Source organism: Canis aureus, chromosome 28 (assembly GCF_053574225.1).
Source record: "Canis aureus isolate CA01 chromosome 28, VMU_Caureus_v.1.0, whole genome shotgun sequence".
NCBI lineage: Eukaryota > Metazoa > Chordata > Mammalia > Carnivora > Canidae > Canis > Canis aureus.
Genome location: NC_135638.1, coordinates 42959819 through 43031586, shown reverse-complemented (window position 1 = coordinate 43031586; position 71768 = coordinate 42959819).

Here is a 71768-nt window from a genome sequence, read left to right as displayed (position 1 = left end):
AAAGAGTCACAAGGTCCACACGAGGCCTAAGTGAGGAGTAGATTCACTAGGTCCTGTTGAGGCCCAGTTGAGGACCAGTGTCCACAGCTCCGGGTGAGTCCCAGAGGGGGACCAGAGTCACCCGGTTCTGGTGATATCCAGCTGGAGACCAGAGTCAACACGTCAGGGTGAGGCCAAGAGGGGGACGAGAATCACTAGGTCCAGGTGAGGCCCTGATTTGGAACTGAGAAACCAGGTCCCATGATGCCCATATGAGGACCTGAGTCACCAGGTCCAGGTGAGGTCCCTGTGGGAACCAGGTACCTCATCCAAGTGAGGCCCAGGTGGGACCACAGTCACCAGGTCCAGGTGAGGCCCAGGTATATAAGTGAGTATCCAGGTCCCAGTGAGGCCAGATAAGGACCAGAGACAACAGATCCAGGATAGGCCCAAATATGGATCAGAGTCATTGTGTTCCAGGTGAGGCCAGATGGAGAACACAGGAACGCGGTCCAGGAGAGCCCAATATGGGAACCAGAGCCACCAGATCCATGTGAGGTCCAGGTGGGAACACAGTCACAAGTTCCAGGTGAGGCGCAATTGGCAACAGGATTCACCAATTCCAGGGGAGGCCCAGGTGGCGACCAGTCACCAGATCCAGGTGCGGACCAGCTAAGGTCCAGATTCACCAGGCCCAAGAGAAGTCAAAGGGGTGACCAGAGTCACCAGGTAAGGGTGAGTCCCAGAGGGGGAACCAGATTAACCAGTTTAGTTTGAGGCCCAGAATGGGACCAGAGGTCCCTGGTCAGAGTGAGGCCCAGGTGTGGAATAGAGTATCCAGGTCCCAATGATGCCTGGGTGAGGAACAGAGTTACTAGGGCCATGCAGGCCTAGATGGGGAACAGAATCACCAGATCCTGGTGAGGAATAAAATAAGACCACAGTCAGCAGTATCAGGTGAGCCCCTTGTGGGAACCAGAGCCACTCTATCCAGCTGAGTCCCAGGTCCATGTGAGACCCACGTGAGGACCAGATTCATCAGTTCGAATTGAGGCATAGCTGAGGACAAGAGTCACCAAGTCTGGGTGCGGCCTAGGTGGGGCAAGATTCAGCAGTTCTGAGTTAGGTCAAAGTGGGGACGAGAGACGCCAGTCCAGGTGAGGCCAAACTGAGGACGAGAGTCACCACGTCCAGGTGAGGTCCAGGTGGGGACCAGTGTCATCAGATCCAGGTGAAGTCCAGGTGGGGACCAGAGTCGCTAGGTCCAGATGAGGCCCAGGTGAGGACCAGAGTTACCAGGTACACGTGAGGCCCTGGTGGGGATCAGAGGCAACAGCTCCATGTGAGGCCGGCTTAGCGAACATGGTCAACAGTTCTACTTGAGGCCCAGGTGTGGAACACAGTAAGCAGGTCCAGGTGATACCCCGGTGGTGACAAGTGTCACCACGTCCTGGTTTGGCCCATGTGGGGACCAGAATCACCAGGTACAGTGGAGGCCCTTGAAAGAACCAGAGTCAACAGTTCGAGGTCAGGCGCAGGTGGCAACCAGGGTCAGCAGGTCCAAGTCAGGCCAAAGTGGGGTTCACAGTAACTAGGGCACGTGAGACCCAGAGGGGGACCACAGTGACCTGGTCCAGGTGATGTCCAGTTGTGGAACACAGTCACCGGGTCCCAAATTTGCCGAGTTGAGGACCATGGTCAACAGGGTCAGGTGAGGCCCAGATGGGGACCGGAGTCCCGAAATCCAGGTGAATCCCAGGTGGGGACCACAGTCACCAGATCCAGGGTAGTCTCAGGTGCAGACCAGAATCACCAGGTCCAGGTGAGGTGCAAGTGAATCCAAACTCACCAGGACCCGGTGAGGGCCTGGTGGGGATCAGAGTCACGAGGTACATGAGAAGCTAGAAACACTGCAGCCACCAGGTCCACATGATGTCCATGTGGGAACGAGAATCACCAGTTACAGGTGAGGACCAGGTGGGGATCCGACTCACCATGTCCAGGTCAGACCCAAGTGGGTACCAGTGTCACCATGTCCAGGTGTGGCCCATGTGAAGACCAGAGTTAATAGGTCCGGCTTGGTCAATGATACTGAACAGGGTAACCATATCCTGATGCTACCCAGGTGGGTACCAGAGACACCAGGTCTCGGTGAGGCCCAGGTGGGTCCAGGGACATGAGGTCCAGGTGAGGTCCTGATGGGAACCCGAGTCACCAGGTCAGGTGAGGTCATGCTTAGAATCAGTGTCACCAGATAAAAATGAGGCCCAAGTGGTGCCAGAGTCACCTGGTACAGACGAGGCCAAAGTCAGGACGAGAGTTACCGGGATCAGGTCAGTCCCAGTGGGGAATAGAGTAACCATGTCCCGATGATGCCCAGGTAGAACCAGCGTCACCAGGTCCAGATGAGGCGCAGGTGTGGAGCATGTTCACTAGGTCCCGGTGAGGGCCAGTTGAGGAACAGAGTCACCAGGTCTAGTTGAGCCCTAGAGGGGTACCAGATTCACCTGGTCTAGGTGACATCCAGATGAGGACAAGAGACACCATGTCAGGGTGAGGCCCAGAAGGGATCCATAGTCATCATGTCCAGGCAGGGCTCAGGTGTGGAACAGAGTATCCAGGTCACAATGGACACAGGTGAGGACCAGAGTCACCAGATCTGGGTGAGGCCCAGTTAGGATCAGAGTCACCAGTTCCAGGTGATCCCAAGAAGGAGTCCACAGCAATCAGGTCCAGGTGGGCAACAAATTCACCAGGACTGGGTGAGGCCCAGATGGGGACCAGATTCACCAGGTCCAGGTGACTTCCAGGTGGTGAACAGACTTACCAGTTCCGGGTGAGGACTAGGTAAGGACCAGATTCAACAGGTCCACGTGAGGCCCACGTGGGGACCTATGTCACCAGGTATGGGTGAGGCCCAGGTGGCAACACCACTCCCCAGGTCCAGGTGAGGACAACATGAAGGCCATGCAGAGGAAACATGTCACGATGATGCCCTGGTTGACCAGAGTTACCAGATCCAGGTGAGGCCAACCTGCAGGCCATGCACTGGAACCATGTCCCGATGATGCCCAGGTAGGGACCAGAGTAACCAGGTCCAAATGAGGCCCAGATGGAGCATATTCACTAGGTCCAGGTGAGGCCCAGTTGAGGACCAGTGTCACCAGGTCTAGTTGAGCCCTAGAGCGGTATCAGATTCACCTGTTCTAGGTGACATCCAGATGGGGACCAGAGTCACCATGTCAGGGTGAGGCCCAGAGGGGATCCAGAGTCATCATGTCCAGGTGAGGCTCAGGTGTGGAACAGAGTATCCAGTTCATAATGGTCCACAGGTGATGACCAGAGTCACCAGATCAGGGTGAGTCCCAGTTAGGATCAGAGTCACCAGTTCCAGGTGAGGCCAAGAAGGGGTCCACAGCAATCAGGTCCAGGTGGGAACATAGTCAACAGGACTGGGTGAGGCCCAGATGGGGAGCAGATTCACCAGGTCCAGGTGAGGCCCTAGTGGTGACCAGAGTCCCCGGGTATGGGAGAGGACCAGGTAAGGACCAGATTCACCAGGTCCAAGACTCCCACGTGGGGACCTGAGTCACCAGGTATGGGTGAGGCCCAGGTGGCAAACCCACTCACCAGGTCCAGGTGAGGCCAACCTGCAGGCCAGTGTCATCAGATCCAGGTGAGGCCCTAGTGGGTACCGGAGTCACCAGGTAAATGTGAGTCTACAAGAACACCACAGTCACCAGGTCCAGGTGTGGTTCATGTGGGAACGAGAGTCACCAGGTCCAGGTGAGACCCATGTGTGGACCACAGTCACCAGGTCCAGATTGAGGCCTTGTGGGGGGACCAGAGTCATCTGGACCATTTGAGGCCTTAGTGCGGAGCACAGTTATCATGTCCAGGTGAGGCCCAGGTGGGGAACAGAGTAAACATGTCCTGTTGATGCCAGGTGGGAAAAGAGTCACAAGGTCCAGACGAGGCCTAAGTGAGGAGTGGATTCACCAGGTCCTGTTGAGGCCAAGTTGAGGACCAGTGTCCCCAACTCTGGTTGAGTCCCAGACGGGGACCAGAGTCACCCGGTTCTGGTGATATCCAGGTGGGGACCAGAGTCACCACGTCAGGGTGAGGCCCAGAGGGGGAAGAGAATCACTCGGTCCAGGTGAGGCCCCGATGTGGAAATGAGAAACCAGGTCCCATGACGCCCATATGAGGACCTGAGTCACCAGGTCCAGGTGATGTCCCCGTGGGAACCAGTCACCTCGTCCAGGTGAGGCCCAGGTGGGACCACAGTCAACAGGTCCAGGTGAGACCCACGTATATAAGAGAGTATCCAGGTACCAATGCTGCCCAGGTAAGGACCAGAGTCAACAGGTCCAGGAGAGGCCCAAATATGGATCAGAGTCATTGTGTTCCAGGTGAGGCCAGATGGAGACCACAGGAACCAGGTCCAGGAGACCCCCATATGGGAACCAGAGCCACCAAATCCAGGTGAGAACCAGGTGGGACCACAGTCACAAGGTCCAGGTGAGGCGCAGGTGGCAACAGAATTCACCAAGTCCAGGTGAGGCCCAGGTGGCGACCAGTCACCAGATCCACGTGCGGACCAGATAAGGAGCAGATTCACCAGGTCCAAGTGAAGCCCAAGGGGTGAGCAGAGTCACCAGGTAATGGTGAGGCCCAGAGGGGGAACCAGAGTAACCAGTTTAGTTTGAGGCCCAGAATGGGACCAGAGGTCCCTGGTCAAAGAGAGGCCCAGGTGTGGAATAGAGTATCCAGGTCCCAATGATGCCTGGGTGAGGACCAGAGTTACTAGGGCCATGCATGCCCAGATGGGGAACAGAATCACTAGGTCCTGGTGAGGCATAGAATAAGACCACAGTCAGCAGTATCCGGTGAGCCCCTTGTGGGAACCAGAGCCACTCTATCCAGCTGAGTCCCAGGTCCATGTGAGGCCCACGTGAGGATCAGATTCATCAGATCGAATTGAGGCATAGCTGGGGACAAGAGTCACCAGGTCTGGGTGCGGCCTAGGTGGGGCAAGATTCAGCAGTTCTGAGTTAGGTCAAAGTGGGCCCAAGAGACACCAGGTCCAGGTGAGGCCAAACTGAGACCAGAGTCACCAGATCCAGGTGAGGTCCATGTTGGAAAGAGAGTCACCAGGTTAAGGAGAGGTCCAGATGGGGACCAGAGTCTCCAGATCCAGGTGAACTCCAGGTGGGGACCAGAGTCACAGATCCAGTGAAGCCCAGGTGGGGACCAGAGTCACTAGGTCCACATGAGGCCCAGGTGAGGACCAGAGATACCAGGTACACGTCAGGTCCCGGTGTGGATCAGAGGCAACAGGTCGATGTGAGGCCGGCTTGGGGACCATGGTAAACAGGTCTACTTGAGGCCCAGGGGGGAACACAGTAACCAGGTCCAGGTGAGTCCCCGGTGGTGAAAAGAGTCTCCACGTCCAGGTGAGGCCCAGTTGGGGACCAGGATCACCAGGTCCAGGGGAGGCCCTTGAAAGAACCAGAGTCAACAGTTTGAGATCAGGAGCAGGTGGCAACCAGGTTCAGCAGGTCCAAGTCAGGTCTAAGTGGGGTTCACAGTCACTAGGGCACGGAGAGACCCAGAGGGGGACTAGAGTCATTTGGTCCAGGTGAGGTCCAGGTGTGGAACACAGTCACCGGGTCCCAAATTCGCCAAGATGAGGACCATGGTCAACAGGGCCAGGTAAAGCCCAGATGGGGACCGGAGTCCCCAAATCGAGGTGAAGCTCAGGTGGGGACCACAGTCACCAGATCCAGGGTATTCTCAGCTGCAGACCAGAATCACCATGTCCAGGTGAGGTGCAGGTGGCAACCACACACCAGGTCCCGGTGAGGCCCTGGTGGGGACCAGAGTCACGAGGTACATGAGTAGCTAGAAACATTGCAGCCACCAGGTCCACATGATGTCCATGTGGGAACGAAAATCACCAGTTACAGGTGTGGACCAGGTGGGGATCCGACTCACAATGTCCAGGTGAGACCCAGGTGGGTACCAGTGTCACCATGTCCAGGTGTGGCCCAGGTGAAGACAAGAGTTAATAGGTCCGGCTGGGTCACTGTTAGTGAACAGTGTAACCATATCCTAATGATACCCAGGTTGGGACCAGAGACTCCAGGTCCTAGTGAGGACCAGGTGGGACCCGAGACATGAGGTCCAGGTGAGGTCCCGAAGGGAAACTCAGTCACCAGGTCAGGTGAGGCCATGCTTAGGATCAGAGTCACCAGTTACAGGTGAGGCCCAGGTGGAGCCAGAGTCACCTGGTACAGAAGAGGCCAAAGTCAGGACCAGAGTTACCACGATGAGGTCAGTCCCAGAGGGGAATAGAGTAACCATATCCCGATGATGCCCAGGTAGAAACAGAGTCACCAGTTATAGATAAGGCGCAGTTGGGGAGCATGTTCACTAGGTCCCGGTAAGGCCCATTTGAGGACCAGAGTCACCAGGTCTAGTTGAGGCCTAGAGCGGTATCAGATTCACCTGGTATAGGTGACATCCAGATGGGGACCAGAGTCACCATGTCAGGGTGAGGCCCAGAGGGGATCCGGAATCATCATGTCCAGTTGAGGCTCAGGTGTGCAACAGAGTCAGCAGGTACCAATGATGCCCAGGTGAGGACCAGAGTCACCAGGTCTGGGTGACGCGCAGATAGGATCAGAGTAACCAGTTCTAGGTGAGGCCAAGAAGGAGTCCACAGCAATCAGGTCCAGGTCGGGAACAAAGTCACCAGGACTGGGTGAATCTCAGATGGGGACCAGATTCACCATGTCCAGGGGAGGCCCAGGGAGTGACCAGAGTCCCCTGGTCTAGGAGAGGACCAGGAAAGGATCAGATTCACCAGGTCCAAGAGCCCCACGTGGGGACCTGTGTCACAAGGTATGGGTGAGGCCCGGGTGGCATCCACACTCACCAGGTCCAGGTGAGGCCAACCTGCAGGCCATGCAGAGGAACCATGTCTGGATGATGCCCAGGTAGGGACCAGAGTTACCAGGTCCAGGTGAGTGCAACCTGCAGGCCATGCAGTGGAACCATGACCCGATGATGCCGAGGTAGTGACCAGAGTTACCAGGTCCAAATGAGTCCCAGATGGAGCATATTCACTAGGTCCAGGTGAGGCCCAGTTGAGGACCAGAGTCACCAGATCTGGTTGAGTCCTAGAGGAGTACCAGAATCACCTGGTCCAGGTGACATCCAGATGGGGACCAGAGTCACCAGGTCAGGGTGAGACCGAGAGAGGTTCCAGAGTCATCATGTCCAGGTGAGGCTCAGGTGTGGAACAGAGTCACCAGGTACCAATAACTCCCAGGTGAGGACCAGAGTCACCAGATCTGGGAGACGCGCATATAAGATCAGAGACACCAGTTTCAGGTGAGGCCAAGAAAGGGTCCACAGCAATAAGGTCCAGGTGGGGAACAAAGTCACCAGGACTGGGTGAGGCCCAGATGGGGACCAGATTCACCAGGTCCAGGTGAGGCCCAGGTGGGACAACAGACATCAGGTCCAGGTGAGGCCCAGGTATATAAGAGAGTATCCAAGTCCCAATGATGCCCAGGTGGAACCAGAGTCACCAGGTCTAGTTGAGGCCTAGAGGGGTACCAGATTCACCTGGTCTAGGTGACATCCACATGGGGACCAGAGTCACCATGTCAGGGTGAGGTCCAGAGGGGATCCAGAGTAATCATGTCCAGGTTAGGATCAGGTGTGGAACAGAGTATCCAGATCATAATGGTCCACAGGTGAGGACCAGAGGCACCAGATATGGGTGAGGCCCAGTTAGGATTAGAGTCACCAGTTCCAGGTGAGGCCAAGAAGGAGTCCACAGCAATCAGGGCCAGGTGGGGAACAAAGTCACCAGGACTGGGTGAGGCCCAGATGGGGACCAGATTCACCAGGTCCAGGTTATTCCCAGGTGGTGAACAGACTTACCAGTTCCGGGTGACGACCAGGTAAGGACCAGATTCAACAGTACAAAATGAGGCCCGCGTGGGGACCTGAGTCACCAGGTATTGGTGAGTCCAGGTGGCAAAGCACTCCCCAGGTCCAGGTGAGGCCAACCTGCAGGCCATGCAGAGGAACCATGTCCCGATGATACCCAGGTAAGGACGAGAGTTACCACATCCAGGTGAGGCCAAACTGTAGGACATGCAGTGGAACCATGTCCCGATGATGCCCAGGTAGGGACTAGAGTCACCAGGTCAGGGAGAGGCCCAGAGAGGTTCCAGAGTCATCATGTCCAGGTGAGGCTCAGGTGAGGAAAAGAGTCACCAGGTACCAATGATGCCCAGGTGAGGACCAGAGTCACCAGATCTGGGTGACGCGCAGATAGGTTCAGAGTCACCAGTTGCAAGGGGAGGCCAAGAAAGAGTCCACAGCAAGCAAGTCCAGGTGGGGAACAAAGTCACTAGGACTGGGTGAGGCCCAGATGGGGACCAGATTCACTAGGTCCAGGTGAGGCCCAGTTGAGGACCAGTGTCCCCAGCTCCGGGTGTGTCCCAGAGGGGGACCAGAGTCACCCGGTTCCGGTGATATCCTGGTGGGGACCAGAGTCACCACATCAGGGTGAGGCCCAGAGGGGGATGAGAATCACTAGCTCCAGGTGAGGCCCCGATGTGGAACTGAAACCAGGTCCCATGATGCCCATAAGAGGACCTGAGTCAGCAGGTCCAGGTGAGGTCCCTGTGGGAACCAGACACCTCGTCCAGGTGAGGCCAAGGTGGGACCACAGTCACCAGGTCCAGGTGAGGCCCAGGTATATAAGAGTGTATCCAGGTCGCAATGATGCCCAGGTAAGGACCAGAGTCAACAGTCCAGGAGAGGCCCAAATATGGATCAGAGTCATTGTGTTCCAGGTGAGTCCAGATGGAGACCACAGGAACCAGGTCCAGAAGAGCCCCATATGGGAACCAGAGCCACCAGATCCAGGTGAGGTCCAGGTGGGACCACAGTCACAAGGTCCAGGTGACGCACAGGTGGCAACAAGATTCACCATGTCCAGGTGAGGCCCAGGGGGCGAACAGTCACCACATCCAGTTGCGGACCTGCTAAGGACCAGATTCACCAGGCTCAAGTGAAGCCCAAGGGGTGACCAGAGTCACTAGGTAAGGGTGAGGCCCAGACGGGGAACCAGAGTAACCAGTTTAGTTTGAGGCCCAGAATGGGACCAGAGGTCCCTGGTCAAAGTGAGGGAAGGTGTGGAATAGAGTATCCAGGTCCCAATGATGCCTGGGTGAGGACCAGGATCACTAGGGCCATGCAGGCCTAGATGCGGAACAGAATCACTAGGTCCTGGTGAGGCACAGAATAAGACCACAGTCACCAGTGTCATGTGAGCCCCTTGTGGGGACCAGAGCCACTCTATCAAGCTGAGTCCCAGGTCCATGTGAGGCCCACGTGAGGACCAGATTCATCAGGTCGAATTGAGGCATAGCTGGGGACAAGAGGCACCAGGTCTGGGTGCGGCCTAGGTGGGGCAAGATTCAGCAGTTCGGTGTTAGGGCAAAGTGGGGACGAGAGACACCAGGTCCAGGTGAGGCCAAAATGAGGACCAGAGTCACCAGATCCAGGTGAGGTCCATGTTGGAAAGAGAGTCACCAGGTCCAGGAGAGGTCCAGGTGGGGACCAGAGTCACCAGATCCAGGTGAAGTGCAGGTGGGGACCAGAGTCACTAGGTCAAGATGAGGCCTAGGTTAGGACCAGAGATAACAGGTACACGTGAGGCCCCGGGGGGGATCAGAGGCAACAGGTCCATGTGAGGCCGGCTTGGGGACCATGGTCAACAGGTCTACTTGAGGCCCAGGTGTGGAACACAGTAAGCAAGTCCAGGTGGGTCCCCGGTGGTGACAAGTGTCACCACGTCCAGGTGAGGCCCAGGTGGGGACCAGGATCACCAGGTACACGGGTGGCCCATGAAAGAACCAGAGTCAACAGTTCGAGGTAAGTCACAGGTGGGAACCAGGGTCAGCAAGTCCAAGTCAGGCCAAAGTGGTGTTCACAGTCACTAGGGCAAGTGAGACACAGAGGGGGACCAGAGTCACCTGGTCCATTTGAGGTCCAGTGGTTTAACACAGTCACCGGGTCGAATTTTGCCCAGTTGAGGACCAATGTCAACACGGCAGGTGAGGCCCAAATGGGGAACAGAGTCCCCAAATCCAGGTGAAGCCCAGGTGGGGACCACAGTCACCAGATCCAGGGTAGTCTCAGGTGCAGACCGGAATCACCAGGTCCAGGTGAAGTGCATGTGGCAACCACACTCACCAGGTCCCGGTGAGGCCCTTGTGGGGACCAGAGTCACGAGGTACATGAGAAGCTAGAAACAATGCAGCCACCAGGTCCACATGATGTCCATGTGGGAACGAGAATCACCAGTTATACGTGAGGACCAGGCGGGGATCTGACTCACCATGTCCAGGTGAGACCCAAGTGGGAACCAGTGTCACCATGTCCAGGTGTGGCCCAGGTGAAGACAAGAGTTAATAGGTCCGGGTGGGTCACTGTTAGAGAACAGTGTAACCATATCCTGATGCTACCCAGGTGGGTACCACAGACACCAGGTCCTGGTGAGGCCCAGGTGGGACCAGAGACATGAGGTCCAGGTGAGGTCCCGATGGGAACCAGAGTCACCAGGTCAGGTGAGGCCATGCTTAGGATCAGAGTCATCAGTTACAGATGACGCCCAGGTGGAGCCAGAGTCACCCGGTAGAGAAGACGCCAAAGTAAGGACCAGAGTAACCAGGATCAGGTCAGTCCCAGTGGGGAATAGAGTAACCATGTCCCGATGATGCCCAGGTAGAACCCGAGTCAACACGTCCAGATGAGGCGCAGGTGGGGTGTATATACACTAGGTCCCGGTGAGGCCCGCTCTAGTGGGGACCGGAGTCACCAGGTAAATGTGAGTCTACAAGAACACCACAGTCACCAGGTCCAGGTGTGGTTCATGTGGGAATGAGAGTCACCAGGTGCAGGTGAGAACCAGGTGGGGATCACAGTCACCAGGTCCAGATTGAGGCCTAGGTGGGTGGAACAGTGTCATCAGGAGCAGTTGAGGCCAAAGTGTGGAGCAAAGTTATCATGTCCAGTTGAGGACCAGGTGGGGAACAGAGTAACAATGTCCCATTTATGCCAGGTTGGAAGAGTCAAAGGTCCAGATGAGGCCTAAGTGAGGAGTAGATTCACCTGGTCCTGTTGAGACCCAGTTGAGGGCCAGTGTCCCCAGCTCTAGGGGATTCCCAGAGGGGTAGCAGAGTCACCCGGTTCTGGTGATATCCAGGTGGGAATCAGAGTCAGCATGTCAGGGTGAGGCCCAGAGGGGGACGAGAATTTCTAGGTCCAGGTGAGGCCCCTATGTGAAACTGAGAAACCAGGTCCCATGATGCCTATATGAGGACCTGAGTCACCAGGTCCTGGTGAGGTCCCTGAAGGAACCAGTCACCTTGTCCAGGTGAGGCCCAGGTGGGAACACAGTCACCACGTCCAGGTGAGGCCCAGGTATATAAGAGAGTATGCAGTTCCCAATGATGCCCAGGTAAGGACCAGAGTAAACAGGTCCAGGAGAGTCCCAAATATGGATCAGAGTCATTGTGTTCCAGGTGAGGCCAGATGGAGACCACAGGAACAAGGTCCACGAGAGTCCCATAGGGGAACCAGAGCCACCAGATCCAGGTGAGGTCCAGGTGGGACTACACTCACAAGGTTTAGGTGAGGCGCAGGTGGCAACAGGATTCACCAAGTCCAGGTGAGGCCCAGCTGGCGACCAGATCCAGGTGCGGACCAGCTAAGGACCAGATTCACCAGGCCCAAGTGAAGCCCAAGGGGTTACCAGAGTCACTAGGTAAGGGTGAGGGCCAGAGGGGAACCAGAGTAACCAGTTTAGTTTGAGGCCCCGAATTGGACCAGAGGTCCCTGGTCAACGTGAGTCCCAGGTGTGGAATAGAGTATCCAGGTCCCAATGATGGCTGAGTGAGGACCAGATCACTAGAGCCATGCAGGCCCAGATCAGGAACAGAGCCTCTAGGTCCTGGTGAGGCATAGAATAAGACCACAGTCACCAGTATCAGGTGAGCCCCTTGTGGGAACCGAGCCAGTCTATCCAGATGAGTCCCAGGTGATGTGAGGCCCACGTGGGGACCAGATTCATCAAGTCGAATTGAGGCATAGCTGTGGACAAGAGTCACCTGGTCTGGGTGCGGCCTAGGTGGGGCAAGATTCAGCAGTTCTGAGTTAGGTCAAAGTGGGGAAGAAAGACATCAGGAACAGGTGAGTCCTAACTGAGGACCAAAGTCACCAGATCCAAGTGAGGTCCATGTTGGAAAGAGAGTCACCAGGTCCAGGAGAGGTCCAGGTGCGGACAAGAGTCACCAGATCCAGGTGAAGTCCAGTTGGGGACCAGAGACACCAGATCCAGGTGAAACACAGGTGGGACCAAAGTCAATAGGTCCAGATGAGGCCTAAGTGAGGACCAGAGTTACGAGGTATACGTGAGGCCCCGGTGGGGATCAGAAGCAACAGGTCCATGTGAGGCCGGCTTGGGGACCATGGTCAACAGGTCTACTTGAGGCCCAGGTGTGGAACACAGTAAGCAGGTCCAGGAAGTCCCCGGGGGTGACAAGAGTCACCACGTCCAGGTGAGGCCCAGGTGGGGACCAGGATCACCAGGTACAGGGGAGGCCCTTGAAAGAACCAGAGTAAACAGTTCGAGGTCAGGCGCAGGTGGAAACCAATGTCAGCAGGTCCAAGTCAGGCCAAAGTGGGGTTCAGAGTCATTAGGGCACGGTCACACACAGAGGGGACCAGAGTCACCTGGTCCAGGTGAGATCCAGTTGTGGAACACAGTCACCGGGTCCCAATTTTGCCCAGTTGAGGACCATGGTCAACAGGGCCAGGTGAATCCCAGATGGGGACCGGAGTCCCCAAATCCAGGTGAAGCCCAAGTGGGGACCACAGTCACCAGATCCAGGGTAGTCTCAGGTGCAGACCACAATCACCATGTCCAGGTGTGGCCCAGGTGAAGACCAGAGTTAATAGTTCCGGCAGGGTAACTGTTAGTGAACACTGTAACCATATCCTGATGCTACCCAGGTGGGTACTTGAGACACCAGGTCCTGGGGAGGCCCAGGTGGGACCAGAGACATGAGGTCCAGGTGAGGTCCCGAAAGGAACCACAGTCACCAGGTCAGGTGAGGCCATGCTTAGGATCAGAGTCACCAGTTCCAGGTGAGGCCAAGAACGAGTCCACAGTAATCAGGTCCAGGTGGGGAACAAAGTCACCAGGACTGGGTGAGGCCCAGATGGGGACCAGTTTCACCGGGCCCATGTGATTCCCTGGTGGTGACCAGAGATACCAGTTCCGGGTGAGGACCAGGTAAGGACCAGATTCACCAAGTCCAAGTGAGGCACACGTGGGTTTCTCTGTCACCAGGAATGGGTGAATCCCAGGTGGCAACACCACTCACCAGGTCCAGGTGAGGCCAACCTGCAGGCCATGCTGTGGAACCATGTCCCGATCATGCCCAGGGAGGGGCCAGAGTCACCAGGTCCAAATGAGGCCCAGATGGAGCATATTCACTAGGTCCATGTGAGGCCCAGTTGAGGACCAGAGTCACCAGACCGGGTTGAGGCCTAGAGGGGTACCAGAATCACCTGGTCCAGGTGACATCCAGATGGGGACCAGAGTCACCAGGTCAGGGTGAGGCCAAGAGAGGTTCCAGAGTCATCATGTCCAGGTTAGGCTCAGGTGTGGAACAGAGTCACCAGATACCAATGATGCCCAGGTGAGAACCAGGGTCACCAGGTTTGGGTGACGCGCAGATAGGATCAGTCACCAGTTCCAGGTGAGGCCATGAAAGAGTCCACAGCAATCAGGTCCAGGTGGGGAACAAAGTCACCAAGACTTGGTGAGGTCCAGTGGGGACGAGATTCACCAGGTCCAGGTGAGGCCCAGGTGGTGACCAGAGTCCCCGGGTCTGGGAGAGGACCAGGTAAGGACCAGATTCACCAGGTCCAAGAGGCCCACGTGGGGAACTGAGTCACCAGGTATGGGTGAGGCCCAGGAGGCTACGCTACTCAACAGGTCCAGGTGAGGCCAACCTGCAGGACGGAGTCACCAGGTCCAGGTTAGACCCTAGTGGGGAACGGAGTCACCATGTAAAATGAGTCTACAAGAACACGACAGTCACCATGTCCAGGGTTTGTTCATGTGGGAACGAGAGTCACCAGGTCCAGGTGAGACCCAGGTGGGGAACACAGTCACCAGGTCCTGATTTAGGCCTAGGTGGGAGGACCAGAGTCATCAGGACCAGTTGAGGCCAAAGAATGGAGCAAAGTTATCATGTCCAGGTGAGGCCCAGGTGGGGAACAGAGTAACCAGGTACACGTGAGCTCCGGTTTTGATCAGAGGCAACAGGTCCATGTGAGGCCGGCTTAGGGCCAATGGTCAACAGGTCTACCTGAGGCCCAGGTATGGAACACAGTAAGCAGGTCCAGGTGAGTCGCCGGTGGTGACAAGGGTCACCACGTCCAGGTGAGGCCCAGGTGGGGACCAGGATCACCAGGTACAGGGGAGGGCCTTGAAAGAACCAGAGTCAAGAGTTCGAGGTCAGGCGCAGGTGGCAAACAGGATCAGCAGGTCCAAGTCAGGCCATAGTGGGGTTCACAGTCACTAGGGCACGGTGAGACCCAGAGGGGGACCAGAGTAACCTAGTCGAGGTGAGGTCCAGTTGTGGAACACAGTCACCGAGTCCCAATTTTGCCCAGTTGAGGACCATGGTCAACAGGGCCAGGTGAGGCCCAGATGGGGACCGGAGTCAAAATATCCAGGTGAAGCCCAGGTGGGGACCACAGTCAACAGATCCAGGGTAGTCTCAGGTGCAGACCAGAATCACCAGGTCCAGGTGAGGCCCAGGTATATAATAGAGTACCCAGGTCCCAATGATGCCTGTTAAGCAGAGTTAACAGGTCCAGGATAGGCCCAGATATGGATCAGAGTCATTGTGTTCCAGGTGAGGCCAGATGGAGACCACAGGAACACGGACCTGGAGAGCCCCATATGGGAACCTGAGCCACCAGATCAAGGTGAGGTCTAGGTGGGACCACAGTCACAAGGTCCTGGTGACGCGAAGGTGGCAACAGGATTCACCAAGTCCAGGTGAGGCCCAGGGGGCGACCAGTCGCCAGCTCCAGGTGAGTACCAGCCAAGGACCAGATTCACCAGGCCCAAGTGAAGCCCAAGGGGTGACCAGAGTCACCAGGTAAGGGTGAGGCCCTGAGGGGGAACCAGAGTAACCAGTTTAGTTTGAGGCCCAGAATGGGACCAGAGGTCCCTGGTCAGAGTGAGGCACAGGTTTGGAATAGAGTATCCAGGTCCCAATGATGCCTGGGTGAGGACTAGAGTCACGAGGGCCATGCAGACCCAGATGGGGAACAGAATCACTAGGTCCTGGTGAGGCATAGAATAAGACCACAGTCAGCAGTATCATTTGAGCCCCTTGCGGGAACCAGAGCCACTCTATCCAGCTGAGTCCCAGGTCCATGTGAGGCCCAGGTGAGGACCAGATTCATCAGGTCGAAGTGAGGCATAGCTGGGGAGAAGAGTAACCAGGTCTAGGTGCGGCCTAGGTGGGGCAAGATTCATCAGTTCTGAGTTAGGTCAAAGTGGGGACGAGAGACACTAGATCCAGGTGAGGCCAGACTGAGGACCAGAATGACCGGATCCAGATGAGGTCCTTTTTGGAAAGACTGTCACCAGGTCCAGGAGTGGTCCAGGTGGGGACCAGATTCACCAGATCTAGGTGAAGTCCAGGTGGGGACCAGGGTCAACAGATCCAGGTGAAGCCCAGGTGGGGACCAGAGTCACTAGGTCCAGATGAGGCCCAGGTGAGGACCAGAGTTACCAGGTACATGTTTGGCCCCGGTGGGGATCGGAGGCAACAGGTCCATGTGAGGCCGGATTGGGGACCATGGTCAACAGGACTCCTTGAGGCCCAGGTGTGGAACACATTAAGCAGTTCCAGGTGAGTCCCCGGTAGTGACAAGAGTCACCACGTCCAGGTGAGGCCCAGGTGGGGACCAGGATCACCAGGTAAGGGGAGGCCCTTGAAAGAACCAGAGTCAGCATTTGGAGGTCAGGAGCAGGTGGCAAACAGTGTCCGCAGGTCCAAGTCAGGCCAAAGTGGTTTTCACAGACACTAGGGCACGGTGAAACCCAGAGTGGGACCAGAGTCACCTAGTCCAGGTGACGTCCATTTGTGGAACACAGTACCGGGTCCCAATTTTGCCCAGTTGAGGACCATGGTCAACAGGGCCAGGTGAGGCCCAGATGGGGATCTGAGTCCCCAAGTCAAGGTGAAGCCCAGGTGGGGACCACAGTCACCAGATCCAGGGTAGTCTCAGGTGCAGACCAGAATCACCAGGTCCAGGTGAGGTAGAGGTGGCAACAACACTCACCAGGTCCCGGTGAGGCCCTGGTGGGGATCAGAGTCACGAGGTACATGAGAAGCTAGAAACACTGCAGCCACCAGGTCCACATGATGTCCATGAGGGAAGGAGAATCACCAGTTACAGGTGAGGACCGGGCGGGGATCCGACACACCATGTCCAGGTGAGTCCCAGGTGGGAACCAGTATCACCATGTCCAGGTGTGGCCCAGGTGAAGACCAGACTTAAAAGTTCCGGCAGGGTCACTGTTAGTGAACACTGTAACCATATTCTGATGCTACCCAGGTGGGTACCAGGGACACCAGGTCCTGGTGAGGCCCAGGTCGGACCAGAGACATGAGGTCCAGGTGAGGTCCCGATGGGAACCACAGTCACCAGGTCAGGTGAGGCCATGCTAAGGATCAGAGTCACCAGTTACAGGTGAGGCCCAGGTGGAGCCAGAATCACCTGGTACAGAAGAGGAAAAGTCAGGACCTGAGTTACCAGGATCAGGTCAGTCCCAGTGGGGAATAGAGTAACCATGTCCCGATGATGCCCAAGTAGAACCAGAGTCACCAGGTCCAGAGGAGGCGCAGGTGGGGGGCATGTTCACCTGGTCCCGGTGAGCCCCAGTTGAGGACCAGAGTCACCAGGTCTAGTTGAGGCTAGAGTGGTACCAGATTCACCTGGTCTAGGTGACATCCAGATGGGGACCAGAGTCACCATGTCAGGGTGAGGCCCAGAGGGGTTCCAGAGTCATCATGTCCCGGTAAGGCTCAGGAGTGGAACAGAGTTACCAGGTATCAATGATGCCCAGGTGAGGACCAGAGTCACCAGATCTGGGAGACGCACAATAGGATCAGAGTCACCAGTTCCAGGTGAGGCCAAGAAAGCGTCCACAGCAATCAGGTCCAGGTGGGGAACAAAGTCAGCAGGACTGGATGAGGCCCAGATGGGGACCAGATTCACCAGGTCCAGGTGAGGCCCAGGTAGTGACCAGAGTCTCCGGGTCTGGGAGAGGACCAGGTAAGGACCAGATTCACCAGGTCCAAGAGGCCCACGTGGGGACCTGAGTCACCAGGTATGGGTGAGGCCCAGGTGGCAACCCCACTCACCAGGTCCAGGTGAGGCCAACCTGCAGGCCAGAGTCACCAGATCCAGGTGAGGCCCTAGTGGGGACCAGAGTCACCAGGTAAAATTGAGTCTACAAGAACACCACAGTCTCCAAGTCCAGGTGTGATTCATTTGGGGACGAGAGTCACCAGGTCCAGGTGAGACCCAGGTGGGGACCACAGTCACCAGGTCCAGATTGAGGCCTAGGTGATGGGTCCAGAGTCATCAGGACCAGTTGAGGCCAAAGTGTGGAGCAAAGTTATCATGTCCAGGTGAGGCCCAAGTGGGGAACAGAGTAACAGATTGATTCACCAGGTCCAGGTGATTCCCAGCTGAGGGGATCCTGTTGCCTGATTGATTCACCAGGTCCAGGTGATTCCCAGGTGGTGACCAGAGTTACCAGTTCCGGGTGAGCACCAAGTAAGGACCAGATTCACAAGGTCCAAGTGAGGCCCACGTGGGAACCTGAGTCACCAGGTATGGGTGAGGCCCAGGTGGCAACCCCACTCAACAGGTGCAGGTGAGGCCACCTGCAGGCCATGCAGAGGAACCATGTCCCGATGATGCCCAGGTAAGGACAGGCCTTACCATGTCCAGGTGAGGCCAACCTGCAGGCCATGCTGTGGAACCATGTCCCGATGATGCCCAGGTAGGGACTAGAGTCATCAGGTGCAAATGAGGCCCAGATGGAGCATATTCACTAGGTCCAGGTGAGGCCCGGTTGAAGACCAGAGTCACCAGATCTGGTTGAGGCCTATCGGGGTACAGAATCACCTGGTCCAGGTGACATCCAGATGGGACCAGCCTCACCAGGTCAGGGAGAGGCCCAGAGAGGTTCCAGAGTCATCATGTCCAGGTGAGGCTCAGGTGAGGAACAGAATCACCAGGTACCATGATGCCCAGGTGAGGACCAGAGTCACCAGATCTGGGTGAGGCCCAGTTAGGATCAGAGACACCAGTTCCAGGTGAGGCCCAAAAGGAGTTCACAGCAATCAGGTCCAGGTGGGGAACAATGTCACCAGGAATGGGTGACACCCAGATGGGGACCGGATTCACAAAGTCCAGTTGAGGCCCAGGTGGTTACCAGAGTCTCAGGTCTGGGAGAGGACCATGTATGGACCAGATTCACCAGGTCCAAGAGACCCACGTGGGGACCTGAGTCACCAGGTATGGGTGACGCCCAGGTGGCAACCCCACTCACCAGTTCCAGGTGAGGCCAACCTGCAGGCCAGAGTCACCACATCCAGGTGAGGCCCTAGTGGGGACCGGAGTCACCAGGTAAATGTGAGTCTACAAGAACACCACATTCACCAGGTCCAGGTGTGGTTCATATGGGAACAAGAGTCACCAGGTCCAGGTGAGACCCAGGTGGGGACCACAGTCACCAGGTCCTGATTTAGGCCTAGGTGGGGGGACCAGAGTCATCAGGACCAGGTGAGGCCAAAGTGTGGAGCAAAGTTATCATGTCCAGGTGAGGCCCAGGTGGGGAACAGAGTAACCATGTCCCATTGATGCCAGGTGGGAAAAGAGTCACAAGTTCCAGACGAGGCCTATGTGAAGAGTAGATTCATCAGGTCCTGTTGAGGCCCAGTTGAGGACAAGTGTCCACAGCTCCGGTGAGTCTCAGAGGCGACCAGAGTCACCCGGTTCTGGTGATATCCAGGTGGGAACCAGAGTCACCACGTCAGGATGAGGCCCAGAGGGGGACGAGAATCACTAGCTCCAGGTGAGGCCCGATGTGGAACTGAGAAACCAGGTCCCATGATGCCCATATGAGGACCTGAGTCACCAGGTCCAGGTGAGGTCCCTGTGGGAACAAGTCACCTCGTCCAGGTGAGGTCCAGGTGGGACCACAGTCACCAGGTCCAGGTGAGGCCCAGGTATATAAGAGAGTATCGAGGTCCCAATGATGCCCATGTAAGGACCAGAGTCAACAGGTCCAGGTGAGGCCCAAATACGGATCAGAGTCATTGTGTTCCAGGTGAGGCCAGATGGAGACCACAGGAACCAGGTCCAGGAGAGCCCCATATGGGAACCAGAGCCACGAGATCCAGGTGAGGTCCAGGTGGAACCACAGTCACAAGGTCCAGGTGAGGCGCAGGTGGCAACAGAATTCACCAAGTCCAGGTGAGGCCCAGGTAGCGACCAGTCACAACATCCAGGCGCGGACCAGCTAAGGACCAGATTCACCAGGCCGAAGTGAAGCCCAAAGGGTGACCAGAGTCACCAGGTAAGGGTGAGCCCCAGAGGGGGAACCAGAGTAACCAGTTTAGTTTGAGGCCCAGAATGGGACCAGAGGTCCCTGGTCAAAGTGAGGCCTAGCTGTGGAATAGAGTATCCAGTGTGAGGATCATTGGGTCCATCACCCAATGATGCCTGGGTGAGGACCAGAGTCACTGGGACCATGCAGGCCCAGATGGGGAACAGAATCACTAGGTCCTGGTGAGGCATACAATAAGACCACAGTCAGCAGTATCAGCTGAGCCCCTTGCGGGAACCAGAGCCACTCTATCCAGCTGAGTCCCAGGTCCAGGTGAGGCTCCCGTGAGGATCAGATTCATTAGGTCGAATTGAGGCATAGCTGGGGACAAGAGTCACCAGGTCTGGGTGCAGCCTAAGTTGGGCTAGATTCAGCAGTTCCTAGTTAGGTCAAAGTGGGGACGACAGACGCCTGTTCCAGGTGAGGCCTAACTGAGGACCTGAGTCACCAGATCCATGTGAAGTCCATGTTTGAAAGAAAGTCACCAGGTCCGGGAGAGGTCCAGGTGGGGACCAGAGTCACCAGTTCCAGGTGAGGCCAGAAGGAATCCACAGAAATCAGGTCCAGGTGGGGAACAAAGTCACCAGGACTGGGTGAGGTCTAGATGGGGACCAGATACACAAGGTCCAGGTGATATCCAGGTGGTGACCAGACTTACCAGTTCCGGGTGAGGACCAGGTAAGGACAAGATTCACCAAGTCCAAGTGAGTCCCACGTGGGGACCTGTGTCACCAGGCATGGGTGAGGCCCAGGTGGCAACCCCACTGACCAGGTCCAGGTGAGGCCAACCTGCAGGCCATGCAGAGGAACCATGTCCCGATGATGACCATGTAGGGACCAGACTTACCAGGTCCAAATGAGGCCAACCTGCAGGCGATGCAGTGGAACCATGTCCCGATGATGCCCAGGTAGGGACCAGAGTCACCAGGTCCAAAAGAGGCCCAGCTGGTGCATATTCACTAGGGCAAAGTGAGGCCCAGCTGAGGACCAGAGTCACCAGATCTGGTTGAGGCCTAGAAGGGTACCAGAATCACCTAGTCCAGGTGACATCCAGATGGGGACCAGAGTCATCAGGTCAGGGTGAGGCCCAGAGAGGTTCCAGAGTCAACATGTCCAGGTGAGGCTCAGGTGTGGAAGAGAGTCACCAGGTCCCAATGATGCCCAGGTGAGGAACAGAGTCACCAGGTCTGGGTGACGCGCAGATAGGATCAGAGTCACCAGATCTTGTTGAGGCCTAGAGGGGTACCAGATTCACCAGGTCCAGGTGAGGCACAGGTGGTGACCAGAGTCCCCGTTCTGGGAAAGGACCAGGTAAGGACCAGATTCACCATGTCCAAGAGGCCCACGTGGGGACCTTAGTCACCAGGTATGGTTGAGGCCCAGGTGGCAATAACACTCACCAGGTTCAGGTGAGGCCAACCTGCAGGCCATGCAGTGGAACCATATCCCAATGATGCCCAGGTAGGGAGAAGAGTTACCAGGTCTAGGTGAGGCCAACCTGTATGCCATGCAGTGGAAACATATCCAGATGATGCACAGGTAGAGACCAGACTTACCAGGTCCAGGTGAGGCCAACCTGCAGGCCATGCAGTGGAACCATATCCCGATGATGCCCAGGTATTGACCAGAGTCACCAGGTCCAAATGAGGCCCAGATGGAGCATACTCACTAGGTACAGGTGAGTCCCCTTTGAAGACCACAGTCATCAGATCTGTTTGAGGCCTAGGGGGTACCAGAATCACCCTGTCCATGTGACATCCAGATGGGGACCAGAGTCACCAGGTCAGGGTGAGGCCCAGAGCGGTTCCAGAGTCAACATTTCCAGGTGAGGCTCAGGTGTGGTACAGATTCACCAGGTACCAATGATGCCCAGGTGAGGACAAGAGTCACCCGGTCTGGGTGACGCACAGATAGGATCAGACTCACCAGTCCAGGTGAGGCCAAGAAAGGGCACAGCAATCAGGTCCAGGTGGGGAACAAAGTCACCAGGACTGAGTGAGGCCCAGATGGGGACCAGATTCACCAGGTCCAGGTGAGGCCCAGTTGTTGACGAGAGTCCCCGGGTCTAGGAGAGGACCGGGTAAGGACAAGATTCACCAGGTCCAAGAGACCCACGTAGGGACTTGAGTCACCAGGTATGGGTGAGGCCCAGGTGGCAACCCCACTCACCAGGTCCTGGTGAGACCAACCTGCCGGCCAGAGTCACCAGATCCACGTGAGTCCCTAGTGGGGACCGGATTCACCAGGTAAATGTGAGTCTACAAGAACGCCAGAGTCACCAGGTCCCGGCGTGGTTCATGTAAGAAGGAGACCACCAGGTCCAGGTGAGACCCACGTGGGGACCACAGTCACCAGGTCCAGGTGTGACCCAGGTGGGGACCACAGTCACCAGGTTCAGTTTGAGGCCTAGGTGGGGGGGTCAGAGTCATCAAGACCATTTGAGGCCAAAGTGTGGAGCAAAGTTATCATGTCCAGGTGAGGCCCTGAGGGAACAGAGTAACCATGTCCCATTGATGCCAGGTGGGAAAAGAGTCACAAGGTCCAGACGAGACCTAATTGAGGAGTAGATTCACCAGGTCCAGTTGTGCCCAGTTGAGGACCAGTGTCCCAGCTCCGGGTGAGACCCAGCGGGGGAACAGGGTCACCCGATTCTGGTGATATCCAGATGGGGACCAGAGTCACCATGTCAGGCTGAGGCCCAGAGGGGATCCAGCGTCATCACCTCCAGGTGAGTCTCAGGTGTGGAAAAGAGTATCCAGGTCATCATGGTCCACAGGTGAGGACCAGAGTCACCAGATCTGGGTGAGTCCCACTTAGGATCAGAGTCACCCGTTCCAGGTGAAACCCAAAAGGAGTCCACAGCAATCAGGTCCAGGTGGGGAACAAAGTCACCAGGACTGGGTGAGGCCCAGATGGGGACCAGATTCACCAGGTCCAGGTGAGGCCCAGGTGGTGACCAGAGTCTGCGGGTCTGGGAGAGGACCAGGTAAGGACCAGATTCACCAGGTCCAAGAGGCCCAGGTGGGGACCTGAGTCACAAAGAATGGATGAGGCCCATGTGGCAACCCCACTCAACAGGTCCAGGTGAGACCAAGCTGCAGGACAGATTCACCAGATCCAGGTGAGGCCCTAGTGGGGACCAGAGTCACCAGGTAAATGTGAATCTACAAGAACACCACAGTCACCAGATCCAGGTGGGGTTCATGTGGGAACGAGAGTCACCAGGTCCAGGTGAGACCCAGGCGGGGACAACGGTCACCAGGTCCAGATTTTGGCCAAGGTGGGGTGACCAGAGTCATCATGACCAGTTGAAGCCAAAGTGTGGGGCAAAGTTATCATGTCGAGGTGAAGCCCAGGTGGGGAAGAGAGCAACCAAGTCCCATTGATGCCAGGTGGGAAAAGAGTCACAAGGTCCAGACGAGGCCTAAGTGAGGAGTAGATTCACCAGGTCCTGTTGATGCCCAGTTGAGTGCCAGTGTCCCCAGCTCCGGGTGAGTCCTGGAGGGAGACCAGAGTTACCCGGTTCTGGTGATATCCAGGTGGGGACCAGAGTCACCACGTCAGAGTGAGGCCCAGAGTGGAACGAGAATCAATAGGTCCAGGGGAGGCCCCGATGGGGAACTGAGAAACCAGGTCCCATAATGTCCATATGAGGACCTGAGTCACCAGGTCCAGGTGAGGTCCCTGTGGGAACCAGTCACCTCATCCAGGTGAGGCCCAGGTGGGACCACAGTCACCAGGTCCAGGTGAGGCCCAGGTATATAAGGGAGTACCCACGTCCCAATGATGCCCAGTTAAGTACCAGAGTCAAAAGGTCCAGGAGAGGGCAAATATGGAACAGAGTCATTGTGTTCCAGGTGAGGCCAGATGGAGACCACAGGAACAAGGACCAGGAGTGCCCCATATGGGAACCAGAGCCACGAGATCCAGGTGAGGTCCAGGTGGGACCACAGTCACAAGGTCCCGGTGACGCGCAGGTGGCAACAGGATTCACCAAGTCCAGGTGAGGCCCAGGTGGCGACCAGTCACCAGATCCAGGTTCGGACCATCTAAGGACCAGATTCACCAGGCCCAAGAGAATCCCAAGAGTTGACCAGAGTCACCAGGTAAGGGTGAGGCCCAGAGGGGGAACCAGAGTAACCAGTTTAGTTTGAGGCCCCGAATTGGACCAGAGGTCCCTGGTCAATGTGAGACCCAGGTGTGGAATAGAGTTTCCAGGTCCCAATGATGGCTGAGTGAGGACCAGAGTCACTAGGGCCATGCAGGCCCAGATGGGGAACAGAATCACTAGGTCCTGATGAGTCATAGAATAAGACCACAGTCAGCAGTATCAGGTGAGCCCCTTGTGGAAAGCAGAGCCACTCTATCCAGCTGAGTCCCAGGTCCATGGGAGGCCCACGTGAGTAACATATTCATCAGGTCGAAATGAGGCACAGCTGGGGACAAGAGTCACCAGGACTGGGTGCGGCCTAGGTGGGGCAAGATTCAGCAGTTCTGAGTTCGGTCAATGTGGGGACGAGAGACGCCAGGTCCAGGTGAGGCCAAACTGAAGACCAGAGTCACCAGATGCAGGTGATGTCCATGTTGGAAAGAGAGTCACCAGGTCCAGGAGAGGTCCAGGTGGGGACCAGAGTCACCAGATCCAGGTGAAGTCCAGGTGGGGACCAGAGTCACCAGATCCAGGTGAAGCCCAGGTGGGGACCAGAGTCACTAAGTCCAGATGAGGTCAAGGTGGGTCCCAGAGATACCAGGTACAAGTGAGGCCCCGGTGTGGAGCTGTGGCAACAGGTCCATGTGAGACCGTCCTAGGGACCATGGTCAACAGGTCTACTTGAGGCCCAGGTGTGGAAAACAGTAAGCAGGTCCAGGAGAGTCACCGGTGGTGACAAGTGTCACCACGTCCAAGTGAGACCCAGGTGGGGACCAGGATCACCAGGTCGAGGGGAGGCCTTTGAAAAACCAGAGTCTACAGTTTGAGGTCAGGCTCAATTGGCAACCAGTATCAGCAGGTCCAAGTCAGGCCAAAGCGGGGTTCACAGTCACTAGGGCACGGTGAGCCCCAGAGGGTGACGACAGTCACCTGGTCCAGGTGAGGTCCAGTTGTGGAACACAGTCACCGGGTCCCAATTTTGCCCAGTTGAGGACCATGGTCAACAGGGCCAGGTGAGGCCCAGATGAGGACCGGAGTCCCCAAATCCAGGTGAAGCCCAGGTGGGGACCACAGTCACCAGATCCAGGGTAATCTCAGGTGTAGACCAGAATCACCAGGTCCAGGTGAGGTGCAGGTGGCACCCACACTCACCAGTTCCCGGTGAGGCCCTGGTGGGGACCAGATCCACGAGGTATATGAGAAGCTAGAAACACTGCAGCCACCAGGTCCACATTATGTCCATGTGGGAAAGAAAATCACCAGTTACAGGTGAGGACCAGGTGGGGATCCGACTCAACATGTCCAGGTGAGTCCCAGGTGGGAACCAGTGTCACCATGTCCAGGTGTGGCCCAGGTGAAGACCAGAGTTAATAGGTCCGGCTGGGTCACTGTTAGTGAACAGGGTCACCATATCCTGATGCTACCCAGGTGGGAACCACAGAAACCAGGTCCTGGTGAGGCCCAGGTGGGCCCAGAGACATGAGGTCCAGAAGAGGTCCCGATGGGACCCACAGTCACCAGGTCAGGTGAGGCCATGCTTAGGATTAGAGTCACCAGTTACAGGTGAGGCCCATGTTGAGCCAGAGTCACCTGGTACAGAAGAGGCCAAACTCAGGACGAGAGTTACCAGGATCAGGTCAGTCCCAGTGGGGAAAAGAGTAACCATGCCCCGAGGATGCCCAGGTAGAACCAGAGTCACCAGGTCCAGATGAGGCGCAGGTGGGGAGCATATTCACTCGGTCCCGGTGAGGCCCAGTTGCGGACCAGAGTCACCAGGTCTAGTTGAGGCCTAGAGGGGTACCAGATTCACCTGGTCTAGGTGACATCCAGATCGGACCAGAGTCACCATGTCAGGGTGAGGCCCAGAGGGAATCCAGAATCATCATCTCCAAGTGAGGCTCAGGTGTGGAACGGAGTATCCAGATCATAATCGTCCACAGGTGAGGACCAGAGTCACCAGATATGGGTGAGGCCAAGTTAGGATCACACTCACCAAGTCCAGGTGAGGCCAAGAAGGTGTCCACAGCAATCAGGTCCAGGTGGGGAACAAAGTCACCAGGATAGCATGAGGCCCAGATGGGGACCAGATTCACCAGGTCCAGGTGATTCCCAGGTGGTGACCAGAGTTAACCGTTCCAGGTGAGGACCAGGTAAGGACCAGATTAACCAGGTCCAAGTGAGGCCCACTTGAGTGCATGGGTCACCAGGTACAGGGGAGGCATAGCTGGGGACAAGACTCACCAGATCTGGGTGCGGCCTAGGTGACTCAGGTGGAAACCACAATCACCAGGTCCAGGTGAGGCCAACCCTTGGGCCATGCAGAGGAACCGTGTCCCGATGATGCCCATGTAGGGACCAGAGTTACCAGGTCCTGGTGAGTCCAACCTGTAGGCCATGCAGTGTAACCATGTCCCGATGATGCCCAGGGAGGGACCAAAGTCACCAGGTCCAAATGAGGCCCAGATGGAGCATATTCACTAGGTCCCGTTGAGGCCCAGTTGAGGACCAGAGTCACCAGATCTGGTTGAGGCCCCGAGGGGTACAAGAATCACCTGGTACAGGGGACATCCAGATGGAGACCAGAGTCACCAGGTCAGGGTGAGGCACAGAGAGGTTCCAGAGTCATCATGTCCATGTGAGGCCGTCTTGGGGACCATGGTATACAGGTCTACTGGAGGCCAAGTTGTGGAACACAGTAAGCAGGTCCAGGTGAGTCCCCGGTGGTGACAAGAGTCACCACGTCCAGGTGAGGCAGAGGTGGGGACCAGAATCACCAGGTACAGGAAAGGCCCTTGAAAGAAACAGAGTCAACAGTTCGAGGTCAGGCGCAGGTGGCAACCAGGGTCAGCAGGTCCTAGTCAGGCCAAAGTGGGGTTCACAGTCACTAGGACACGGTGAGACCCAGAGGGGTACCAGAGTCACCTGGTCAGGTGAGGTCCAGTTGTGGAACAAAGTCACCGGGTCCCAATTTACGCAGTTGAGGACCATGGTCAACAGGGCCTGGTGAGGCGCAGATGGGGACCGGAGACCAAAATCCAGGTGAAGCCCAGGTGGGGACCACAGTCACCAGATCCAGGCTAGTCTCAGTTGCAGACCAGAATCACCAGGTCCAGGTGAGGTGCAGGTGGCAACCACACTCACCAGGACCCGGTGAGGTCCTGGTGGGGACCAGAGTCACGAAGTACATGAGAAGCTAGAAATACTGCAGCCACCAGGTCCACATGATGACCATGTGGGAACGAGAATCACCAGTTACAGGTGAGGACCAGGTGGGGATCCAACTCATCATGTCCAGGTGAGACCCAGGTGGGAACCAGTGTCACCATGTCCAGGTGTGGCCCAGGTGAAGACCAGAGTTAATAGGTCCGGCTGGGTCACTGTTAGTGAACAGTGTAACCATATGCTGATGCTACCCAGGGAGGTACCAGAGACACCAGGTCCTGGTGAGGCCCAGGTGGGACCGGAGAAATGAGGTCCAGTTTAGTTCCCGATGGGAACCACAGTCACCAGGTCGGGTGAGGCCATGCTTAGGATCAGAGTCACCAGTTACAGGTGAGTCCCAGGTGGAGCCAGAGTCACCTGGTACAGAAGAGGCCAAAGTCAGGACCAGAGTTACCAGGATCAGGTCAGTCCCAGTGGGGAATAGTGTAACCATGTCCCGATGATGCCCAGGTAGAACCAGAGTCAACAGGTCGAGATGAGGCGCAGGTGGGGAGCATATTCACTAGGTCCCGGTGAGGCCCAGTTCAGGACCAGAGTCAGCAGGTATATTTGAGGCCTCGAGGAGTACCAGATTCACCTGGTCTAGGTGACATCCAGATGGGGACCAGAGTCACCATGTCAGGGTGAGGCCCAGAGTAGATCCAGAGTCATCATGTCCAGGTGAGTCTCAGGTGTGGAACAGAGTATCCAGGTCATAATGGTCCACAGGTGAGGACCAGAGTCACCAGATCTGGGTGAGGCCCAGTTAGGATCAGAGTCACCAGTTCCAGGTGAGGCCAAGAAGGAGTCCACAGCAATCAGATCCAGGTGGGGAACAAAGTCAGAAGGACTGGGTGAGACCCAGATGGGGAACAGATTCACCAGGTCCAGGTGATTCCCAGGTTGTGACCAGAGTTACCAGTTCTGAGTGAGGATCAGTAAAGGACAAGATTCCCCAGGTCCAAGTGAGGCCAACGTAGGGACCTATGTCACTATGCATATGTGAGGCCCATGTGGCAACCCCACTCCCCAGGTCCAGGTGAGGCCAACCTACAGGCCATGCAGAGGAACCATGTCCCGATGATGGCCAGGTACGGACTAGATTTACCAGGTCCAAGTGACGCCAACCTGCAGGCCATGCAGTGGAACCATGTCCCGATGATGCCCAGGTAGGGACCAGCGTCACCAGGTCCAAATGAGGCCCAGATGGAGCATATTCACTAGGTCCAGGTGAGGCCCATTTGAGGACAAGAGTAACCAGATCTGGTTGAGGCCTAGAGGGGTACCATTATCACCTGGTCCAGGTGACATCGAGATGGGAACCAGAGTCTCCAGGTCAGAGTGAGGCCCAGATAGGTTCCAGAGTCATCATGTCCAGGTGAGGCTCAGGTGTGGAACAGAGTCACCAGGTACCAATGATGCCCAGGTGAGGACCAGAGTCACCAGATCTGGGTGACGCGCAGATAGGATCAGAGTAGCCAGTTCCAGGTGAGGCCAAGTAAGAGTCCACAGCAATCAGGTCCAGGTGGGGAACAAAGTCACCAGGACTGGGTGAGGCCCACATGGGGACCAGATTCACTGGTCCAGGTGATTCCCAAGTGGTGACCAGAGTTACCAGTTCCGGTGAGGACCAGGTAAGGACAAGATTAACCAGATTCACGTCGGGACCTGTGTCACCAGGTATGGGTGAGGCCCAGGTGGAAAACCCACTCACCAGGGCCAGGTGAGGCATACTTGCAGGCCATGCAGAAGAACCGTGTCCCGATGATGCGCAGGGAGGGTCCAGAGTTTCCAGGTCTAGGTGAGTCCAACCTGCAGGCCATGCAGTGGAATCATGCCCCGATGTTGCCCAGGTAGTAACCAGAGTCACCAGGTCCAAATGAGGCCGAGATGGAGCATATTCACTAGGTCCAGGTGAGGCCCAGTTGAGGACCAGAGTCACCAGATCTTGTTGAGGCCTAGAGAGGTACCAGAATCACCTGGTCCAGGTGACATCTAGATGGGGACCAGAGTCACCAGGTCAGGGTGAGCCCCACAGTGGATCCAGAGTCATCATGTCCAGGTGAGGCCCAGGTGTTGACCAGAGTCCCCGGGTCTGGGAGAGGACCAGGTAAGGACCAGATTCACCATGCCCAAGTGAAGCCCAAGGGTTGACCAGAGTCACTAAGTAAGGGTGAGACCCAGAGGGGGAACAAGAGTAACCAGTTCAGTTTCAGGCCCAGAATGGGACCAGAGGTCCCTGGTCAAAGTGAGGCCCGGCGTGGAATAGAGTATCCAGGTCCCAATGATGCCTGGGTGAGGACCAGAGCCACTAGGGCCATGCAGGCCCAGATGGGGAACAGAATCACTAGGTCCTGGTGAGGCATAGAATAAGACCACAGTCAGCAGTATCAGGTGAGCCCCTTGTGGGAACCAGAAGCACTCTATCCAGCTGAGTCCCAGGTCCATGTGAGGCCCACGTAAGAACCCGATTCATGAGGTCGAATTGAGGCTTAGCTGGGGTCAAGAGTCACCAGGTCTGGGTGCGGCCTAGGTGGGGCAAGATTCAGCAGTTCTGCGTTAGGTCAAAGTGGGGACGAGAGACACCAGGTTCAGGTGTGGCCAAACTGAGGACAGAATCACCAGATCCAGGTGATGTCCATGTTGGAAAGAGAGTCACAAGTTCCAGGTGAGATCCATGTTGGAAAGAGAGTCACCAGGTCGAGGAGAGGTGCAGGTGGGGACCAGAGTCACCAGATCCAGGTGAAGTCCAGGTGGGGACCATAGTCACCATGTCAGGGTGAGGCCCAGAGGGGATCCGGAATCATCATGTCCAGGTGAGTCTCAGGTGTGGAACAGAGTATCCAGGTCATAATGGTCCACAGGTGAGGACCAGAGTCACCAGATCTGGGTGAGGCCCAGTTAGGATCAGAGTCACCAGTTCCAGGTGAGGCCAAGAAGGAGTCCACAGCAATCAGGTCCAGGTGGGGAACAAAGTCACCAGCACTGAGTGAGGACCAGATGGGGACTAGATTCACCAGGTCCAGGTCATTCCCAGGTGGTGACCAGAGTTACCAGTTCCGGGTGAGGACCAGGCAAGGACTAGATTCACCAGGTCCAAGTGAGGCCCACGTGGGGACCTGTGTCACCACGCATGGGTTAGGCCCAGGTGGCAAGCCCACTGACCAGGTCCAGCTGAAGCCAAACTGCAGGCCATTCAGAGGAACCATGTCCCGATGATGACCAGGTAGGGAGCAGACTTACCAGCTCCAAGTGAGGCCAACCTGCAGGCCATGCAGTGGAACCATGTCCCGATGATGCCCAGGTAGGGACCAGAGTCACCAGGTCCAAATGAGGTCCAGATGGTGCATATTCACTAGGTCCAGGTGAGGCCCAGTTGAAGACCAGAGTCACCAGATTTGGTTGAGGCCTAGAGGGGTACCAGAATCACCTCGTCCAGGTGACATGCAGATGGGGACCAGAGTCACCAGGTCAGGGAGAGGCCCAGAGAGGTTCCAGAGTCATCATGTCCAGGTAAGGCTCAGGTGAGGAACAGTGTCATGAGGTACCAATGATGCCCAGGTGAGGACCAGAGTCACCAGGTCTGGGTGACGCGTAGATAGGATCAGAGTCACCAGTTCCAGGTGAGGCCAAGAAAGAGTCCACAGCAATCAGGTCCAGGTGGGGAACAAAGTCACCAGGACTGGGTGAGGACCAGATGGGGACCAGATTCACCAGATCCAGGTGAGGCCGAGGTGGTGACCAGAGTCCCTGGATCTGGAATAGGACCAGGTAAGGACCAGATTCACCAGGTCCAAGAGGCCCACGTGGGGACCTGAGTCACCAGGTATGGGTGAGGCCCAGGTGGCAACCCCTCTCACAAGTTCAAGGTGAGGCCAACCTGCAGGCCATGCCGAGGAACCGTGACCCGATGATGCCCAGGTAGGGACCAGAGTTTCCAGGATCATGTGAGGCCGACCTGCAGGCCATGCAGTGGAACCATGTCCCGATGGTGCCCAGGTAGGGACCAGAGTCACCAGGTCCAAATGAGGCCCAGATAGAGCATATTCACTAGGTCCAGGTGAGGCCAAGTTGAGGACCACAGGCATCAGAACTGGTTGAGGCCTAGAGGGGTACCAGAATCACCTGGTCCAGGTGACATCCAGATGGGGACCAGAGTCACCAGGTCAGGGTGAGGCCCAGCCAGGTTCCAGAGTCATCATGTCCAGGTGAGGCTCAGGTGTCGAACAGAGTCACCAGGTAGCAATGATGCCCAGGTTAGGACCAGAGTCACCAGGTCTGAGTGACGCGCAGATAGGATCAGAGTCACCAGATCCAGGTGAGGCCCTAGTGGGGACCGGAGACACCAGGTAAATCTGAGACTACAAGAACACCACAGTCATCAGGTCCAGGTGTGGTTCATGTGGGAATGAGAGTCACAGGTCGAGGTGAGACCCAGGTGGGGACCACAGTCACCAGGTCCAGATTGAGGCCTAGGTGGGGGGACCAGAATCATCAGGATCAGTTGAGGCCAAAGTGTGGAGCAAAGTTATCATGTCCAGGTGAGTCCCAGGTGGGGAACAGAGTAACCATGTCCCATTTATGCCAGGTGGGAAAAGAGTCAGAAGGTCCAGAAGAGGCCTAAGTGAGGAGTAGATTCACCAGGTCCTGTTGAGGCCCAGTTGAGGACCAGTGCCCAAGCTCCCGGTGAGTCCCAGAGGGGGACCAGAGTCACCCGGTTCTGGTGATATCCAGGTGGGGACCAGAGTCACCACTTCAGGGTGAGGCCCAGAGTGGGATGAGAATCACTAGGTCCAGGTGAGGCCCCGATGTGGAATTGAAACCAGGTCCAATGATGCCCATATGATGACCTGAATCACCAGTTCCAGGTGAGGTCCCTGTTGGAACCAGTCAACTCGTCCAGGTGAGGACCAGGTGGGACCACAGTCACCAGGTCCAGGTGAGGCCCAGGTATATAAGAGAGTATCCAGTTCGCAGTGATCCCCAGGTTAGGACCAGAGTCAACAGGTGCAGGAGAGGCCCAAATATGGATCAGAGTCATTGTGTTCTAGGTGAGTCCAGATGGAGACCACAGGAACCAGGTCCAGGAGAGCCCCATATGGTAACCAGAGCCACCAGATCCAGGTGAGGTCCTGGTGGGACCACAGTCACAAGGTCCAGGTGACACACAGGTGGCAACAAGATTCACCGTGTCCAGGTGAGGCCCAGGGGGCGAACAGTCACCACATCCATGTGCGGACCTGCTAAGTACCAGATTCACCAGGCCCAAGTAAAGCCCAAGGGTTGACCAGAGTCACCAGGTAAGGGTGAGGCCCAGAGGGGGAACCAGAGTAACCAGTTTAGTTTGAGGCCCAGAATGAGACCAAAGGTCCCTGGTCAAAGTGAGGCCCAGGTGTGGAATAGAGTATCCAGGTCCCAAAGATGCCTGGGTGAGGACCAGAGTCACTAGGGGCATGCAGGCCCAGTTGTGGAGCACAATGACTAGGTCCTGGTGAGGCATAGAATAAGACCACAGTCAGCAGTATCAGGTGAGCCACTTGTGGGAACCAGAGGCACTCTATCCAGCTGAGTCCCAGGTCCATGTGAGGCCCACGTGAGGACTAGATTCATCAGGTCGAATTGAGGCATAGCTGGGGACAAGAGTCACCAGGTCTGGGTGAGGCCTAGGTCGGGCAAGATTCATCAGTTCTGAGTTAGGTCAAAGTGGGGACGAGAGACACCAGGTCCAGGTGAGGCCAAACTGAGGACCAGAGTCACCAGATCCAGGTGAGGTCCATGTTGGAAAGAGAGTCACCAGGTCTAGGAGAGGTCCAGGTGGGACCAGAGTCACTAGATCCAGGTGAAGTGCAGGTGGGGACCAGAGTCACCAGATCCATGTGAAGCCCAGGTGGGGACCAGAATCACTAGATCCAGATGAGGCCTAGGTGAGGACCAGAGTTACCACGTACACGTGAGGCCCCGGTGTGTTTCAGAGGCAACAGGTCCATGTGAGGCCGACTTGGGGACCATGGTCAACAGGTCTACTTGAGGCCCACGTGTGGAACACAGTAAGAAGGTCCAGGTGAGTCCCCGGTGGTGACAAGAGGAACCACGTCCAGGTGAGGCCCAGGAGGGGACCAGGATCACCAGGTCCAGGGGAGGCCCTTGAAAGAACCTTAGTCAACATTTGGAGGTCAGTCGCAGGTGGCAACCAGGGTAAGCAGGTCAAAGTCAGGCCAAAGTGAGGTTCCCAGTCACTAGGGCACGGTGAGACCCAGAGGGGGACCAGAGTCACCTGGTCCAGGTGAGGTCCAGTTGTGGAACACAGACACCGGGTCCCAATTTTGCCCAGTTGAGGACCTTGGTGAACAGGACCAGGTGAGGCCCAGATGGGGACCAGAGTCCCCAAATCCAGGTGAAGCCCAGGTCGGGACCACAGTCACCAGATCCAGGGTAGTCTCAGGTGCACCCCAGAATCACAAGGTCCAGGTGATGTGCAGGTGGCAACAACACTCACCAGGTCCCTGTGAGGCCCTGGTGGGGACCAGAGACACGAGGTACATGAGAAGCTAGAAACACTGCAGCCACCAAGTCCACATGATGTCCATGAGGGAAGGAGAATCACGAGTTACAGATGAGGACCAGGCGGGGATACTACTCACCATGTCCAGGTGAGACCCAGGTGGGAACCAGTGTCACCATGTCCAGGTGTGGCCCAGGTGAAGACCAGAGTTAATAGTTCCGGCAGGGTCACTGTTAGTGAACACTGTAACCATATCCTGATGCTACCCAGGTGGGTACCAGAGACACCAGGTCCTGGTGAGGCCCAGGTGGGACCAGAGACATGAGGTCCAGGTGAGGTCCCTATTGGAACCACAGTCACCAGGTCAGGTGAGGCCATGCATAGGATCACAGTCACCAGTTACAGGAGAGGCCCAGGTGGAGCCAGAGTCACGTGGTAGAGAAGAGTCCAAAGTCAGGACCAGAGTTACCAGAATCAGGTCAGTCCCAGTGGGGAATAGAGTAACCATGTCTCGATGATGCCCAGGTAGAACCAGAGTCACCAGGTCCAGAGGAGGCGCAGGTAGGGAGCATATTCACGAGGTCCCGGTGAGGCACAGTTGAGGACCAGAGTCACCAGGTCTAGTTGAGGCCTAGAGGGGTACCAGATTCACCTGGTCTAGGTGACATCCAGATGGAGACCAGAGTCACCATATCAGGGTGAGGCCCAGAGGGGATCCAGAGTCATCATGTCCAGGTGAGGCTCAGGAGTGGAACAGAGTATCCATATCATAATCGTCCACAGGTGAGGACCAGAGTCACCAGATCTGGGTGGGGCCCAGTTAGGATCAGAGTCACCAGTTCCAGGTGAGGCCAAGAAGGAGTCCACAGCAATCAGGTCCAGGTGGGGAACAAAGTAACCAGGACTGAGTGAGGACAAGATGGGGACCAGATTCACCAGGTCCAGGTGATTCCCAGGTGGTGACCAGAGTTACCAGTTCCGGGTGAGGACCAGGCAAGGACTAGATTCACCAGGTCCAAGTGAGTCCCACGTGGGGACCTGTGTCACCAGGCATGGGTGAGGCCCTGGTGGCAAGCCCACTGAACAGGTCCAGGTGAGGCCAACCTGCAGGCCGTTCAGAGGAACCATGTCCCGATGATGACCAGGTAGGGACCTGACTTACCAGGTCCAAATGAGGCCAACCTGCAGGCCATGCAGTGGAACCATGCCCCGATGGTGCCCCGGTAGGGACCAGAGTCACCAGGACCAAATGAGGCCCAGATTGTGCATATTCACTAGGTCCAGGTGAGGCCCAGTTGAGGACCAGAGTCACCAGATTTGGTTGAGGCTTAGAGGGGTACCATAATCACCTGGTCCACGTGACATCCAGATGGGGACCAGAGTCACCAGGTCAGGGTGAGGCCCAGAGTGTTCCAGGGTCATCATGTCCAGGTGAGGCTCAGGTGTGCAACAGAGTCAGCAGGTACCAAAGATGCCCAGGTGAGGACCAGAGTCACCAGGTCTGGATGACGCGCAGATAGGATCAGAGTCACCAGTTCTAGGTGAGGCCAAGAATGAGTCCACAGAATTCAGGTCCTGGTGGGGAACAAAGTCACCAGGACTGGGTGAGTCTCAGATGGGGACCAGATTCACCAGGTCCAGGGGAGGCCCAGGTAGTGACCAGAGTCCCCTGGTCTAGGAGAGGACCAGGAAAGGATCAGATTCACCAGGTTCAAGAGCCCCACGTGGGGACCTGAGTCACAAGGTATGGGTGAGGCCCAGGTGGCAACCCCACTCACCAGGTCCAGGTGAGGCCAACCTGCAGGCCATGCAGAGGAACCATGTCGGATGATGCCCAGGTAGGGACCAGAGTTACCAGGTCCAGGTGAGTGCAACCAGCAGGCCATGCAGTGGAACCATGACCCGATGATGCCGAGGTAGTGACCAGAGTCACCTGGTCCAAAAGAGGCCCAGATGGAGCATATTCGCTAGGTTCAGGTGAGGCCCAGTTGACGACCAGAGTCACCAGATCTGGTTGAGACCTAGAGGAGTACCAGTATCACCTGGTCCAGGTGACATCCAGATGGGGACCAGAGTCACCAGGTCAGGGTGAGACCCAGAGAGGTCCAGAGTCATCATGTCCAGGTGAGGCTCAGGTGTGGAACAGAGTCACCAGGTACCAATAATTCCCAGGTGAGGACCAGAGTCACCAGATCTGGGAGACGCGCTTATAGGATCAGAGTCACCAGTTCCAGATGAGGCCAAGAAAGTGTCCACAGCAATCAGGTCCAGGTGGGGAACAAAGTCACCAGGACTGGGTGAGGCCCAGATGGGGACCAGATGCACCAGGTCCAGGTGAGGCCCAGGTGGGACCACAGTCATCAGGTCCAGGTGAGGCCCAGGTATATAAGAGAGTATCCAGGTCCCAATGATGCCCAGGTAGAACCAGAGTCACAAGGTCCAGATGAGGCGCAGGAGGGGAGCATATCCACTAGGTCCCGGTGAGGCCCAGTTGAGGATCACAGTCACCAGGTCTAGTTGAGGCCTAGAGGGGTACCAGATTCACCTGGTCTAGGTGACATCCACATGGGGACCAGAGTCACCGTGTCAGGGTGAGGTCCAGAGGGGATCCAGAGTAATCATGTCCAGGTGAGGCTCAGGTGTGGAGCAGAGTATCCAGATCATAATGGTCCACAGGTGAGGACCAGTGTCACCAGATCTGGGTGAGGCCCAGTTAGGATCAGAGTCACCAGTTCCAGGTGAGGCCAAGAAGGAGTCCACAGCAAACAGGTCCAGGTGGGGAACAAAGTCACCAGGACTGGGTGAGGCACAGATGGGGACCAGATTCACCAGGTCCATGTTATTCCCAGGTGGTGAACAGACTTAACAGTTCCGGGTGACGACCAGTTAAGGACCAGATTCAACAGGTCCAAATGAGGCCCACGTGGGGACCTGAGTCACCAGGTATTGGTGAGGCCAGGTGACAAGGCACTCCCCAGGTCCAGGTGAGGCCAACCTGCAGGCCATGCAGAGGATCGATGTCCCGATGATACCCAGGTAAGGACGAGAGATACCACAACCAGGTGAGGCCAACCTGCAGGACATACAGTGGAACCATGTCCCGATGATGCCCAGGTAGGGACTAGAGTCACCAGGTCAGGGAGCGGCCCAGAGAGTTTCCAGAGTCATCATGTCCAGGTGAGGCTCAGGTGAGGAACAGAGTCATCAGTTACCAATGATGCCCAAGTGAGGACCAGAGTCACCAGATCTGGGTGACGCGCAGATAGGTTCAGAGTCACCAGTTCCAGGTGAAGCCAAGAAAGAGTCCACAGCAACCAGGTCCAGGTGGGGAACAAAGTCACCAGGACTGGGTGAGGCCCAGATGGGGACCAGATTCACTAGGTCCAGGTGAGGCCCAGTTGAGGACCAGTGTCCCCAGCTCCGGGTGGGTCCCAGAGGGGGACCAGAGTCACGCGGTTCCGGTAATATCCAGGTGGGGACCAGAGTCACCACGTCAGGGTGAGGCCCAGAGGGGGACGAGAATCAATAGCTCCAGGTGAGGCCCCGATGTGGAACTGAAACCAGGTCCCATGATGCCCATATGAGGACCTGAGTCACCAGGACCAGGTGAGGTCCCTGTGGGAACCAGTCACCTCGTCCACTTGAGGCCCAGGTGGGACCACAGTCACCAGGTCCAGGTGAGGCCCAGGTATATAAGAGTGTAACCAGGTCGCAATTATGCCCAGGTAAGGAGCAGAGTCAACAGTCCAGGAAAGGCTCAAATATGGACCAGAGTCATTTTGTTCCAGGTGATGCCTGATGGAGACCACAGGAATCACGTCCAGGAGAGCCCCATATGGGAACCAGAGCCACCAGATCCAGGTGAGGTCCTGGTGGGACCACAGTCACAAGGTCCAGGTGAGGCGCAGGTGGCAACAGGTTTCACCAAGTCCAGGTGAGGCCCAGCTGGCGACCAGTCACCAGATACATGTGAGGACAAGCTAAGGACCAGATGCACCAGGCCCAAATGAAGCCCATGGGGAGACCAGAGTCACCAGGTAAGGGTGAGTCCCAGAGGGGGAACCAGAGTAAACAGTTTAGTTTGAGGCCCAGAATGGATCCACAGGTCTCTAGTCAGAGTGAGGCCCAGGTGTGGAAGAGTGTATCCATGTCCCAATGATGCCTGGGTGAGGACCAGAGTCACTAGGGCCATGCAGGCCCAGATGGGGACAAATCACTAGGTCCTGGTGAGGCATAGAATAAGACCACAGTCAGCAGTATCATTTGATCCCCTTGCGTGAACCAGAGCCACTCTATCCACCTGAATCCCAGGTCCATGTGAGGCTCACGTGAGGACCAGATTTATTAGGTCGACTTGAGGCAAAGCTGGGGACAAGAGTCACCAGGTCTGGGTGCGGGCTAGGTGGGGCAAGATTCAGCAGTTCTGAGTTACGTCAAAGTGGGGACGAGAGACGCCAGGTCCAGGTGAGGCCAAACTGAGGACCAGAGTCACCAGATCCATGTGAGGTCCATTTTGGAAAGAGAGTCACAAGGTCCAAGAGAGGTCCAGGTGGGGACCAGAGTCACCAGATCCAGGTGAAGTCCAGGTGGGGACCAGAGTCACCAGATCCACGTGAAGCCCAGGTGGGGACCAGAGTCACTAGGTCCCGATGAGGCCCTGGTGAGGACCAGATTTACCAGGTACACGTGAGGCCCCGGTGGGGATCAGAGGCAAAAGGTCCATGTGAGGCCGGCTTGGGGACCATGGTCAACAGGTCTACTTGAGGCCCTGGTGTGGAACACAGTAAGCAGGTCCAGGTGAGTCCCCGGTGGTGAAGAGTCACAACGTCCAGGTGAGTCCCAGGTGGGGACCAGGAACACCAGGTACAGTTGAGGCCCTTGAAAGTACTATAGTCTTCTGGCACAAAAACAGACACATAGATCAGTGAAACAGAATAGAGAATCCAGAAGTGGACCCTGAACTTTATGGGCAACTAATATTCGATAAAGGAGGAAAAACTATCTAGTGGAAGAAAGACAGTCTCTTCAATAAATGGTGCTGGGAAAATTGGACATCCACATGCAGAAAAATGAAACTAGACCACTCTCTTTCACCATACACAAAGATAAACTCAAAAGGGATGAAAGATCTAAATGAGAGACAAGATTCCATCAAAATCCTAGAGAAGAACACAGGCAACACACTTTTTGAACTCGGCCATAGTAACTTCTTGCAAAATACATCCACGAAGGCAAAAGAAACAAAAGCAAAAATGAACTATTGGGACTTCATCAAGATAAGAAGCTTTTGCACAGCAAAGGATACAGTCAACAAAACTAAAAGACAACCTACAGAATGGGAGAAGATATTTGCAAATGACATATCAGATAAAGGACTAGTTTCCAAGATCTATAAAGAACTTATCAAACTCAACACCAAAGAAACAAACAATCCAATCATGAAATGGGCAAAAGACATGAACAGAAATCTCACAGAGGAAGACATAGACATGGCCAACATGCACATGAGAAAATGCTCTGCATCACTTGCCATCAGGGAAATACAAATCAAAACCACAATGAGATACCACCTCACACCAGTGAGAATGGGGAAAATTAACAAGACAGGAAACAATCAATGTTGGAGAGGATGCGGAGAAAAGGGAATCCTCATACACTGTTGGTGGGAATGTGAACTGGTGCAGCCACTCTGGAAAACTGTGTGGAGGTTCCTCAAACAGTTAAAAATATACCTGCCCTACGACCCAGCAATTGCACTGTTGGGGATATTCCCCAAAGAGACAAATGCAATGAAACGCCGGGACACCTGCACCCCGATGTTTATAGCAGCAAGGGCCACGATAGCCAAACTGTGGAAGGAGCCTCGGTGTCCAACGAAAGATGAATGGATAAAGAAGATGTGGTTTATGTATACAATGGAATATTACTCAGCTAACAGAAATGACAAATACCCACCATTTGCTTCAACGTGGATGGAACTGGAGGGTATTATGCTGAGTGAAGTAAGCCAGTCGGAGAAAGACAAACATTATATGTTCTCATTCATTTGGGGAATATAAATAATAGTGAAAGGGAATATAAGGGAAGGGGGAAGAAATGTGTGGGAAATATCAGAAAGGGAGACAGAACGTAAAGACTGCTAACTCTGGGAAACGAACTAGGGGTGGTAGAAGGGGAGGAGGGCGGGGGGTGGGAGTGAATGGGTGACGGGCACTGGGGGTTATTCTGTATGTTAGTAAAGAGAACACCAATAAGAAAAAATAAATTTAAAAAAAAAAGAAAAAAGAAAGAACCAGAGTCAACAGGTCGAAGTCAAGCGCAGGTGGCAACCAGGGTCAGCAGGACCAAGTCAGGCCAAAGTGCGGTTCACAGTCATTAGGGCCAGGTGAGAACCAGAGGGGGACCAGAGTGGCCTGGTCCAGGTGAGGTCCATTTGTGGAACACAGTCACCGGGCCCCAATTTACCCAGTTGAGGACCATGGTCAACAGGGCCAGGTGAGGCCCAGATGGGGACCGGAGTCCCCAAATCCAGGTGAAGACCAGGTGGGGACCACAGTCACCAGATCCAGGGTAGTCTCACGTGCAGACCAGAATCACCAAGTCCAGGTGAGGTGCAGGTGGCAACCACACTCACCAGGGCCCGGTGAGGCCCTGGTGGGGACCAGAGTCACGAGGTACAAGAGAAGCTAGAAACACTGCAGCCACTAGGTCCACAGGATGTCCATGTGGGAACGAGAATCACCAGTTACAGTTGAGGAACAGGTGGGGATCCGACTCACCATGTCCAGGTGAGACCCAGGTGGGAACGAGTGTCACCATGTCCAGGTGTGACCCAGGTGAAGACCAGAGTTAATAGGTCCGGCGGGGTAACTGTTAGTGAACAGTGGAACCATATCCTGATGCTACCCTGGTGGGTACCAGAGACACCAGGTCCTGGTGAGGCCCAGGTGGGACCAGAGACATGAGGTCCAGGTGAGGTCCCGATGGGAACCACAGTCACCAGGTCTGGTGAGGCCATGCTTAGGATCAGAGTCACCAGTTACTGGTGAGGCCCAGGTGAAGCCAGAGTCACCTGGTACAAAAGAGGCCAAAGTCAGGACCAGAGTTACCAGGATCAGGTCACTCCCAGTGGGGAATAGAGTAACCATGTCCCGATGATGCGCAGGTAGAACCAGAGTCACCAGGTCCAGATGAGGAGCAGGTGGGGAGCATATTCTTTAGGTCTCGGTGAGGCGCACTTGAGGACCAGAATCCCCAGGTCTAGTTGAGGCCTAGAGGGGTACCAGATTCACCTGGTCTACGTGACATCCAGATGGGGAGCAGAGTCACCATGTCAGGGTGAGTCCCAGAGGGGATCCAGAGTCATCATGTCCAGGTGAGGCTCAGGTGTGGAACAGAGATCCAGGTCATAATGGTCCACAGGTGAGGACCAGAGTCACCAGATCGGGGTGAGGCCCAGTTAGGATCAGAGTCACCAGTTCCAGGTGAGGCCAAGAAGGAGTCCACAGCAATCAGTTCCAGGTGGGGAACAAAGTCACGAGGACTGGGTGAGGCCGAGATGGGGACCAGATTCACCAGGTCCAGGTGATTCCCAGGGTGTGACCAGAGTTACCAGTTCCGGGTGAGGACCAAGTAAGGACCAGATTCACCAGGTCCAAGTGAGGCCCACGTGGGTACCTGTTTCACCAAGCATGGGTGAGGCCCAGGTGGCAACCCCACTCCCCAGGTCCAGGTGAGGCCAAACTGCAGGCCATGCAGAGGAACCATGTCCCGATGATGCCCAGGTAGGGACTAGAGTTACCAGGTCCAGGTGAGGCCAATATGCAGGCCATGCAGTGGAACCATGTCCTGATGATGCCCAGGTAGGGACCAGAGTCACCAGGTCCAAATCAGGCCCAGATGGAGCATATTCACTTGGTCCAGTGAGGCCCAGTTTAGGAGCACTGTCACCAGATCTGGTTGAGGCTTAGAGGGGTACCAGAATCACCTCGTCCAGGTGACATCCAGATGGGGACCAGAGGCATCAGGTCAGGGAGAGGCCCAGAGTGGTTCCAGAGTCATCATGTCCAGGTTAGGCTCAGGCGTGGAACAGAGTCACCAGGTACCAATGATGCCCAGGTGAGGCCCAGAGTCGCCAGATCTGGGTGACACGCAGATAGGATCAGAGTCACCAGTTCCAGGTGAGGCCAAGAAAGAGTCCACAGCAATCAGGTCCACGTGGGGAACAAAGTCACCAGGACTGGGTGAGGCCCAGATGTGGTCCAGATTCACCAGGTCCAGGTGAGGCCCAGGTGGTGACCAGAGTCCCCGGGTCTGGGACAGGACCAGGTAAGGACCAGATTCACCAGGTCCAAGAGGCCCACGAGGGGAATTGAGTCACCAGCTATGTGTGAGGCCCAGGTGGCAACCCCACTCACCAGGTCAAGGTGAGGCCAACCGGCAGGCCAGAGTCACCAGATCCAGGTGAGTCCCTAGTGGGGACCAGTGTCACCAGGTAAATGTGAGTCTACAAGAACACCACAGTCACCAGGTCCAGGTGTGGTTCATGTGGGAACGAGAATCACCAGGTACAGGTGATACCCAGGTGGGGACAACAGTCACCAGGTCCTGATTGAGGCCTAGGTGGGGGGACGAAAGTCATCAGGACCAGTTGAGGCCAAAGAATGGAGCAAAGTTATCATGTCCAGGTGAGTCCCAGGTGGGGAACAGAGTAACAATGTCCCATTGATGCCAGGTGGGAAAAGAGTCACAAGGTCCAGACGAGGCCTAAGTGAAGAGTAGATTCATCAGGTCCTGTTGAGGCCTAGTTGAGGACCAGTGTCCACAGCGCCGGGTGAGACTCAGAGGGGGACAAGAGTCACCAGGTTCTGGTGATATCCAGGTGGGGACCAGAGTCACCATGTCAGGGTGAGGCCCAGAGCGGAAGGTGAATCACTAGGTCCAGGTGAGGCCCCTATGTGGAACTGAGAAACCAGGTCCCATGATGCCCATATGAGGACCTGAGTCACCAGGACCAGGTGAGGTCCCTGTGGGAACCAGTCACCTCATCCAGGTGAGGCCAAGGTGGGACCTCAGTCACCAGGTCCAGGTGAGGCCCAGCTATATAAGAGAGTATCCAGGTCCCAATGATGCCCAGGTAAAGACCAGAGTCAACAGGTGCAGGAGAGGCACAAATATGGATCAGAGTCATTGTGTTCCAGGTGAGGCCAGATGGAGACAACAGGAACGAGGTCCAGGAGAGCCCCATATGGGAACCAGAGCCACCAGATCCAGGTGAGGTCCAGGTGGGACCATAGTCACAAGGTCCAAGTGAGGCCCAGGTGGCAACAGGTTTCACCAAGTCCAGGAGAGGCCCAGGTTGCGACCAGTCACCAGATCCAGGTGAGGACCAGCTAAGGACCAGATTCACCAGGCCCAAATGAAGCCCAAGGGGTGACCAGAGTCACCAGGTAAGGGTGAGGCCCAGAGGGGGAACCAGAGTAACCAGTTTAGTTTGAGGCCCAGAATGGGACCAGAGGTCCCTGGTCAAAATGAGGCCCAAGTGTGGAAAAGAGTATCCAGGTCGCAATGATGCCTGGGTGAGGACCAGAGTCACTAGGCCCATGCAGGCCCAGATGGGGAACAGAATCATTAGGTCCTGATGAGGCATAGAATAAAACCACAGTCACCCGTATCAGGTCAGCCCCTTGTGGGAACCAGAGCCAGTCTATCCAGATGAGTCCCAGGTGATGTGAGGCCCACGTGAGGAACAGATTCATCAGGTCGAATTGCGGCATAGCTGTGGACAAGAGTCACCTGGTCTGGGTTCGGCCTAGGTCGGGCAAGATTCAGCAGTTTTGAGTTAGGTCAAAGTGGGGAAGAAAGACACCAGGAACAGGTGAGTCCAAACTGAGGACCAGAGTCTCCAGATCCAGGTGAGGTCCATGTTGGAAAGAGAGTCACCAGGTCCAGGAGAGGTCCAGGGGGGACCAGAGTCACCAGGTCCAGCAGAGGTGCAGTTGGGGACCAGAGTCACCAGATCCACGTGAAATCCAGGTGGGGAACAGAGTCACCAGATCCAGGTGAAGCCCAGGTGGGCACCAGAGTCACTAGGTCCAGAATAGGCCCAGGTGAGGACCAGAGCTACAAGGTACACGTGAGGCCCCGGTGGGGATCAGAGGCAACAGGTCCATGTGAGGCCGGCTTGGGGACCATGGTCAACAGGTCTACTTGAGGCCCAGGTGTGGAACACAGTAAGCAGGTCCAGGTGAGTCCCCGGTTGGGACAAGTGTCACCACGTCCAGTTGAGGAGCAGGTGGGGACAAGGATCACCAGGTACAGGGGAGGCTCTTGAAAGAACCAGAGTCAACAGTTCGAGGTCTGGCGTAGGTGGCAACCGGGGTCAGCAGGTCCAAGTCAGGCCAAAGTTGGGTTCACAGTCACTAGGGCACAGTGACACCCAGAGGGGGACCAGAGTGACCTGGACAGGGGAGGTCCAGTTGTGGAACACAGTCACCGTGTCCCAATTTTGCCCATTTGAGGACCATGGTCAAAAGGGCCATGTGAGGCCCAGATGGGGACCGGAGTCCCCAAATCCAGGTGAAGCCCAGTGGGGACCAGAGTCACCAGATCCAGGGTAGTATCAGGTGCAGACCAGAATCACCAGGTCCAGGTGAGGTGCAGGTGGCAACCACACTCACCAGGTCCCGTTGAGGCCCTGGTGGGGAGCAGAGTCACGAGGTACATGAGAAGCTAGAAACACTGCAGCCACCAGGTCCACATGATGTCTATGTGGGAACGAGAATCACCAGTGTCAGGTGAGGACCAGGTGGGGATCCGAATCACCATGTCCCGGTGAGTCCCTGGTGGGAACCAGTGACACCAGGTCTAGGTGTGGCCCAGGTGAAGACCAGAGTTAATAGTTCCGGCTGGGTCACTGTTAGTGAACAGTGTAACCATATCCTGATGCTACCCTGGTGGGTATCAGAGACACCAGGTCCTGGTGAGGGTCAGGAGGGACCAGAGACATGAGGTCCAGCTGAGGATCCATTGGGAACCACAGTCACCAGGTCTGGTGAGGCCATGCTTAGGATCAGAGTCACCAGTTAGAGGTGAGTCCCGGGTGGAGCCAGAGTCACTTGGGACAGAAGAGGGCAAAGTCAAGACCACAGTTACAAGGATCAGGTCAGTCCCAGTGGGGAATAGAGTAACCATGTCCCGATGATGCCCAGGTAGAACCAGAGTCACCAGGACCTGATGAGGCGCAGGAGGGGAGCATATTCACCAGGTACCGGTGAGGCCCAGTTGAGGACCAGAATGCCAAGGTCTAGTTGAGACCTAGAGGGGTACCAGATTCACCTGGTCTAGGTGACATCCAGATGGGGCCATAGTCACCATGTTAGGAAGAGGCCCAGAGGGGATCCAGAGTCATCATGTCCAGGTGAGTCTCAGGTGTGGAACAGAGTGTCCAGGTCATAATGGTCCACAGGTGAAGACCACAGTCACCAGATCTGGGTGAGGACCACATAGCATCAGACTCACCAGTACCAGGTGAGGCCAAGAAGGAGTCCACAGCAATCAGGTCCCGGTGGGGAACAAAGTCACCAAGACTGGGTGAGGCCCAGATGGGGACCAGATTCACCAGGTCCAGGTGATTCCCAGGTGGTGACCAGAGTTACCAGTTCCGGGTGAGGACCAGGTAAGGACCAGATTCACCAGGTCCAAGTGAGGCCCACGTGGGGACCTGTGTCACCGGTATGGGTGAGGCCCAGATGGCAACCCCACTCACCAGGTCCAGGGGAGGCCAACCTTCGGGCCATGCAGAGGAACCTTGTCCCGATAATGCCCAGGTAGGGACCAGAGTTACGAGTTGCAGGTGAGGCACTAATGGGGACCGGAGTCACCAGGTAAATATGAGTCTACAAGAACACCACAGTCACCAAGTCCAGGTGTGGTTCATGTGGGAACAAGAGTCACCAGATCCAGGTGAGACCCAGGTGGGGACCACAGTCACCAGGTCCACATTGAGACCTAGGTGGGGGACCAGAGTCATCAGGAGCAGATGAGGCCAAAGTGTGGAGCAAAGTTATCATGTCCAGGTGAGGCCCAGGTGGGGAACAGAGTAACCATGTCCCATTGATGCCAGGTGGGAAAAGAGTCACAAGGTCCAGACGAGGCCTAAGTGAGTAGTAGATTCACCAGGTCCTGTTGAGGCCCAGTTTAGGACCAGTGTCCGCAGCTCCGGGTGAGTCCCAGAGGGGGACCAGAGTCACTGGTTCTGGTGATATCCAGGTGGTGACCAGAGTCACCACGTCAGGGTAGGCCCAGAGCGGGACCAGAATCACTAGGTCCAGGTGAGGCCCCGATGTGGAATTGAGAAACCAGGTCCCATGATGCCCATATGATAACCTGAGTCACCAGGTCCAGGTGAGGTCCCTGTGGGAACCAGTCATCTCGTCCATGTGAGGATCAGGTGGGACAACAGTCACCAGGTCCAGGTGAGGCCCAGATATATGAGAGTATCCAGGTCCCAAGGATGACCAGGTAAGGACCAGAGTCAACAGGTCCAGGAGACGCAGAAATATGGATCAGAGTCATTGTGTTCCAGGTGAGGCCAGATGGAGACCACAGGAACCAGTTACAGGAGAGCCCCATATGTGAACCAGAGCCCCCAGATCCAGGTGAGAACCAGGTGGGACCACAGTCACAAGGTCCAGGTGAGGCGCAGGTGGAAACAGGATTCACCGAGTCCAGGTGAGGCCCAGGTTGCGACCAGTCACCAGAACCAAGTGAGGACAAGCTAAGGACCAGATTCACCAGGTCCAATGAAGCCCAAGGGGTGAGAAGTGTCACCAGGTAAGGGTGAGGCCCAGAGGGGGAACCAGAGAAACCAGTTTAGTTTGAGGCCCAGAATGGGAACAGAGGTCCCTTTTCAGTGTGAGTCCCAGATGTGGAATAGAGTATCCAGGACCCAATGATGCCTGGGCAAGGACCAGAGTGCCGAGGGCCATGCAGGCCCAGATGGGGAACAGAATCGCTAGGTGCTGGTGAGGCATAGAATAAGACCACAGTCACCAGTATCAGGTGAGCCCCTTGTGGGAACCAGACCCACTCTATCCAGCTGAGTCCCAGGTCCATGTGAGGCCCACGTGAGGACCAGATTCATCAGGTCGAATTGAGGCATAGCTGGGGACAAGAGTCACCAGGTCTCGGTGCGGTCTAGGTGGGGCATGATTCAGCAGTTCTGAGTTAGGTCAAAGTGGGGAAGAGAGACACCAGGTCCAGGTGAGGCCAAACTGAGGACCAGAGTTACCAGATCCAGGTGAGGTCCATGTTGGAAAGAGAGTCACCAGGGCCAGGAGAGTTCCAGGTGGGGACCAGAGTCACCAGATACAGGTGTGGCCCAGGTGAAGACCAGAGTTAATAGGTCCGGCTGGGTCACTGTTAGTGAACAGTGTAACCATGTCCTGATGCTACCCAGGTGGGTAACCGAGACACCAGGTCCTGTGAGGCCCAGGTGGGACCAGAGACATGAGGTCCAGGTGAGGTCCCGATGGGAACCACAGTCACCAGGTCAGGTGAGGCCATGCTTAGGATCAGAGTCACCAGTTACAGGTGAGACCCAGGTCGAGCCATAGTCACCTGGTACAGAAGAGGTCAAAGTCAGGGTCAGAGTTACCAGGATCAGGTCAGTCCCAGTGGGGAATAGAGTAACCATGTCCCGATGATATCCAGGTAGAACCCGAGTCACCACGTACAGATGAGGCGCAGGTGGGGAGTATATTCACTAGGTCCCGGTGAGGCCCAGTTGAGGACCAGAGTCACCAGATCTGCTTGATGCCTAGAGGGGTACCAGATTCACCTGGTCTAGGTGACATCCAGATGGGGACCAGAGTCACCAGGTCACGAAGAGGCCCAGAGAGGTTCCAGAGTCATCATGTCCAGGTGAGGCTCAGGTGTGGAACAGAGTCACCAGGTACCAATCATGCCCAGGTGAGGACCAGAGTCACCAGGTCTGTGTGACGCGCAGATAGGATCAAAATCACCAGGTCCAGGTGAGGCCAACCTGCCGGCCAAGCAGAGGAACCATGTCTCGATGATGCCCAGGTAGACATCAGAGTTACCAGGTCCAGGTGAGGCCAACCTTCAGGCCATGCAGTGTAACCATGTCCCGATGATGCCCAGGTAGGGACCAGAGTCACCAGGTCCAAATGAGGCCCAGATGGAGCAAATTCCCTAGGTCCAGGTGAGGCCCAGTTCAGGACCAGAGTCACCAGATCTGCTTGATGCCTAGAGGGGTACCAGAATCACCTGGTCCAGGTGACATCCACAATGGGACCAGAGTCACCAGGTCACGAAGAGGCCCAGAGAGGTTCCAGAGTCATCATGTGCAGGTGAGGCTCAGGTGAGGTACAGAGTCACCAGGTACCAATGATCCCCAGGTGAGGACCAGAGTCACCAGATCTGGGTGACGCGCAGATAGGTTCAGTGTCACCAGTTCCAGGTGAGGCCAAGAAAGTGTCCACAGCAATCAGGTCCAGGTGGGGAACAAAGTCACCAGGACTGGGTGAGGCCCAGATGGGGACCAGATTCACCAGGTCCAGGTGAGGACCAGGTGGTGACCACAGTCCCCGGGTCTGTGATAGGACCAGATAAGGACCAGATTCACCAGGTCCAAGAGGCCCACGTGGGGAACTGAGTCACCAGGTACGGGTTAGGCCCAGGTGGCAACCGCACTCATCAAGTCCAGGTGAGGCCAACCTGCAGGTCAGAGACACCAGATCCAGGTGAGGCTCTAGTGGGGAACGGAGTCACCAGGTAAATGTGAGTCTACAAGAAAACCACAGTCACCAGGTCCAGGTGTGGTTCAGGTGGGAACGATAGTCACCAGGTCCAGGTGAGACCCAGGTGGGGACCACAGTCACCAGGTCCAGATTGAGGCCTAATGGGGGGACAAGCGTCATCAAGACCAGTTGAGGCCACAGTGCGGAGCAAAGTTATCATGTCCAAGTGAGGCCCAGGTGGGGAACAGAGTAACCATGTCCCATTGATGCCAGGTGGGAAAAGAGTCACAAGGTCCAGATGAGGCCTAAGTGAGGAGTAGATTCAACAGGTCCTGTTGAGGCCCAGTTGAGGACCAGTGTCCCCAGCTCCGGGTACGTCCCAGAAGGTGACGAGAGTCACCCGGTTCTGGTGATATCCAGGAGGGGACCAGAGTCACCACGTCGGGGTTAGGCCCAGAGGGGGACGAGAATCACTAGGTCCAGGTGAGGCCCCGATGTGGAACTGAAACCAGGTCCCATGATGCCCATATGAGGACCAGTGTCCAGGTCCAGGTGAGGTCCCTGTGGGAACCAGTCTCCTCGTCCAGGTGAGGCCCAGGTGGAACCACAGTCAACAGGTCCAGGTGAGGCCCAGGTATATAAGTGAGTATCCAAGTCCCAATGATGCCCAGGTAAGTACCAGAGTCAACAGGTCCAGCAGAGGCCCAAATATGGATCAGAGTCATTTTGTTCCAGTTGATGCCTGATGGAGACCACAGGAACCAGGTCCAGGAGAGCCCCATTAGGGAACCAGAGCCACCAGATCCAGGTGAGGTCCAGGTGGGACCAGAGTCACAAGGTCCAGGTGAGGCGCAGGTGGCAACAGGATTCACCTAGTCCAGGTGAGGCCCAGGTTGCGACCAGTAACCAGATCCAAGTGAGGACAAGCTAAGGACCAGATTCACCAGGCCCAAATGAAGCCCAAGGTGTGACCAGAGTCACCAGGTAAGGGTGATTCCCAGAGGGAGAACCACAGTAACCAGTTTAGTTTGAGGCCCAGAATGTGACAAGAGTTCCCTAGTCAGAGTGAGGCCCAGGTGTGGAATAGTGTATCCAGGTCCCAATGATGCCTGTGAGGACCAGAGTCACTAGGGCCATGCAGGCCCAGATGGGGAACAGAATCTCTAGGTCCTGGTGAGGCATAGAATAAGACCACAGTCAGCAGTATCATTTGAGCCCCTTTCGGGACCAGAGCCACTCTATCCAGCTGAATCCCAGGTCCATGTGAGGCTCACGTGAGGACCAGATTCATAAGGTCGAAATGAGGCACACCTGGGGACAAGAGTCACCAGGTCTGGTTGCGGTCGAGGTGGGGCAAGATTCAGCAGTTCTGAGTTAGGTCAAAGTGGGGATGAGAGATGCCAGATCCAGGTGAGGCCAAACTGAGGACCAGAGTCACCAGATGCAGGTCAGGTCCAGATGTGGACCAGAGTCCCCAGATCCAAGTGAGGTCCATGTTGGACAGAGAGTCACCATGTCCAGGAGAGGTACAGGTGGGGAACAGAGTCACCAGATCCTGGTGAAGACCAGGTGTGAACCAGAGGCGCCAGATCCACGTGAAGTCCAGGTGGGGACCAGAGTCACCAGATTCAGGTGAAGCCCAGGTGGGGACCAGAGTCACTAGGTCCAGATGAGGCCCAGGTTATTACCAGGGTTACCAGGTACACGTGAGACCCGGTTGGGATCAGAGGCAACATGTCCATATGAGGCCTGTATAGGGACCATGGTCAACAGGTCTACATGCGGCCCAGGTGTCGAACACAGTAAGCAGGTCCAGGTGAGTCCCCGGTGGTGACAAGTGTCACCAAGTCCAGGTGAGGCCCAGGTGGGGATCAGGATCACAAGGTACAGGGGAGGACCTTGAAAAATCCAGTGTCCACAGTTCGAGGTCAGGCGCAGGTGCAACCAGGGTCCGCAGGTCCAAGTCAGCCATAGTGGGTTTCACGATCACTAGGGCACGGTGAGACCTAGAGGGGGACCAGAGTCACCTGGTCCAGGTGAGGTCCGGTTGTGGAACACAGTCACCGGGTCCCAATTTTGCCCAGTTGAGGACCATGGTGAACAGGACCAGGTGAGGCGCAATGGGTACCGGAGTCCCCAAATGCAGGTGAAGCCCAGGTGGGGACCACAGTCACCAGATCCAGGGTAGTCTCAGGGGCATGCCAGAATCACCAGGTCCAGGTGAGGTGCAGGTGGCAAACACACCTACCAGATTCCGGTGAGGCCCTGGTGGGGACCAGAGTCACGAGGTACATGAGAAGGTAGAAACACTGCAGCCACCAGGTCCACATGATGTCCAAGTGGGAACGAAAATCACCAGATACAGGTGAGGACCAGGCGGGGATCCGACTCACCATGTCCAGGTGAGACCCAAGTGGGAACCAGTGTAACCATGTCCAGGTGTGGCCCAGGTGAAGACCAGAGTTAATAGGTCCGGGTGGGTCACTGTCAGAGAACAGTGTAACCATATCCTGATACTACCCAGGTGGGTACCAGAGATACCACTTCCTGGTGAGGCCCAGGTGGGACCAGAGACATGAGGTCCAGTTGAGGTCCCGATGGGAACCACAGTCACCAGGTCAGGTGAGGCCATGCTTAGGATCAGAGACACCAGTTACAGGTGAGGCCCAGGTGGAGCCAGAGTCACCTGGTTTAGAAGAGGCCAAAGTCAGGACCAGAGTTACCAGGATCAGGTCAGTCCTAGTGGGGAATAGAGTAACCATGTCCCGATGATGTCCAGGAAGAACCCGAGTCACCAAGTCCAGATGAGGCGCAGGTGGGGAGCATATTCACTAGGTCCCGGTGAGGCCCAGATGAGGACCAGAGGCCCCCGGGCTAGTTTAGGCCTAGAGGGGTACCAGATTCACCTGGTCTAGGTGACATCCAGATGGGGACCAGAGTCACCATGTCAGGGTGAGGCCCAGAGGGGATCCAGAATCATCATGTCCAGGTGAGGTTCAGGTGTGGAACAGAGTATCCAGGTCATAATGGTCCACAGGTGAGGACCAGAGTCACCAGATCTGGGTGAGGCCCAGTTAGGATCAGAGTCACCAGTTCTAGGTGAGGCCAAGAAGGAGTCCACAGCAATCAGGTCCAGGTGGGGAACAAAGTCACCAGGACTGGGTGAGGCCCAGACGGGGACCAGATTCACCAGGTCCAGGTGATTCCCAGGTGGTGACCAGAGTTACCAGTTCCGGGTGAGCACCAGGTAAGGACCAGATTCACAAGGTCCAAGTGAGCCCCACGTGAGAACCTGAGTCACCAGGTATGGGTGAGGCCCAGGTGGCAACCCCACACAACAGGTCCAGGTGAGGCCACCTGCAGTCCATGCAGAGGAACCATGTCCCGATGATGCCCAGGTAAGGACAGGCCTTACCATGTCCAGGTGAGGCCAACCTTCAGTCCATGCTGTGGAACCATGTCCCGATGATGCCCAGGTAGGGACTAGAGTCACCAGGTGCAAATGAGGCCCAGATGGAGCATATTCACTAGGTCCAGATGAGGCCCGGTTGAAGACCAGAGTCACCAGATCTGGTTGAGGCCTATTGGGGTACAGAATCACCTGGTCCAGGTGACATCCAGATGGGGACCAGCCTCACCAGGTCAGGCTGAGGCCAGGAGAGGTTCCAGAGTCATCATGTCAAGGTGAACCTCAGGTGTGGAACTGAGTCACCAGGTACCAATAATGCCCAGGTTAGAGTCAGAGTCACCAGGTCTGGGTGACGCGCAGATAGGATCAGAGTCACCTGTTCCAGGTGAGGCCAAGAAAGAGTCCACAGCAATCAGGTCCACGTATGGAACGAAGTCACCAGGACTGGGTGAGGCCCAGATGGGGACCAGATTCACCAGGTCCAGGTGAGGCCCAGGTGGTGACCAGAGTCCCTGGGTCTGGGAGAGGACCAGGTAAGGACCAGATTCACCGGGTCCAAGAGGCCCAGGTGGGGACCTGAGTCACCAGGTATGCGTGAGGCCCAGGTGGCAACTGCACTCACCAGGTCCAGGTGAGGCCAACCTGCAGGCCAGAGTCACCAGATCCAGGTGAGGCCCTAGTGGGGACCGGAGTCACCAGGTAAATGTGAGTCTACAAGAACACCACATTCACCAGGTCCATGTGTGGTTCATGTGGGAACGAGAGTCACCATGTTCAGGTGAGACCCAGGTGGGGACCACAGTCACCAGGTCCAGATTGAGGCCTAGGTGGGGGGACAGAGTCATCAGGACAAGTTGATGCCAAAGTATGGAGCAAAGTTATCATGTCCAGGTGAGGCCCAGGTGGGGAACAGTGAAACAATGCCCCATTGTTGCCAGGTGGGAAAAGAGTCACAGGTCCAGACGAGGCCTGAGTGAGGAGTAGATTCACCAGGTCTTGTTGAGGCCCAGTTGAGGACCAGTGTCCCCAGCTCCGGGTGAGTCCCAGAGGGGGACCAGAGTCACGCGGTTTTGGTGATATCCAGGAGGGGACCAGGGTTACCACGTCAGGGTGAGGCCCAGAGGGGGACGAGAATCACTAGGTGAGGTGAGGCCCCGATGTGGAACTGAGAAACCAGGTCCCATGATGCCCATATGAGGACCTGAGTCACCAGGTCCAGGTGAGGTCCCTGTGGGAACCAGTCTCCTCGTCCAGGTGAGGCCCAGTTGGGACCACAGTCACCAGGTCCAGGTGAGGCCCAGGTATATAACAGAGTAACCAGCTCCCAATGATGCCCAAGTAAGGACCAGAGTCAACAGGTCCAGGAGAGGCCCAAATATTGTTCAGAGTCATTTTGTTCCAGGTGAGGCCAGTTGGAGCCCACAGGAACCAGGTCCAGGAGAGCCCCATATGGGAACCAGAGCCACCAGATCCAGGTGAGGTCCAGGTGGGACCACAGTCACAAAGTCCAGGAGAGGCGCAGGTGGCAACAGGATTCACCAAGTCCAGGTGAGGCCCAGGTGGCGACCAGTCACCAGATCGAGGTGCGGACCAGCTAAGGACCAGATTCACCAGACCCTAGTGAAGCCCAAGGGGTGACCAGAGTCACCAGGTAAAAGTGAGGCCCAGAGGGGAACCAAGTAACCAGTTTAGTTTGAGGCCCAGAATGGGACCAGAAGTCCCTGTTCAAAGTGAGGCACAGGTGTGAAATAGAGTATCCAGGGTGAGGATCTTTGGGTCCATCACCCAATGATGCCAGGGTGAGGACCAGAGACAATAGGGCCATGCGGGCCCAGTTGGGGAACAGAAGTACTACCTCCGGGTGTGGCATAGAATAAGACCACAGTCAGCAGTATCAGGTGAGCCCCTTGTGGGAACCAGAGCCACTCTATCCAGCTGAGTCCCAGGTCTATGTGAGGCCCACGTGAGGACCAGATTCATCAGGTCGAAATGAGGCATACCTGGGGACAAGAGTCACCAGGTCTGGGTGCGGCCTAGGTGGGACAAGATTCAGCAGTTCTGAGTTAGCTCAATGTGGGAACAAGAGTCAACAGGTCCAGGTGAGGCCAAACTGAGGACCAGAGTCACCAGGTACAGGTGAGGTCCAGGTGGGGACCAGTGTCATCAGATCCAGGTGAAGTCCAGGTGGGGACCAGAGTCACGAGATCCAGGTGAAGTCCAGGTGGGGACCAGAGTCACTAGGTCCAGATGACGCCCAGGTGAGGACCAGAGTTACCAGGTACATGTGAGGCCCGGTGGGGATCAGAGGCAACAGCTCCATGTGAGGCCGGCTTAGGGACCATGGTCAACAGGTCTACTTGAGGCCCAGGTGTGGAACACAGTAAGCAGGACCAGGTGATTCCCGGTGGTGACAAGTGTCACCACGTCCTGGTTTGGCCCAGGTGGGCCCAGAATCACCAGGAACAGTGGAGGCCCTTGAAAGAACCAGAGTCAATAGTTCGAGGTCAGGCGCAGGTTGCAACCAGGGTCAGCAGGTCCAAGTCAGGCCAAAGTGGGGTTCACAGTCACTAGGGGACGTGAGACCCAGAGGGGGACCAGAGTGACCTGGTCCAGGTGAGGTCCAGTTGTGGAACACAGTCACCGGGTCCCAATTTTGCCGAGTTGAGGAACATGGACAACAGGGCCAGGTGAGGCCCAGATGGGGACCGGAGTCCCGAAATCCAGGTGAATCCCAGGTGGGGACCACAGTCACCAGATCCAGGGTAGTCTCAGGTGCAGACCAGAATCACCAGGTCCAGGTGAGGTGCAGGTGAAACCAAACTCACCAGGACCCGGTGAGGCTCTGGTGGGGATCAGAGACACGAGGTACATGAGAAGCTAGAAACACTGCAGCCACCAGGTCCACATGATGTCCATGTGGGAACGAGTATCACCAGTTACAGGTGAGGACCAGGTGGGGATCCGAATCACCATGTCCAGGTGAGTCACAGGTGGGAACCAGTGTCACCATGTCCAGGTGTAGCCCATGTGAAGACCAGAGTTAATAGGTCCGGCTTGGTCACTGATAGTGAACAGGGTAACCATATCATGATGCTACCCAGGTGGGTACCAGACACACCAGGTCTCGGTGAGGCCCAGGTGGGACCAGAGACATGAGGTCCAGGTGAGGTCCTGATGGGAACCACAGTCACCAGGTCAGGTGAGGTCATGCTTAGAATCAGTGTCATCAGATAATAGTGAGGCCCAGGTGGTGCCAGAGTCACCTGGTACAGACGAGGCCAAAGTCAGGGCGAGAGTTACCAGGATCAGGTCAGTCCCAGTGGGGAATAGAGTAACCATGTCCCGATGATGCCCAGGGAGAACCAGAGTCACCCGGTCCAGATGAGGCGCAGGTGTGGAGCATGTTCACTGAGTCCCGGTGAGGGTCAGTTGGGGAACAGAGTCACCAGGTCTAGTTGAGGCCTAGAGGGGTACCAGATTCACCTGGTCTAGGTGACATCCAGATGAGGACCAGAGTCACCATGTCAGGGTGAGGCACAGAGAGGTTCCAGAGTCATGATGTCCAGGTAGGGCTCAGGTGTGGAACAGAGCATCCAGGTCACAATGGACACAGGTGAGGACCAGAGTCAGCAGATCTGGGTGACGCGCAGATAGAATCAGAGTCACCAGTTCCAGGTGAGGCCAAGAAAGAGTCCACAGCAATCAGGTCCAGGTGGGGAACAAAGTCACCAGGACTCGGTGAGGCCCAGATAGGGAACAGATTCACCAGGTCCAGGTGACTTCCAGGTGGTGACCAGTCTTACCAGTTCGGGGTGAGGACCAGGTAAGGACATCATTCAACATGTCCACGTGAGGCCCACGTGGGGACCTGTGTCACCAGGTAGGGGTGAGGCACAGGTGGCAACACCACTCCCCAGGTCCAGGTGAGGCCAAAATGCAGGCCATGCAGAGGAAACATATCACGATGATGCACTGGTTGGGACCCGAGTTACCAGATCCAGGTGAGGCCAACCTGCAGGCCATGCAGTGGAACCATGTCCCGATGATGCCCAGGTAGGCACCAGAGTCACCAGGTCCAAATGAGGCCCAGATGGAGCATATTCACTAGGTCCAGGTGAGGCCCAGTTGAGGACCAGAGTCTCCAGATCTGGTTGACGCCTAGAGGGGTACCAGAATCACCTGGTCCAGGTGACATCCAGATGGGGACCAGAGTCACCAGGTCACGAAGAGGCCCAGAGAGGTTCCAGAGTCATCATGTCCAGGTGAGGCTCAGGTGTGGAACAGCGTCACCAGGTAACAACGATGCCCAGGTGAGGACCAGAGTCACCAGGACTGCGGGATGCGCAGATAGAATCAGAGTCACTAGTTCCAGGTGAGGCCAAGAAAGAGTCCACATCAATCAGCTCCTGGTGGGGAACAAATCACCAGGACTGGGTGAGACCCAGATGGGGACCAGATTCACCAGGTCCAGGTGAGTCCCAGGTGGTGACCAGAGTCCCTGGGTCCGGGAAGGACCAGGTAAGGACCAGATTCACCAGGTCCAAGAGGCCCACGTGGGGACCTGAGTCACCAGGTATGGGTGAGGCCCAGGTGGCAACCCCACTCACCAGGTCCAGGTGAGTCCAACCTGCAGGCCAGAGTCTCCAGATCCAGGTGAGGCCCTAGTGGGGACCGGAGTCACCAGGTAATTGTGAGTCTACAAGAACACCACAGTCACCAGGTCCAGGTGTGGTTCATGTGGGAACGAGAGTCACCAGGTCCAGGTGAGACCCAGGTGGGGACCACAGTCACCAGGTCCAGATTGAGGCCTAGGTGGGGGGACCATAGTCATCAGGAGCAGTTGAGAACAAACTGTGGAGCAAAGTTATCATGTCCAGGTGAGGCCCAGGTGGGGAACAGAGTAACCATGTCCCATTGATGCCAGGTGGGAAAAGAGTCACAAGGTTTAGACGTGGCCTAACTGAGGAGTAGATTCACCAGGTCCTGTTGAGGCCCAGATTAGGACCACTGTCCCCAACTCCGGGTGATTCCCAGAGGAGGACCAGAGTCACTGGTTCTGGTGATATCCAGGTGGTGACCAGAGTCACCACGTCAGGGTGAGTCCCAGAGCGGGACGAGAATCACGAGGTCCAGGTGAGGCCCCGATGTGGAACTGAGAAACCAGGTACCATGATGCCCATATGAGGACCTGAGTCACCAGGTCCAGGTGAGGTCCCTGTGGGAACCAGTCACCTCCTCCCGGTGTGGCCCGGGTGGGACCACAGTCACCAGGTCCAGGTGAGGCCCAGGTATATAAGAGAGTATCCAGTTCTCAATGATGCCCAGGTAAGGACCAGAGTCAACAGGTCCAGGAGAGGCCCAAATATGGATCAGAGTCATTGTGTTCCAGGTGAGGCCAGATGGAGACCACAGGAACCAGTTACAGGATAGCCCCATATGGGAAGCAGAGCCACCAGATCCAGGTGAGAACCAGGTGGGACCACAGTCACAAGGTCCAGGTGAAGCGCAGGTGGAAACAGGATTCACCGAGTCCAGGTGAGGCCCAGGTGGTGACCAGTCACCAGATCCAAATGAGGACAATCTAAGGACCAGATTCACCAAGCCCAATGAAGCCCAAGGGTGACCAGAGTTACCAGGTAAGGGTGAGGCCCAGAGGGGTAACGAGAGTAACCAATTTAGTTTGAGGGCAAGAATGGGACCAGAGGTCCCTTGTCAGAGTGAGTCCCAGATGTGGAATAGAGTATCCAGGTCCCAATGATGCCTGGGTGAGGACCAGAGTCACTAGGGCCATAGAGGCCCAGATGGGGAACAGAATCACTAGGTCCTGGTGAGGCCTAGAATAAGACCACAGTCAGCAGTATCAGGTGAGCCCCTTGTGGGAACCAGAGCCACTCTATGCAGCTGAGTAGCAGGTCCATGTGAGTCCCACGTGAGGACCAGATTCATCAGGTTGAATTGAGGCACAGCTGGGGACAAATGTCACCAGGTCTGGGTGCGGTCTAGGTGGGGCATGATTCAGCAGTTTTGAGTTAGTTTGAAGTGGGGACGAGAGACACCAGGGCCAGGTGAGGCGAAACTGAGGACCAGAGTTACCAGATCCAGCTGAGGTCCATGTTGGAAAGAGAGTCACAAGGTCCGGGAGAGGTCCAGGTGGGGACCAGAGTCACCAGATCCAGGTGAAGTCCTGATGGGGACCAGAGTCACCAGGTCCAAATGAGGCCCAGATGGAGCATATTCACTAGGTCCATGTGAGGCCCAGTTGAGGACCAGAGTCCCCAGATCTGGTTGCGGCCTAGAGGGGTACCAGAATCACCTGGTCCAGGTGACATCCAGATGGGGAACAGAGTCACCAGGTCAGGGTGAGGCCCAGAGTTTTTCCAGAGTCATGATGTCCAGGTGAGGCTCAGGTGTGGAACAGAGTCACCAGGTTCCAACGATGCCCAGGTTAGGACCAGAGTCACCTGTTCTGGGTGATGCGCAGATAGAATCAGAGTCACCAGTTCCAGGTGAGGCCAAGAAAGAGTCCACATCAATCAGGTCCAGGTGGGGAATAAATCACCAGGACTGTGTGAAACCCAGATGGGGACCAGATTCACCAGGTCCAGGTGAGTCCCAGGTGGTGACCAGAGTCCCCAGCTCCGGGAGAGGACCAGGTAAGGACCAGATTCACCAGGTCCAAGAGGCCCACGTGGGGACCTGAGTCACCAGGTATGGGTGAGCCCCAGGTGGCCACCCCACTCACCAGTTCCAAGTGAGGCCAACCTGCAGGCCAGAGTCTCCAGATCCAGGTGAGGCCCTAGTGGGGACCAGAGTCACCAGGTAAATGTGAGTCTACAAGAACACCACAGTCACCAGGTCCAGCTGTGGTTCATGTGGGAACGAGAGTCACCAGGTCCAGGTGAGACCCAGGTGGGGACCACAGTCACCAGGTCCAGATTGAGGCCTAGGTGGGGGGACCAGAGTCATCAGGACAAGTTGATGCCAAAGTATGGAGCAAAGTTATCATGTCCAGGTGAGGCCCAGGTGGGGAACAGAGTAACCATGTCCCATTGATGCCAGGTGGGAAAAGAGTCACAGGTCCAGATGAGGCCTAAGTGAGGAGTAGATTCACCAGGTCCTGTTGAGGCCCAGTTGAGGAGGAGTGTCCCCAGCTCCCGGTGAGTCCCAGAGGGGGACCAGAGACACTCACTTCTGGTGATATCCAGGTGGGGACCAGAGACACCACGTCAGGGTGAGGCCCAGAGGGGGACGAGAATCACTAGGTCCAGGTGAGGCCCCGATGTGGAACTGAGAAACCAGGTCCCATGATGCCCATATGAGGACCTGAGTCACCAGGTCCAGGTGAGGTCCCTGTGGGAACCAGTCACCTTGTCCAGGTGAGGCCCAGGTGGGACCACAGTCAACATGTCCAGGTGAGGCCCAGGTATATAAGAGAATATCCAGGTCGCAATGATGGCCAGGTAAGGCCCAGCGTCAACAGGTCCAGGAGATGCCGAAATATGGATCACAGTCATTTTGTTCCAGGTGATGCCTGATGGAGACCACAGGAACCAGGTCCAGGAGAGACCCATATGGGAACCAGAGCCACCAATCCAGGTGAGGTCCAGGTAGGACAACAGTCACAAGGTCCAGGTGAAGCGCAGGTGGAAACAGGATTGCCAGGTCCAGGTGAGGCCCAGGTGGCGACCAGTCACCAGATCCAGGGGAGGACCAGCTAAGCACCAGATTCACCAGGCCCAAGTGAAGCCCAAGGGGTGACCAGAGTCACTAGGTAAGGGTGAGCCCCAGAGGGGGAAGCTGAGTAACCAGTTTAGTTTGAGGCCCAGAATGGGACCAGAGGTCCATGGTCAGAGTGAGTCCCAGGTGTAGAATAGAGTATCCAGGTCCCAGTGATGCCTGGGTGAGGACCAGAGTCACTAGGGCCATGCAGGCCCAGATGGGGAACAGAATCAGTAGATCCTGGTGAGGCATAGAATAAGACCACAGTCAGCAGTATCAGGTGAGCCCCTTGTGGGAACCAGAGCCACTCTATCCAGCTGAGTCCCAGGTCCATGTGAGGCCCACGTGAGGACCATATTCATCAGATCGAATTGAGGCATAGCTTGGGACAAGAGTCACCAGGTCTGGGTACAGCCTAGGTGGGGCAAGATTCAGCAGTTCTGAGTTAGTCAAAGTGGGGACGAGAGACACCAGGTCCAGGTGAGGCCAAACTGAGGACCAGAGTCACCAGGTCCAGAAGAGGTCCAGGTGGGGACCAAAATCACCAGATCCAGGTGAGGTCCATGTTGGAAAGAGAGTCACCAGGTCCAGGAGAGGCCCAGGTGGGGACCAGAGTCACCAAATCCAGGTGAAGCCCATGTGGGGACCAGAGTCACGAGGTCCAGATGAGACCCAGGTGAGGACCAGTGTTACCAGGTACACGTGAGGCCCCGGTGGGGATCAGAGGCAACAGGTACATGTGAGGCTGGCGGGGACCATGGTCAACAGGTCTATTGAGGCCCAGGTGTGCAACACATAACCAGGTCCACGTGAGTTCCCTGTGGTGACAAGAGTCACCAGGTCCCTGTGAGGCCCATGAGGGCACCAGGATCACCATGTCCAGGGGAGGCCCTTGAAAGAATTAGAGTCAACAGTTCGAGGTCAGGCGCAGGTGGCAACCAGGGTCAGCAGGTCCAAGTCAGGCCAAAGTGGGGTTCACAGTCACTAGGGCACGGTGAGATCCAGAGCGGGACCAGAGTCACTTGGTCCAGGTGAGGTCCAGTTGTGGAACACAATGAACGGGTCCCAATTTTGCCCAGTTGAGGACCATGGTAAAGAGGGCCAGGCGAGGCCCAGATGGGGACCTGAGTCCCCAAATCCAGGTGAAGCCCAGGTGGGGACCACAGTCACCAGATCCAGGGTAGTCTCACGTGCAGACCAGAATCACCAGGGCCAGGTGAGGTGCAGGTGGCAAACACACTCACCAGGTCCAGGTGAGGCCCTGGTGGGGACCAGAGTCACGAGGTATATGAGAAGCTAGAAACACTGCAGCCACCATGTCCACATGATGTCCATATGGGAACGAGAATCACCAGTTACAGGTGAGGACCAGGCGGGGATCTGACTCACCATGTCCAGGTGAGACCCAAGTGGGAACCAGTGTAACCATGTCCAGGTGTGGCCCAGGTGAAGACCAGAGTTAATAGGTCCGGGTGGGTCACTGTTAGAGAACAGTGTAACCATATCCTGATGCTACCCAAGTGGGTACCAGAGACACCAGGTCCTGGTGAGGCCCAGGTGGGACCAGAGACATGAGGTCCAGTTGAGGTCCCGATGGGAACCACAGTCAACAGGTCAGGTGAGGCCATGCTTAGGATCAGAGACACCAGTTACAGGTGAGGCCCAGGTGGAGCCAGAGTCACCTGGTACAGAAGAGGCCAAAGTCAGGACCAGAGTTACCAGGATCAAGTCAGCCCCAGTGAGGAATAGAGTAACCATGTCCCGATGATGTCCAGGAAGAACCCGAGTCACCAGTTATAGATGAGGCGCAGTTGGGGAGCATGTTCACTAGGTCCCGGTGAGACCCATTTGAGGACAGAGTCACCAGGTCTAGTTGAGGCCTAGAGCGGTATCAGATTCACCTGGTCTAGGTGACATCCAGATGGGGACCAGAGTCACCATGTCAGGGTGAGGACCAGAGGGGATCCAGAGTCATCATGTCCAGCTGAGGCTTAGTTGTGGAACAGAGTATCCAGGTCATAATGGTCCACAGGTGAGGACCAGAGTCACCAGATCTGGGTGAGGCCCAGTTAGGATCAAAGTAACCAGTTCCAGGTGAGGCCAAGAAGGGGTCCACAGCAATAGGTCCAGGTGGGAACAAATTCAACAGGACAGGGTGAGGCCCAGATGGGGACCAGATTCACCAGGTCCAGGTGAGCCCCAGGTGGTGACCAGAATTACCAGTTCCAGATGAGGACCAGGTAAGGACCAGATTCACCAGGTCCAAGTGAGGCCCACGTGGGGACTTGTGTCTCCAGGTATGCGTGAGGCCCAGGTGGAAATCCCAATCACCAGGTCCAGGTGAGGCCAAAGTGCAGGCCATGCAGAGGAACCATGTCCCAATGATGCCCACGTAGGGACCAGACTTACCAGGTCCAGGAGAGGCCAACCTTTGGGACCTGCTGAGGAACCATGTCCCGATGATGCCCATGTAGGGACCTGAGTTACCAGGTCAAGGTGAGGCCCCGATATGGAACTGAGAAACCAGGTCCCGTGATGCCCATATGAGGATCTGAGTCACCAGATCCAGGTGAGGTACCAGTCACCTCGTCCAGGTGAGGCCCAGATGGGGACCGGAGTCAAAATATCCAGGTGAAGCCCAGGTGGGGACCACAGTCAACAGATCCAGGGTAGTCTCAGGTGCAGAACAGAATCACCATGTCCAGGTGTGGCCCAGGTGAAGAACAGAGTTAATAGGTCCGGCTGGGTCACTGTTAGTGAAGAGTGTAACCATATCCTGATGCTATCCCGGTGGGTACCAGAGACACAAGGTCTTGGTTAGGCCCAGGTGGGACCGGAGACATGAGGTCCAGTTGAGGTCCCGATGGGTTCCCCAGTCACCAGGTCAGGTGAGGCCATGCTTAGGATCAGAGTCTCCAGGTACAGGTGAAGCCCAGGTGGAGACAGAGTCACCTGGTACAGAAGAGGCCAAAGTCAGGACCAGAGTTACTAGGATCAGGTCAGTCCCAGTGGGGAATAGAGGAACTATGTCCCGATGATGCCCAGGTAGAACCAGAGTCACCAGGTCCAGATGAGGCGCAGGTGGGGAGCATGTTCACTAGGGCCCGGTGAAGCCCAGTTGAGGACCAGAGTCACCAGGTCAAGTTGAGGCCTAGAGTCGTACCAGATTCACCTGGTCTAAGTGACATCCAGATGGGGACCAGAGTCACCATGTCAGGATGAGGGCCAGAGGGGTTCCAGAGTCATCATGTCCAGGTGAGGCTGAGGTTTGGAACAAAGTATCCAGGTCATAATGGTCCACAGGTGAGGACCAGAGTCACCAGATCTGGGGGAGGCCCACTTAGGATCAGAGTCACCAGTTCCAGGTGAGGCCAAGAAGGAGTCCACAGCAATCAGGTCCAGGTGGGGAACAAAGTCACCAGGACAGGATGAGGCACAGATGGGGACCAGATTCACCAGGCCCATGTGATTCCCAGGTGGTGACCAGAAATACCAGTTCCGGGTGAGGACCAGGTAAGGACCAGATTCACCAGGTCCAAGTGAAGCCCACGTAGGGACCTGCGTCACCACGTATGGGTGAGGCCCAGGTGGCAACCCCACTCACCAGGTCCAGGTGAGGCCAAGCTGCAGGCCATGTTGTGGAACCATGTCCCGATGATGCCCAGAGAGGGACCATAGTCACCAGGTCCAAATGAGGCCCAGATGGAGCATATTCACTAGGTCCAGGTGAGGCCCAGTTGAGGACCAAATCACCAGATCTGGTTGAGCCCTAGAGGGATACCAGAATCACCTGGTCCAGGTGACATCCAGATGGGGACCAGAGTCACCAGGTCAGGGTGAGGCCCAGAGAGGTTCAAGAGTCATCATGTTCAGGAGAGGCTCAGGTGTGGAACAGAGTCATCAGGTACCAAGGATGCCCAGGTGAGGACCAGAGTCACCAGGTCTGGGTGACGTTCAGATAGGATCAGAGTCTCCACTTCCAGGTGAGACCAAGAAAAAGTCCACAGCATTCAGGTCTAGGTGGGGAACAAAGTCACCAGGACTGGGTGTGGCCCAGGTGGGGACCAGATTCACCAGGTCCAGGTGAGGCCCAGATGGTGACCAGAGTCCCCGGGTCTTGGAGAGGACCAGGTAAGGACCAGATTCACCAGGTCCAAGAGGCCCACGTGGGGACCTGAGTCACCAGGCATGGGTGAGGCCCAGGTGGCATCCCCACTCACCAGGTCCAGGTGAGGCCAACCAGAAGGCCAGAGTCACCAAATACAGGAGAGGCCCTAGTGAGGACCAGAGTCACCAGCAAAAGTGAGTCTACAAGAACACCACAGTCACCAGGTCCAGGTGTGATTCATGTTGGAACGACAGTCACCAGGTCCAGGTGAGACCCAGGTGGGGACCACAGTCACCAGGTCCAGATTGAGGCCTAGGTGGTGGGTCCAGTGTCATCAGGACCATTTGAGGCAAAAGTGCAGAGCAAAGTTATCATGTCCAGGTGAGTCCCAGGTGGGGAATAGAGTAACCATGTCCCATTGATGCCAGGTGGGAAAAGAGTCACAGGTCCAGTCGAAGCCTAAGTGAGGAGTACATTCACCAGGTCCTGCTGAGGCCTACTTGAGGACCACTGTCCCCAGCTCGGGGTGAGTCCCAGACGTGGACCAGAGTCACCCGGTTCTGGTGATATCCAGGTGGGGACCAGAGTCACCACGTCAGGGTGAGGCCCAGAAGGGGACGAGAATCACTAGGTCCAGGTGAGGCCCCGATGTGGAACTGAGAAACCAGGTCCCATGATGCCCATAAAGGACCTGAGTCACCAGAACCAAGTGAGGTCCCTGTGGGAACCAGTCACCTCGTCCAGGTGAGGCCCAGGTGGGACCACAGTCACCAGGTCCAGGTGAGGCCCAGGTATATAAGAGAGTATCCAGGTCGCAATGATGCCCATGTATGGACCAGAGTCAACAGGTCCAGGAGAGGCCCAAATATGGATCAGAGTCATCTTGTTCCAGGTGAGGCCAGATGGAGACCACAGGAACCAGTTCCAGGAGAGCCCAATATGGGAACCAGAGACACCAGATACAGGTGATGTCCAGGTGGGACCACAGTCACAAGGACCAGGTGAGGCGCAGGTGGCAACAGGATTCACCAAGTCCAGGTGAGGCCCAGGTGGCGACCAGTCACCAGATCCAGGTTCGGACCAGCTAAGGACCAGATTCACCAGACCCAAGTGAAGCCCAAGCAGTGACCTGAGTCACCAGGTAAGGGTGAGACCCAGAGTTGTAACCAGAGTAACCAGATTAGTTTGAGGCCCAGAATGGGACCAGAGGTGCCTGGTCAAAGTGAGGCCCAGGTGTGGAATAGAGTATCCAGGTCCCAGTGATCCCTGGGAGAGGACCAGAGCCACTAGGGCCATGCAGGCCCGGATGGGAACAGAATCACTAGGTGTTGGTGAGGCATTTAATAAGACCACAGTCAGCAGTATCCGGTGAGCCCCTTGTGGGAACCAGAGCCACTCTATCCAGCTGAGTCCCAGGTCCATGTTAGGCCCACGTGAAAACAAGATTCATCAGGTCGAATTGAGGCATAGCTGGGGACAAGAGTCACCAGGTCTGGATGCGGTGTAGGTGGGACAAGATTCAGCAGTTCTGAGTTAGGTCAAAGTGGGGACGAGAGACACCAGGTCCAGGTGAGGCCAAACTGAGGACCAGAGTCACCAGATCCAGGTTAGGTCCATGTTGGAAAGGAGTCACCATGTGCAGGAGAGGTCCAGGTGGGGACCAGAGTCACCAGATCCAGGTGAAGTCAAGGTGGGGACCAGAGTCACTAGGTCCAATTGAGGCCCAAGCGAGGACCAGACTTACCAGGTACACGTGAGGCCCCGGTGGGGATCAGAGGCAACATCTCTATGTGAGGCCAGCTTGGGGACCATAGTCAACAGATCTACTTGAGGCCCAGGTGTGGAACAGAGTAAGCAGGTCCAGGTGAGTCCCCGGTTGGGACAACAGTCACCACACCCAGGTGAGGCCCAGGTGGGGACCAGGATCAACAGGTACAGTTGAGGCCCTTGAAAGAACTAGAGTCTACTGGCACAAAAACAGACACATAGATCAGTGAAACAGAATAGAGAATCCAGAAGTGGACCCTGAACTTTATGGGCAACTAATATTCGATAAAGGAGGAAAGACTATCCATTGGAAGAAAGACAGTCTCTTCAGTAAATGGTGCTGGGAAAATTGGACATCCACATGCAGAAGAATGAAACTAGACCACTCTCTTTCACCATACACAAAGATAAACTCAAAATGGATGAAAGATCTAAATGTGAGACAAGATTCCATCAAAATCCTAGAGAAGAACACAGGCAACACCCTTTTTGAACTCGGCCATAGTAACTTCTTGCAAGATACATCCACGAAGGCAAAAGAAACAAAAGCAAAAATGAACTATTGGGACTTCATCAAGATAAGAAGCTTTTGCACAGCAAAGGATACAGTCAACAAAACTCAAAGACAACCTACAGAATGGGAGAAGATATTTGCAAATGACATATCAGATAAAGGACTAGTTTCCAAGATCTATAAAGAACTTATCAAACTCAACACCAAAGAAACAAACAATCCAATCATGAAATGGGCAAAAGACATGAACAGAAATCTCACAGAGGAAGACATAGACATGGCCAACATGCACATGAGAAAATGCTCTGCATCACTTGCCATCAGGGAAATACAAATCAAAACCACAATGAGATACCACTTCACACCAGTGAGAATGGGGAAAATTAACAAGACAGGAAACAACCAATGTTGGAGAGGATGCGGAGAAAAGGGAATCCTCATACACTGTTGGTGGGAATGTGAACTGGTGCAGCCACTGTGGAAAACTGTGTGGAGGTTCCTCAAACAGTTAAAACTATACCTGCCCTAAGACCCAGCAATTGCACTGTTGGGGATTTTCCCCAATGAGACAAATGCAATGAAACGCCGAGACACCTGCACCCCGATGTTTATAGCAGCAATGGCCACGATAGCCAAACTGTGAAAGGAGCCTCGGTGTCCAACGAAAGATGAATGGATAAAGAAGATGTGGTTTATGTATACAATGGAATATTACTCAGCTATTAGAAATGACAAATACCCACCATTTGCTTCAACGTGGATGGAACTGGAGGGTATTATGCTGAGTGAAGTAAGCCAGTCGGAGAAAGACAAACATTATATGTTCTCATTCATTTGGGGAATATAAATAATAGTGAAAGGGAATATAAGGGAAGGGGGAAGAAATGTGTGGGAAATATCAGAAAGGGAGACAGAACGTAAAGACTGTTAACTCTGGGAAACGAACTAGGGGTGGTAGAAGGGGAGGAGGGCGTTGGGTGGGAGTGAATGGGTGACGGGCACTGGGGGTTATTCTGTATGTTAGTAAATAAAACACCAATAATAAAAAATAAATTAAAAAAAAAGAAAAAAGAAAGAACCAGAGTCAACAGGTCGAAGTCAAGCGCAGGTGGCAACCAGGGTCAGCAGGCCCAAGTCAGGCCAAAGTGGGGTTCACAGTCATTAGGGCAAGGTGAGACCCAGAGGGGGACCAGAGTCACCTGGTCCAGGTGAGGTCCATTTGTGGAACACAGTCACCGGGCCCCAATTGTGCCCAGTTGAGGACCATGGTCAACAGGGCCAGGTGAGGCCCAGATGGGGACCGGAGTCCCCAAATCCACGTGAAGACCAGATGGGGACCACAGTCACCAGATCCAGGGTAGTCTCACGTGCAGACAAGAATCACCAAGTCCAGGTGAGGTGCAGGTGGCAACCACACTCACCAGGGCCCGGTGAGGCCCTGATGGGGACCAGAGTCACGAGGTACATGAGAAGCTAGAAACACCGCAGCCACTAGGTCCACAGGATGTCCATGTGGGAACGAGAATCACCAGTTACAGGTGAGGACCAGGTGGGGATCCGACTCACCATGTCCAGGTGAGACCCAGGTGGGAACGAGTGTCACCATGTCCAGGTGTGTCCCAGGTGAAGACCAGAGTTAATAGGTCCGGCTGGGTCACTGTTAGTGAACAGTGTAACCATATCCTTATGCTACCCTGGTGGGTACCAGAGATACCATGTCCTGGTGAGGCCCAGGTGGGACCAGAGATATGAAGTCCAGGTGAGGTCCCGATGGGAACCACAGTCACCAGGTCTGGTGAGACCATGCTTAGGATCAGAGTCACCAGTTACTGGTGAGGCCCAGGAGGAGTCAGAGTCACCTGGTACAGAAGAGGCCAAAGTAAGGACCAGATTTACCAGGATCAGGTCAGTCCCAGTGGGGAATAGAGTAACCATGTCCCGATGATGCGCAGGTAGAACCAGAGTCACCAGGTCCAGATGAGGAGCAGGTGGGGAGCATATTCTCTAGGTCTCGGTGAGGCGCACTTGAGGACCAGAATACCCAGTTCTAGTTGAGGCCTAGAGGGGTACCAGATTCACCTGGTCTAGGTGACATCCAGATGGGGAGCAGAGTCACCATGTCAGGGTGAGGCCCAGAGGGGACCCAGAGTCATCATGTCCAGGTGAGGCTCAGGTGTGGAACAGAGATCCAGATCATAATGGTCCACAGGTGAGGACCAGAGTCACCAGATCTGGGTGAGGCCCAGTTAGGATCAGAGTCACCAGTTCCAGCTGAGGCCAAGAAGGAGTCCACAGCAATCAGGTCCAGGTGGGGAACAAAGTCACGAGGACTGGGTGAGGCCCAGATGGGGACCAGATTCACCAGGTCCAGGTGATTCCCAGGTGGTGACCAGAGTTATCAGTTCCGGGTGAGGACCGGGTAAGGACCAGATTCACCAGGTCCAATTGAGGCCCACGTGGGGACCTGTGTCACCAAGCATGGGTGAGACCCAGGTGGCAACCCCACTCCCCAGGTCCAGGTGAGGCCAACCTGCAGGCCATGCAGAGGAACCATGTCCCGATGATGCGAGGTAGGGAACAGAGTTACCAGGTCCAGGTGAGACCAATATGCAGGCCATGCAGTGGAACCATGTCCCGATGATGCCCAGGTAGGGACCAGAGTCACCAGGTCCAAATAAGGCCCAGATGGAGCATATTCACTAGGTCCACTGAGGCCCAGTTGAGGACCACTGTCACCAGATCTGGTTGAGGCTTAGAGGGGTACCAGAATCACCTCATACAGGTGACATCCAGATGGGGACCAGAGGCATCAGGTCAGGGAGAGGCCCAGAGTGGTTCCAGAGTCATCATGTCCAGGTTAGGCTCAGGCGTGGAACAGAGTCACCAGGTACCAATGATGCCCAGGTGAAGCCCAGAGTCACCAGATCTGGGTGACGCGCAGATAGGATCAGAGTCACAAGTTCCAGGTGAGGCCAAGAAAGAGTCCACAGCAATCAGGTCCAGGTGGGGAAAAAAGTCACCAGGACTGGGTGAGGCCCAGATGGGGACCAGATTCACCAGGTCCAGGTGAGGCCCAGGTGGAGACCAGAGTCCCCGGGTCTGGGAGAGGACCAGGTAAGGACCAGATTCACCAGGTCCAAGATGCCCACGTGGTGACCTGAGTCACCAGGTATGGGTGAGGCCCAGGTGGCCACCCCACTCAGCAGGTCCCGGTGAGGCCCACCTGCAGGTCAGAGTCACCAGATCCACGTGAGGCCCTGGTGGGGACCGGAGTCAACAGGTATATGTGAGTCTACAAGAACACCACAGTCACCAGGTCCTGGTGTGGTTCATGTGTGTACGAGAGTCACCAGATCCAGGTGAGACCCAGGTGGGGACCAGAGTCACCAGGTCCAGATTGAGGCCTAGGTGGGGGGACCAGAGTCATCAGTACCAGTTGAGGCCAAAGTGTGGAGCAAAGTTATCATGTCCAGGTGAGGCCCAGGTGGGAAACAGTGTAACCATGTCCCATTGATGCCAGGTGGGAAAAGAGTCACCGGTCCAGACGAGGCCTGAGTGAGGAGTAGATTCACCAGGTCTTGTTGAGGCCCAGTTGAGTACCAGTGTCCCCTGCTCCGGGTGAATCCCAGACGGGGACCAGAGTCACCGGGTTCTGGTGATATCCAGGTGGGGACCAGACTCACCACGTCAGGGTGAGGCCCAGAGTGGGACGAGAATCACTAGGTCCAAGTGAGGCCCCGATGTGGAAGTGAGAAACCAGGTCCCATGATGCCTATATGAGGACCTGAGTCACCAGGTCCAGGTGAGGTCCCTGTCCCAACCAGTCTCCTCGTCCAGGTGAGGCTCAGGTGGGACCACAGTCACCGGTCCAGGTGAGGCCCAGGTATATAGCAGAGTATCCAGCTCCCAATGATGCCCAAGTAAGGACCAGAGTCAACAGGTACAGGAGAGGCCCAAATATTGTTCAGAGTCATTGTGTTCCAAGTGAGGCCAGGTGGAGACCACAGGAACCAGGTCCAGGAGAGCCCCAAATGGGAACCAGAGCCACCAGATCCAGGTGAGGTCCAGGTGGGACCAGAGTCACAAGGTCCAAGTGAGGCCCAGGTGGCAACAGGATTCACCAAGTCCAGGAGAGACCCAGGTTGTGACCAGTCACCAGATCCAGGTGCGGACCACCTAAGGACCAGATTCACCAGGCCCAAGTGAAGCCCAAGGGGTGACCAGAGTCACCAGGTAAGGGTGAGGCCCAGAGGGGGAACCAGAGTAACCAGTTTAGTTTGAGGCCCAGAATGGGACCAGAAGTCCCTGGTCAAAGTGAGGCCCAAGTGTGGAATAGAGTATCCAGGTCGCATTGAAGCCTGGGTGAGGACCAGATTCACTAGGGCCATGCAGGCCCAGATGGGGAACAGAATCATTAGGTCCTGATGAGGCATAGAATAAAACCACAGTCACCAGTATCAGGTGACCCCTTGTGGGAACCAGAGCCACTCTATAAAGCTGAGTCCCAGGTCCACCTGAGTGCCAGGTCCATGTGAGGCCCACGTGAGGATCAGATTCATCAGGTGGAATTGAGACATAGGTGGGGACAAGAGTCACCAGGTCTGGATGCGGCCTAGGTGGGGCAAGATTCAGCAGTTCTGAGTTAGGTTCAAGTGGGGAGGAGAGACACCAGGTCCAGGTGAGGCCAAACTGAGGACCACAGTCACCAGATCCAGGTGAGGTCCATGTTGGAAAGAGAGTCACCAGGTCCAGGAGAGGTCCAGGTGGGGACCAGAGTCAACGGATCCAGGTAAGCCCAGGTGGGGACCTGAGTCACCAAATCCAGGTGAAGCCCAGGTTGGGACCAGAGTCTCTAGGACCAGATGAGGCCCAGGTGAGGACAGGAGTTACCAGGTACACGTGAGGCCCCGGTGGGGATCAGAGGCAACAGGTCCATGTGAGGCCGGCTTGGGGACCATGGTCAACAGGTCTACTTGAGGCCCTGGTGTGTAACACAGTAAGCAGGTCCAGGTGATTCCCCGGTGGTGACAAGAGTCACCAAGTCCAGGTGAGGCCCAGGTGGGGACCAGGATAACCAGGTACAGGGGAGGCCTTTGAAAGGACCAGAGTCAACAGTTCGAGGTTAGACGCAGGTGGCAACCGGGGTCAGCAGGTCCAAGTCAGGCCAAAATGGGGTTCACAGTCTCTAGGCACGGTGAGACCCAGAGGGGGACCAGAGTCACTGGTCCAGGTGACGTCCAGTTTTGGAACACAGTCACCGGGTCCCAATTTTGCCCAGTTGAGGACCATGGTCAACAGGGCCAGGTGAAGCCCAGATGGGGACCGGAGTCCAAATATCCAGGAGAAGCCCAGGTGGGGACCACAGTCAGCAGATCCAGGGTAGTCTCAAGTGCAGACCATAATCACCAGGTCCAAGTGAGGTGCAGGTGGCAACCACATTCCCTAGGGCCCAGTGAGGCCCTGGCGGGGACCAGAGTCACAAGGTACATGAGAAACTAGAAACACTGCAGCCACCAGGTCCACATGATGTCCATGTGGGCCGGAGAATCAGCAGTTACACGTGAGGACCAGGTGGGGATCCGACTCACCATGTCAAGTTGAGACCCAGGTGGGATCCAGTGTCACCATGTCCAGGTGTGGCCCAGGTGGAGACCAGAGTTAATAGGTCCGGCTGGGTCACTGTTAGTGAACAGTGTAACCATATCCTGATGCTACACAGGTGGGTACCGGAGACACCAGGTACTGGTGAGGCCCAGGTGGGACCAGAGACATGAGGTCCAGGTAAGATCCCGATGGGAAACACAGTCACCAGGTCAGGTGAGGCCATGCTTAGGATCAGAGTTACCA